The 70,696-nt window shown below is 47.7% G+C and overlaps 2 protein-coding genes across 13 annotated transcripts; one reads left to right on the top strand and one right to left on the bottom strand.

The window, feature by feature from the left end:
• Nucleotides 1–12,309: 12,309 nt before the first annotated feature.
• On the bottom strand, nt 12,310–16,692 carry LOC137444625 (zinc finger protein ZIC 1). The gene is made up of 3 exons (XM_068145578.1): nt 14,982–16,692; nt 13,607–13,770; nt 12,310–13,118 (listed from the first exon to the last, which is right to left on the bottom strand). The coding sequence occupies exons 1-3, from the start codon at nt 15,955–15,957 to the stop codon at nt 12,921–12,923; spliced, it is 1,338 nt and encodes a 445-aa protein (XP_068001679.1). The 5' UTR covers nt 15,958–16,692; the 3' UTR covers nt 12,310–12,920.
• Nucleotides 16,693–19,183: 2,491 nt separating this feature from the next.
• On the top strand, nt 19,184–38,432 carry ZIC4 (Zic family member 4). Of its 12 annotated transcripts, none has more exons than XR_010988198.1 (5): nt 27,476–27,974; nt 28,083–28,697; nt 33,203–33,527; nt 35,874–35,996; nt 36,849–38,432. XR_010988198.1 is itself a non-coding variant. In XM_068145573.1 (4 exons), the coding sequence occupies exons 1-4, from the start codon at nt 19,189–19,191 to the stop codon at nt 33,622–33,624; spliced, it is 1,344 nt and encodes a 447-aa protein (XP_068001674.1). In that variant the 5' UTR covers nt 19,184–19,188. The 12 variants fall into 12 exon arrangements, 9 of the variants coding, with proteins under 9 accessions (XP_068001674.1, XP_068001672.1, XP_068001677.1 ...); XR_010988197.1 differs by having other exon boundaries at nt 36,713–38,432; XR_010988196.1 differs by having other exon boundaries at nt 36,200–38,432.
• Nucleotides 38,433–70,696: the final 32,264 nt, after the last annotated feature.

The raw sequence follows: 70,696 nt of genomic DNA, 5'->3' as shown, positions 1-70,696 counted from the left end.
GGGAGGGGAAGGTGGGAACGCTGGAGAAGGAGGGAGTAAGAAAGATGGAGTGTAGTCCCTCGTTCCCCTTACTGCTTGGGAAAGGTGAATATAGATTTGATAATCTGGTCAATTTTCAACTTTTAGTCATGTGGCTGAAAAGTAGGCTTCATTGGAAAGGACGTGACCAAATCCTTTACATATATGTCTCCTTCATACAAAAATGTGTCTTTATCTAAAAAGAACAATGGTTTGAGCAATAAGCTAAAAGCAATCACCGGTTGGATAAGGTGAACCTTGCATATTATTTCCATCAGCTTTGCAATACAAGCCCAACCTTTCTATTGGCGCTCACATCTAAACCTAGGTCTGTTTATGCCAGACATGAGTCAATAAATTTTAATCTAGCTCAAAAACGTTACCTGTAAACAATGGGCTGTAAACCAAAGCAAAACTGTAAAGAGATGAAACATGCTGTACCTGCACAGTCACTTACACTGTGCCTGAAGTCTGTTCCAACTCAACAGGAGTCTCCCATTGATTTCAACGTGCTTAGGTTCAGTCCCTTATTTCAGCCCTAATGTTTACTGTAGCTATGCTTCCTGGCACCCTTTGTCCATCGCTCCTTGTAGGAAAAATTCAACTATTTGCTATATGATTAAAAATGTTTGTGGAAGCGTGTACCAGATCAAACACACAGACTAAACAACTGTTAACAAAGATCACATCAGAAAAGTAAGTCAGCATTAAAAAAAGAAAAGAGAAAAACAGTTCAAATTAAAAAAAAAACCCATATCCCAAGTATTTTAAACAAACTATCCAGACAATTCTGAGGGATATTCACCTCAGTGCAAGTCCTGCTGCAATCAGTAATGGTAAACAACTAAATCTAAATGGACTTCAAAAAAATATGAGTGACGTTAAAATTGCCATAAGTAAATAACCTGCTTCACTCACCTGTGTTAAAGATAATGATTTTGGTTTAAACACAGACACTGGGATTAGGTATGTAACTCCCTGTATTATTACCCTACTTCCTAACCCAAACATGCCAGTAATCAAAAGTCTAAGGGGTCAACAGCTTCCAATAAAGCATGAAAGGTAAGACAAGAAAAGCACAAACTTGACTAACTAGGTATCTATTGTTAGAAACAGCAAATATAATCTTGAGTGCTGTGATGCTGGTATTACATTTAGAAATGTTTGATTTATCAGTCGTACGGTGTTTATACTTCCTAATTTCTATTGCAGAGCTGGTGGAAATACTTTCTTATTCAGCACTTGTGTTATCTACCAAATGACTGTATGGGGGCATTGCCTAGATTAGACTTTTTTTCAGACGTCAGGTAGAAACTATGCTTCCTCTGTTTTGTTATTTTATTGTATTAATGTACAATAACTTTGTAGCTAAAATTCCGTGTAAATGTTCGCCATTCAAAGAAAGTTAAATAAAGATGAAAGTTTAAGTGCAAAATCATACGTATTTGGTGGGGGTGGGGGCAAGAAAAGCTTTTCTTTCAGAAATATTACAGCTAGTCCAAGTTTATTGCTAACACATGAGCTGCTTGAGCTTGTTTGGCCTGCAACCTGCAAGGGTATCCTGTCAAAGTGGCTGGACTTTTTTTTGCTCTGAATTGTCAGTAAAATCTACTCAAAATAAAATGGAGGAAGAGATATACAATAACATCTGCACAGGTTGGGTGGTTTTTTTCAACTTCTGAGGTGACCGATTTACCTTCTAAAACATGCACAGAAAATGGTCCAGAAAAAAGAATTCTGAACCCTACAGCACTTAAGTTTGTAATTCTTTACTGCAAGTGAAGTGTCTGGCACATCATTCATTTCCTTCTGGAAGGTGCAGATTTGAAGACATGTTCAACCCTGCTCTAAGTTTAGACAGTTTCAGAATAAAGTGGAACTATTCCCAAAGTCCCTGACCTCTAGGTCTGCCTTTGAGATAATGAAGTTTCTGAAGGCATTGCTCAACACACACTGACTAAGAAGGGAAGGAAACAAAAAAAAAGAAGTAAAGGGAGGGGGAATGGGGGGGTAGCAGGAATTAGAAAAAAAAAAGGCATATGTTTGTGCATTTCTGCTGAGTTTGTTCAGAATTATATCCATCTGGGTGAAACAGCTAGATCTCCAGCAAATTAATGGTCTGGTGATTCAGGGAAACATAGAGCCAGGTTCTTAGCTGTAATATACATCTAAATGAAGAAAAGAGTGAGTGGAGGTGAATCTAGTTTGGTAGGATAGGCATTTGTCATAGATTAAGCATTAATTTGGAAACAATAGCCTCGTAATAAAATGTCAACGTCACAGCAGTTTTATTAAAACACATCTTCAAATAAAGTATCAAATTCTCTCGGACTCAGCTGCAGACTGTTGAGGAACCTGAGCAGAGGCATCATTTATTAGCAGAGGCGGCTCATTAGAGAGGGGAAAATTGCTATCGGCTGGGAACGCGGGCCTGTTTCAGCTGGAAGTTTTGCCTAAGGAGCTCAGAATCGGCCCTTTGCCGTGCCCCTTCCCCCTTCCGCCCCGCTGCGGGGAGGGAATGGCTCTCACCTCCTCCCGTGGGGAAAAAAAGGACCTTAGCCTGCGCCTGGAAAATGCTCCGTTGCCTCTAAAATAGCAATCCCCTGGCAAGCCTGCCTGAGCAGATCAGCAGTGACTGCAGATGCTCAACAAATGATCGCTTCAAATACGAAACGGGGTTTCCTTCTCTCTCTCTTTTTTTTTTTTCCTCTTTTTTTGGGTTTAGGATTTTTTTTTCTCTGACAACAGCTTCCGATTAAGCCCTCTCTAGAGTTTACCCTTGCCTTGCCATGTGAGTAACGTCCTGCACAACTTAACGAGATAAACTCTGACAAGCTAATAAGGCATGGTGGGGGCTGTGCTTGCCGGCACCCTGGCATCGCGGCTGCCGCCCGGTTCCACACCCTCGCTGACGCCCGCAGAGCTGGCCCCGTCGCACAACGATAACCGAGCCGCCGGGGAGGCCTCGGGGAGCCCCTAGCTCCGTCTCTTCGCAGCCGGGCCGGCCCCTCGAGCACAGAGAGACGCGGCGGTAACACAGAGCCGGAGCCGCCGGGCCCGGCACCGCATCTCGTGATCCCTCGCAGCTTCTGCGCGGCTGCGGAGCGGAGAGCTGCGGGAGGGCGATCATTAGCATGCGGCTGTCGGGCTCGGCGTTCAGCGGCGCGCGGGGGCGGATTTCGGCAAAGGGGACGTGCTCTGAACTTGGCAGTGCCCGGCGGCTTTCCGCGCCCCTCCGCCAGGACCGTCTCCTACCGCTGTCCTGGGGACTCCCGGGCAGCGAGGTAGCCCCTGCCCCGACTACTGTCGGTGGGAGCCGGGCGTCCAGTATGGCATTACCCGGAGAACTAGAGAGTCTAATTTATCCCGTCTTCATTTGCGAACTGTCTCCTTCTAAATTGTCGGCCAAAGGTCAGCTGGACTCAGAGGTTCTCTTCATTTTCTTTTTTTTTTTAAAAACAAAACTAAAAAAATAAAAAAAGGGGGAGGGTGATGGAGGAGGGCGGGGGAGAGAAACCAGCAAGTTATTCAAATTCAACCTCATCTGAATAATCGTGAATTTGATCCAGTCAGAGCTGCAGACTGTACATTAAAAATAAATGTCCAGGAGGCATTTACTGTAGTTGATTTAAAAAAAAGAGAGAGAGAGAGAGAAAGGTTCTAAAAATGCAACGTTTCTCCAACCCCTCCCCCCGCTCCCAAATCTGGAGTGAGTTTCCAGGTATTGCACGAACCTTGCAGATTGGTATCAGTGTGTCTGCAAGACTTAGGTTGAATGCAAGAACACCCCCAATCATAATTGTATGTTCACAAAGCACATATGGCAGCTGCATTCTTTGTGTAGTTTGTTATGGTCTGGTGTGTAATGTAAATATAAAGATCAGACCCAAAACACCGACTCGCTATCCACTTCATAACAAACAAAACAAAACAGAAAACTTGCTTTGCAAACTTAAAAAGAATTACATTGGTGCCATGCTACTGTCTGAGCCAGCAATGATTATTTGGTCTGTTTGCTCCTATTCAGAGCTAATACACGACAATAGTTTTACTCTGTGCTGCTTGACGTTAAACCACTGGGGTTGGGCAATTATGTTCCAAACAAATACAACTTCTACACCCATCCCTGGGACAGCGAACAGTGAGCAGAGCGAGTTTTGCAATGGAGAAAAGCATCACTTACCACGGCGGGGATCTAGTTCTCGGCAAATGCTGCCAGTAGGTCTGAGAAAGAAGTGGGGGGGGAGGAAGGGGGGGGGGTAAAGGGAGGGAGGTGGAAATGGAAGGAAAGCGCAAAAGGCAGAAAGTTGGAAAGGGGGATTTGTGTGTGCGTGTGTGTGTGTGTAAAAGCCAGAGGGAAATGTGAGCACAGCGCTCCCTGCTCTCCCTGGTCGCCACCAAAACAAAGATCCAGGAGTTAAGGGAGCAAAGCTGTGCCAGATCTATACACACAACTCCTCAGGGCCAAACCTCAGCTTTTCCCTCGCTCCAGCTAGCGACAAGGGTTAATTCTCCGGAGGTACAGGCTAGCCGGCCCCTCACACCATTGGCTAGGAAAGAAATCAGGTTTAAGACAAATTCACAGGCGCTTTGCAAGTTACAAAGGGATAATTTTTAATTGAATATAATAATAACAACCACAATAATAATTGGAATAATAATAGAGCTCATCCTGGTTCAGTTGGCTAAAAAGTGAGGGCACGTACCCCTGCCCCCGCAGCAAATGCCCCGTCGTGCCGTCCCGGCACAGGACCTCACGTCCCGTGCCTGCCCCAGTCCTGCCGGGGGGGGCCGCTGGGATTCTCTAGAAATACAACACAGGGACGAACCCGGGGAACAAAATAAAGGGCTAGGGGGGAGGGGGAAAGCAACGCAGCCTGAGTATTAAATGCAAAGGTTCAGCCTCACACTTGGGGGAGATCAACAGTTTTCTTGGGAGTTAAATGATGTGAGCGGGTTCCCATGCTCAGGCGGGGGCATGTGGCTCAGGTGTGTGCCCAGGTGACACTGTCCCCCTGAACGCCCTCCAAGTACCGCGCAAACACCGGGAAGGTTCCCCCTTCGGCTAAAGGGGAAATGGAATAAAGAAAAAAAATGCTTGGAAGGATTTTTTTTTTAAATGTTCATTCATACACATCTACATAAAGGTTGGTGTAAGTGGTGCCCACAATGCGTGGCCAAAGCAAGCTTCCACTTGAGAAATTGAGGTCAGAATCTGCCCTTCCTGAAATGAACAGGCGGCATGATGGACATCGTCTTTATTGTCGCCTCTTGTAGCTGACTGGGGTGCGCGGGGAGCCTCAGCCGTTCGGGGAGAGGGGCACAGACACTCAAGGTGTTGTTCGGAGGGGCTTGCACTACCCAGCCCTTGCACGCACGCACCCATGGGCGCGCGTTTATCGGTGGCACCGGGCAAGGGGGAGAGAGAAGGTGATGGAGAGGTGTGGACTGTGGCGGAGGGGAAGGAGAGAGAGAGTGCAGAAAGGGAATTTTCGCTAGGTGACTTCCATCCAGTTTCGCTCCGCCCGGAAGGGCCTTTCTGAGAACTTCGGAGGTACCGGGCCAGCTTGCGCGGCCGTGGCTGCGCCCGCGCCGAAGCAAAGCGCCCAAGTGCGCCCAGCAGCCAGGGGCGAGATCCGAAGGCTCCTGCCTCTGCCCTGCCTACTCCCTCCCGGGCTCTGGAGGGAAAGAAAAACACACCTCATTAGCAAGATAGAGAAGCACTTTCTGATAACATGGGATGTAATTTTGCCACCGTACAAAAGGCTTTAAAATCACTTTGTGACGCTGAACAATGAGTGCTGGGAATTACTACTATTTGTTTTTTGGTTTGGTTTGTTGTTTGTTTTTTTTTTAATCAACCCTGCAGCCTGCAAACGGAATAAATGCCAAGACCCTGCGTTTGTTCCGCCGATCCATCATACGATGTCGATATAGCAGCGATAAAGTATGATGGGCCATAGAGTATAATGAGATTTTACTAAAAGGAGCGAGGCAGAAAGGAATCCATTACAAGAACCTTTCTCCCTTCCCCTGAGACTGTACTTTTCTGTCGACTGCGCCCTTCACGTTTTGCCACATAAGCCCCAGGAAGAGCAACTCGGCTGGCGGACACTGGGGCCGAGAATTGTTGCGTGGAGGGAACCAGTAATTTACTAAAGCACCCGCTAAATTAAGGAGGTCGCGTATGCCCAACATGCCGGGAAGGGAGGGAAGAGGGAAAGTGCTTTCCCGGGTGCACCGACGCACACAGAGGGATGGCACGGCGGGAGCAGTCCCAGACGGGTCGGGCCCGGCTGGGATGGAGGAGCGGCGGGCGCGGAGGCGGGCTGGCAGCGGAACTCCCCTGCGCGGGCGCGGAAGCGGACGCGGTTACCTTCCGCGGTTGCGGGCAGGCTGTGAGAGTCATCAATATTCAACAGCACGTGGAGCCGGGCCGCGGGCGCGCATGCGCCGCCGGGGCCGCCGCTGGGGTGCACACACCGCCCCCGCGCACCGCCGCGACATCTAGGAACGGGCCCCAGCCCGGCAGCCCAGTGCCTTCCCGCTGCCCCCGGCCTTCCGCCGAAAGAGGCGATAGCAAACGCCAAATACATGGGCCCAGCGGGTGGAGGGCCCTTGCTGGAGGGAGTGGGGGGTGTCCTTTCATTATTTTTCCTTTGGCCGACTTCTTCAAGGGGGTTTCGGAAGTGAGAAGGATGTGAAGGTATCCTAAATTCCTGACTCGTGCCATTACACAACTTTCAGATTTTGGCTAAGCAAAGGGTTGCCCACATCCCGCGAAGTGGTATTTGTGGACGCGGGGGAGAGTGCGCACCGCTGATCATGTGCCTTGCCTCATTCCAGCCCCCCCCCCCACCCCCGACAGCTAATTCCCTGTTCGCGTCCCGAGATGTAAACACATGCACTAGCACAGATGCACACACCGAGCAATTTTTTTAATAGCACTTTCATAGAGAGGTAGTATGATCCTATATATCGAAAAGGTAATTAATTTGATTTATTATACTTGAAAAATCCTGTCTACAGTACGGGCGTCATCTGGAAACTTCATGCTATTTTATACTATCGTTCTAAAGCCGAAATAAATGTTATGAATTGATGACAGCTTCCAGCTGCATGATAAAAATAGCCCCTTCACTTCGCAAGATCGTGTTTCTTGTTATCGAAGATGAACCAAATCTGACCCAGACTTTATCAACGAAGAAAATACATTTTTTAATACGAAATAAAAACCTTGGACGTTTTTAATATAAATGCACCCTAAAATGCAGCCTCTCTGTGGTGAAACGGAACCCATTTTTGTACGTGAGTTAAAGCAAGTTAAAGAAAACTGTTCTGCTGCTGGTTCAAAACAGGAATCTCAGCTATTTGCGTCTCTGGGTGAATCTGGAAAATAAAGTCATTAGTTACAAACGCGATCCATCGTACATAGACATTTGCATTTAATAATACAGGTTACATGAGCCTCCAAAAATATACCTCCGTGTAAACACGTGAGTGTGGGTCTTTCTAGAAACACAGCTCTGTCTTTACGTGCAAATATAGAGAGGGAGTTGTAGATAGATAGATAGATAGATAGATAGATAGATAGATAGATAGATAGATAGATAGATAGATAGATAGATAGATAGATAGATACGTATGTAATCTGTAATAAAACCTTTAACACGAACTCTGACTCCGTTGAGCGTGAGCGCATCTGCAGCAACGACCGTGTGCCCTGTGAATTAAACCCATAAAACAGGCAGTGCCCATCCCCGCAACGGGATCCCCGCGGCCAGGCGCGGAGTTCCGGGGCGGCGGAGCCGCTCCGCAAGCCAGGATGCACGGCAGCGCCGGGTCCAGGCTGGGCCTCCCACAGGTCCTCACCCTTTCCCCGCTACCAAACCCCTGCTCAGGACAGAATCGCCACATTCAGTGGCAAACGTGCTGCTTTCCCGAGGAGATGCGGCGTTGCGCGGCGGGGATCGGTCTCTTATTTCGAGGTGCAGGGTGTGCACGTGTGTGAGGGGCGGAGGGAGCTTCCCACCCGTGAGCACGAGCCAGGACACCCGTGTGCGGGCACACAGACGTGGTGCGAGTGCGGGGGGGGGTGCGTATGTGTGGATATATCCATGCACATTTAATAAGGGTGGTACAAAACGTGTCCAGTAAACGGCACATCCTTCTCATGCGAACATCGCTTACAAATTCTTCCCCCTCTGAGCTCTAGCGGTAAAATCCACACCGAGTCATTCAGCACCAGGTCGCTCGGAATACCCTGCGTATCTGTGTCAGCAGCCTTTTCCAGAGGGGATCTTCTTCTGTTGGAAGTGGGCTTTAAAGAGGAGCTCCAGCTCCGCGCCGGTCGCACCGGGGATCCTGCTGACCTGGGCGCTCTTGGGGGCTCTCTGCTAACCCACCGCACGGCCCGCGCCCGGGTTCGCTACCTCCTCCGCTTAAAAGTTGCCCCGAAAGGAACAAGCGCTCTCGACGGTGGAAAACTTACAACATTTTCTGGCCACGTTTATCAGCGTGGTCAGAAAAGCAGTAAATAGACGTCCCGATGCATCAGTCCAGGCACTGCTACTTCTTCACGACTAAAACAAGGGCGATAAGCACTCGAGGCTAGCGCTTAGGGTATGTTCCCATCCCAAACACTGTCCTCTGTAAAGAAGAGAACTTTGTCTCGTGAACGCCGGACTCGCCTTTTAAAAAACTCGGGCGATCATTCACAAGCCATTAAAGCGACCCGAAAGGCGAGTCTTTCGAGGGGGAAGTGGAAGAGCCCGAGTATTGCTTTGCATTTAACTTTCTGCTGCAAACAGCCAAAGCGCGGCCAGGGGCTGCTGTGTGCGCCCCGCCGGCACACCACCCGAGACGGGACGGTGCACACAGCTCCCGCATACACACCCCAGACAATCCCCCTCGATCTCTGCCGTGCTGCTGAGGGTCTCTCCAAAGCCGCCCCCTCGGCGGCGGGAGCCTGAGGACAGCGGACGTCGGGCCCTAGCTCTTTGGTTGCCATGAAGCAAGCAGCACGGAGTGGCGCGGAACTGCAGGCACGGCCTGCCGCGGGCTCGGCGCGATCCCTCGCAGGCAACTCCCGCCTACTTCGAAACCTAATAACCCACGCAGGAAAAATACCCTGGCAGCATCTCAAGAGCCAGACATAAGGAAGAAAACCATGGCCCCCGTCAGGCTGGAGAATCGGAGTTCCTGTTTCGCCCCACAAGCCGTTGTAAGTAAACCCGCACAGAGCGCTTTGCTGGAGGAAAGTTTGCTTTAGGAGCTGAAATAGCGCAGAAACAGCCGAGGGATGCCTCGCAACCTCTCTGCCTGCAAATCACCTCTATTTCTGCCGAGGATTTCAAAGCACTACTCCCCTCTCCAGAGCCAAGCGAACAGCACAACCACGACATGGACTTAAACCAGCATCAGCAACTGCAGCCTCAGCGATCGTCTCAAATTCAGAACATTACAGGGAATGGCGATCAACCAGTATTGTACCGTTCCCCACCACCATCCCAGATTATGAGAAGGGGAACACCAAAAAAACAAAACTAACAACACTACGAAAATATTTCTTTCTGCTGTAGGACGCTCAAAAAAAACCAAACCCTCAGACCAAAAGTTTAAAAGAGTGCTCATTAACCAAGTGCTCCAATCCACACAAGTAACAGCTCTGTGTTAAGCGACCACTAGGGACTTTACACAAGTTCAAAGAAACTTGCAATACGCATCTTTAAAATATCTTAACCCCCGCACGTTTCTCTGGGTTTATTTTACAGTAGGATGGCTCAGGCTGTGTCTACTATAGTTCCATTTTATATTATTTTTTTTTTAGCTGCGCTCAGGTTTGTTTGGGTTTTTTTTTAACCGCTGCCTTGTCATGTCGGCGGAACAGTTAAGCTGAAAGCCTCGCAGAGAGTAACATTTTCGGAGCATAAAACACTTTTTTTTTTTTTTCCCCCTGTCGCTTTTGACCAGTGGATTACATTTCCTCAAGTACCAACACTTTCTGCCTAGGTCCCAGAGGGCTCCAACTTTCTCTGTCTCCACGGTCCCTGCAAGGTGGCGCTCTTCTCCCTGGAACTGGCATTATTCTTGGAATAACCGCAGTTTGGGGAAAGTAAAGTTAACGCGAAGCCTTCCCACGGGTGTTGCAGGGAGCAACCGGCTATGCCGAGATGGAGGAGTGGGGCTTCATCTTAGCAGAGCAAACTTTTTCCTTGTTTGGGGTTTTTTGTTTGTTTGGGCTGGTTTTGTTGGTGGTGGTTTTGTTTTGTTTTGTTTTTTTTAAGGGGGGAGACCCCCAAATGTAACGGACAAAGGAAAGCTCTTGCGGGGTTTTGCTGTGAGGTAGGCGGGCTGTGCTGTGGGTGGGTTACAGCCAGGGCTGCGGAGCGCCCGCATGGATCTGAGCAGAGACCGGCTTCCACGGCACCCCCTCCCCCACGAACGATTAATATGGCTATTGACTCGCTGTACACATAATATTTCTTTAAAGAAGCTGTTAAAGTGTCATCTTAGTCTACTGGAAGGTCAGTTTATGCAATTCACTCTATGACATATCACAGGCCCTCTCAGCTTTAGCCAACCTCATGATTTGTGTTGTCTGTTGATATGTTGTCTGCTTAATGGGGCGATCATGCAAGCTACAACCAGGAACAAAGCCCAACAGTTCCAACAACCGTAGCTAAGTTAGTGGAAGCAGTACAGCTTGCAAATCTATCAAACTAAACTGCAAGGAAGACAATCTGATTTAGAGAAAAGGCGTTCTGCTACAGTCATTAAGCACAAGTAATTTAGATTTTTTATATTGTCTTCTCATTTACAAATTTACTGTATCAACGCCAGCCAATGGAACGAATTTCTTAAGTAAATGAGAAATAAATAAAAGAGATAGAAAGATAATCAAATTACATAAAATAATTCTTATCCCTAGATTATTTTTTTTAAAGAAAGCTATTAACACTGGCAAAATTATAGTAATAATAATAACATAACATAAGAAGTAATTGATTTAAATTAACAACACGTTTTAAGGAATATCATGATGAGTTAAAAAGAAAAAAAAAAAGAAAGAAAGAAAAAAATGAGAAAAAATAAAGGAAAGAAGAAGGGGGGGAGGACAAGGGGGGAAAAAAAACACAAACAAACAAACAAAAAACCCACCCAGCAACAACAACCACAACGGCTTTCATGAAACAGTGCTGTACTTCCTGGAGTAAAAGGCCCATGGAAGTCATGAATCCACTGCCTGAGAATTAGTTATGGTCATAAATGCCTTAAATTAAAATAGCTACCGAAATCTCCTCTGTTTTAAATCTCCTAATATATGTTAGCCGAATTAATTTAGAGACCCAGTCTGTGCAGATACATGGGCAGTAGTGGAGTGCAGCACTTCTCATGTAATAACTCCCCACATTAATATTTATGTAGCATATGCAATCTATTTCTGTTATTTTTATGGTTGTTATTCTATGTCTGCAAAGGTCATTTAAATTATACTGCGGCCGAAAATTTGTTTCATAAATTTTGATATAAATACTAATTACACACTATAGTAATGCCAGCAGGGATCCTTTCATTTATCACATTTATATCACCTTCGCTGCTTTAGTGATGACATAATGGAAAGCAGTGAAAAACTGGGACAGTTTTATTCTAATATCCTAAAGCTAGTTGGAGTTGCAGCAGGTTGACTTAGCGAATAATAATTCCTACCACAATTCATGGGATTTAAGAATCTTTAATAAGGTACGAAATGTTACCAAACAGTTCTGTAAACTAAATTTTACATACCAATTCTTCTAGCCATAAATATTGAATATCTTGTAACATGTATAACCGGACCTTTACATGCGGATAAATATGGAAATTAGGATTTATATACATTATGTTCTTGTATTTGCCAAAAGCAATGGACAGATATAGTTTATATTTTTTTTTTCTTTTTTTTTCCTTTTTTTTTTTAATATCACTTTACATAAACAAATGTAACAGTTTGACACGCAGATCCAGGCTTTCACTATACGAATTTCTTGACAGGACGTGTAACAACATTTTACTGCACTACTTAGACTGGACTTTGGGACAAAATGTTGCACTTTATACAAAAAAGCACATTAATACCAATAATATTCTGTTAGATCGACGTTTAGACTGTAATAATACAAAGTAATTCACATTTTGGTACACATTTACTAGAACATTCTTGCCATTCAGTACAAATAGTTGAATTTCTACCTCTTCCCTCTGCCCCCCCACCACCTCTGCCCCCCCGCCGCCGCTCCCGCCCCCCACCCCTCCCCCCACATATATGCAAAGACCACAAATCCACATATCCCCTTATTCAACTTGCGATATAACTATTTACAAAATCAAACAGTACAATTTTTTTTTTGTTGTTTTGTTTTCGAAGCTATTAATTCTGTATTTACAAGAGGGGATGTGGGGGAAGGCCGCTGCCCGAGCAGACATGCAGTTGGAGATCTCTAATCAGTGGTTTCCAGTAAAGCCCTACACAGTTGGCATTTGCCCTGGTAACCTTGTCTTCTTATGCATTCTACTAAACCCTTCACCTACCAAGCCTTGGAACAGAGCAGTACAGTCCAAAAAGGAGGGGGGGGGAGGGGGTAAAAAAAAGAGAGAGAGAGAAAAAAAAAAAGGAAGGGTGGAAAGAGAAATAAAAACAGAGGTAAAAAAAGGAAGAAAACCTTTTTAAAAAAAATGAAGTCTTCATATTACTCAGTCCTGGGTCTACTGGCAGCATTTTATTTTTGTTTGCTCATTTAAATTCTTATTTCAAAGTGTTCATTATTTTTGGAGTCTTTAAATAGGGTATTTGTTTGCTCGCTTGGGGCTTTTTTTTGTTTTGTTTCGGTTTGTGTTTTTTGTTGTTTTGTTTTAGCGGTTTAGACGTACCATTCGTTAAAATTTGATGTAAGCGTGCTGTGGCTGGACGTGTGGTGGACTGCGGAGGAGGAAGGGGATAAGGAGCTGGCAGTCTGGTTTTCTGTGGATGGAGACACGATGGTTGGAGGGGTGGAGGACTCGTAGCCTGAGCTGGCGGCTGGCGAAGGCTGGGACCCCTGCGAGGATGATTCATGGACCTGTAAGAGAAAACCCGGGCAGAAATAGAGAGCGGCGGAGTACAGAGGCCTTGGCGGCGGCTGCCTTCGGCTGAGGGTGCTCCAAACAACGGAACCCAGCACTCCAGCATTCCCGCGGGGCACCCCCCAGGCCCCTGCCCCTGCCAGGCCAAGAAGGCCCGGGCAGCACCCGCCGGCTGCCTCCTAGCACTGCCCCCTCTCCCCTCCCCGGACAAAACGCACCGATAGAAGGCCCTACCCAAGGGGCCAGGGCTGATCGCGGCCGGGCAGGGGCGGCGCACCCCGGTGGACCCTGGGCGGGCGCTTGGGCCGGGCCACAGCAGCGCCTAGCCCCACAACCAGCCCGGCAGCCGGCCGCGGGCCGCGTTCCGCCCGCAGGAACCGCCGCCCCATGGCCAGAGCGCTCCTGCCCGCCGTCCCCGCAGCCCTTTACCCGGCCAGACCCGCGGCGGTTTTCGAGCCCCGCACATCAGGCAGCCTCCAATTACCTTCATGTGCTTTCTGAGGGAGCTGGGGTGCGTGTAGGACTTGTCACACATTTTGCAGAGATAGGGCTTGTCGGAAGTGTGCACATGCATGTGCTTTTTGCGGTCACTGCTGTTCGCAAAGCGCCTGTCACAGCCCTCGAACTCACACTTAAATGGTTTTTCACCTATTGCAGAGGGAAAGGGAGGGTGGGGGGAAAATGAATCTGATTAAGCAGGGTCAGCAGGATCGCTCATTGTCCCCATTGCACCGTCGGACTGGAGGTCCAGCTCTCGATTTCGAACACTTGCAACTTTCTAACTTCGGCGATATTCAAATCACAACCCACTGCTTCTCTTCTCTGTCCTCCGTTACTCTCACCCCTGCTCAGTGCCCGTTTCGGAGGAGTGTGAGCGGGGAGCTAAATAACTTCTTTCTTTCATCCTTTTTTTCTCTTTTTTTTTTCCCCCATTGGGAAGGGCGAGTTCATTTGCAGCCCCATCCCTGGGCACCTCTCCTCGCAATGCTCCGAGAGAGAGAGCAAGAGTGGTGCTATTTACACGCGATCCTCAGTGTCTAGTTTCCATTTTTATAGCTTATTCCCGTTATATTTCACACTCCCACAAACCCCAACCCTCTTCTCTGTATTTTCCTGCATTTTTGAAAATTATCCCGGCAGGGAATAAAACGCAGCCCCACCACTCCTCTGCAAAAGCGCTGGGGAAAGCGGCGCTGGCTTTCGGCGCTTGGGGGTGGGAGCGGGTGGGAGAGAGCTCTCCCAGCCAGAGGCTGCTGCATTTCCACATCCCGCGATGGGGAAAAGTTCTTAGGGATCTCGGAGCCTTCCACACAACAATAACACACTAACGCGCCCGTCTCGGTTTATTTAAAATCACTCTTCGGAATTAAATATTTACCAAGCCCTGAACTGCTGAAGGGAGACGGATGAGCTGCCTGCGATATTTAGCACAATTCTCATCATGCCACAGTCAAAACTGCCGAATAACAATTAATTAAAACCTATAAATTTAAACAGGACAGGTTGCTGCTGTTATCCACACACATGCACCCCACCCCCCCCCCCCCCGCTCTAACAATCCTAACAGCAAACCCTGCCTTTCTTCCATTCTGTCTCGGCAAAGGTAATTTTCTTTTTTTGTTGTTGTTGCCGCTGCTGCTGGCGTGGCTGTGATCGAGCCCATTTTGCAGCAGAGTCCCGATCCTGCCTCGACTGGAAAAATCGGTGTCTCTGGACCATACTCCCGTTCCAGCCCGGCCTTCAGTCAAGGAGCGGCCGGGCTTCCCAACCCCCCCACACCCCGACACCCCCCCACCATCGGCCCCGGCGCTCGGCGCTTCCACTTACAGAAAGAAAAGCTACAGAGAAGGTTACTGTACCTGTATGAGTTCTTTTGTGTATTTTGAGATTCTCTGATCTGGCAAAGACTTTGCCACAGCCTGGGAAAGGGCAAGGGAAAGGTTTTTCACCTGTGTGGACTCTGATGTGATTTACAAGTTTATATTTGGCCTTGAAAGGTTTCCCTTCTCTTGGACATTCTTCCCAGAAACATATGTGATTGGACTGCTCGGGTCCTCCAACGTGCTCCACTGTGACATGAGTCACCAGCTCGTGCATCGTGCTGAAAGTTTTGTTGCAGGACTTTTTGGGATTTGACAATTGCTCAGGCTCAATCCACTTACAGATGAGTTCCTGTTTGATGGGCTGCCTCATGTAACGAAAGAAGGCCCCTGCCCCGTGGTGAGCTGCCATGTTCATGTTCATGTGGCCGTAGCCGTGCAGCTGGGTCGAGGCGTAGTGCTCGGAGCGGGGGCTGGTGACCTGGCCGTACTGGTCAGGTCTGCCGTACATGTCTCCCGAAAAGCCCAGGCGCATCTGCCCGTTCACCACGTTAGGCGAAGCGTGGCTGGTGGCTTGCTCGTGCAGCCCTGGGAAAAGTATATGTCCGGCGGCATCCGTGTGTCCGTGGGGTCCGGCGAAGCTGCCGGCGGCGGAGGCGAAGAGGCTGTGCTGGGCGCTGGCGGCCGCCGCCTCCCCGAAGCCGCGGTTGCGGAATAGAAAGTCCCGGGTGGAGTTGAAGGCGGCGCTGGAGTAGGAGCTGACATGGGTCGGGTGGTGGTGGTGCCCCAGGGCCGCCGCCGCGTAGCCGGGAGCCTGCGAGGTGAAGGCGGTCTGGCCGGCCGAGGCCAGTTCGTGGGTGCTGGGGTTGATTTTGAAAGCGCCCATGCCGTCGGCGAAGGGGTTGATCCCCAGCCCCACTTCTCTGTCCGTGACATCGGCCGTGGAGTGGTGGCGAGAGGATCCGAAGGTAGTGACTCCTATGGCGGGATACTGCGGTCCAGCATCCAGAAGCATCTTCCCAGCGTCGATGCAGCAACCAAAAAAAAAGCACGCGCGCACACACACAACGCGGAGAGAAGCAGCAGCAGCAGCGGCGAAAACACCCTCTTTGGAAAGTCAGCGACGATCACCACCAAAGCAACCACATCAAAAACACCCCATTCAGCATCAGCGCAGGGGGAAGAAGAAAAAAAAAGGGGGGGAGAGAAAGGAGGAAAAAAAAAAAAAAAAAAAAAGAGGCTGGTACGGAAAAGGGGAAGAGATCTTCTCAGTTGCAAATAATAATAATAAAAATGTGCCAAAAAATATTCACTGTCTCTCTGCTTTGACTTTTCAGGGAGGTTCAAGTGGGGAGGGGGGGGTTGGGTGGGCTCAAAAATAAACTGGCTGCAAATAACAATAACGCAGAGAGATCAACACGAGCAGAAGAAAAAAAAAAAACACCAAAACAAAAAAAAAAAAAAAAAGAAACTTCCTTCAGTGATTATTTTGGCTATAGGAATGTTGCAAAGTGGCCGAGAGGTTGTTTCTCTCTCCTCTTCGAGCTTCCCCACACTCTCCCCGATTTTTTTGGGGGGGCCTTTTTTTTTTTTTTTTTTTTTTTTCCCCGCTTTGCAAAAAAAAGGCGCAAATCATGCACAATATTGTCTTTTGCGGTTTATCTTCCTGGGGAGAAACTTTCACCTCCTCAGCCGGGCGGTGAACGCGAGACTGATAGCGGCAATCATTCCTGCAGATAAATGAATTGAAAAGACGACACCGTCCCCCCCCTTGATGAATGGGAGCCGGGGGCGGAGCGACGTGCAGGCGGACGTGGGCGCTCATTGGTCGGCGGCGGCTCCCCCTTCCCCGCGTAACTCCCCCCAGCCCCGCCAACGAGGGGCGCGCACTGCCGCCTCCCGCCGCTGATTGGCTCCTCCGCCTCATCAATCGCAGGTATTGTGCGCGCCCTGACATCCAGGCTGACAAACAGGGCTGCAGGAGTACCAACTTTTTTTTTTTTTTTAATATATATAAAGCTTTTTTTTTTTTTTTTTTTTCTTTCCTTGGTTGTTTGGTGTGGGGTTTTTGGTTTTGTTTTTTTTTTTCCTCTCTTCACGAAAATATTTCCAGCGCATCTTTTTGTGTGTATGTGTGCTAAGGGGAAAGGGGAAAAAAAAAAAAAAGAAAAATCTTTGATTATTATTATTAAGGTTCTTTTCTCCCACTTTCTCCCTCTCTGTCCCTTTTTCTCCAGCACTCTGGTAATGATGCTAATGATGATTTCTTGGTGATCCAGAATTTTTAAGATCACTGAGCAACTTTTTAGGCTTTGAAAAGAGAAACCCCGTAGAGACTCGCTTCTTTTGAAGTTGTTTTCCGCTTGTTTAAAACTGAAGCTCTGCGAGAGTAGATGCTGGGTGCATTTGATTTTATTTTTAAGCACTAGGCGTGATTTCTCTGGGTAGCTGACTTTATCCCTCCATCAGATTTCTGAAATAAATCTTGTTTTCTGCACCCATCAAAACGCAGGTGGGTGAGAACTTTGTACTTTTGTTGTTGTTTCGCCTCTTTTTTTTGTTATTTTCTTTCTCCTTTCCCTGTCCCTTTCTCTTTATCTCGCTCTCTCTTTTTACGGAGTCTCTTTCATTCAGGTAGAACTGTAAATTTCCCAAACATACATTGTTTCTCCTTCTTCTGCATGAAACTCCCGGGTTATTTTTTTTATTTATTTATTTATTTATTTATTTATTTATTTATTTATTTAAAATCCTCGATGGGAGCAATGTAAATTTTCTGACATTCAAACCTTTTCTAGTTCACAAATCAGTCACCCTTGTCGCAGTTATTGAAATTCCTCAACTTGCCACACCAGGACGGTGGAAAAAGCAGGCGGTGTCTTTGTTGCTGACCAGGCTTTTGATCGCCAGAGAAAATTTACTTACCTTCAGATGAGTGAGCAGAAAAAGAAATAACACTCCCTTTGATTTAGTTAGAAAAATGCAGACACTTGGATTCAGTGCAAACATACAACACTTGGTTGTTTTCTAGATGCAACCCTCGATTAACCTGTCTTTCCCCAGCTCAAAGTCTATTGAAAAACTGCGGATAGTTCTTTTTTGTTCTCACTACAAAGAGCCATTGACTATATATTAAAATGATTGTTGAAAGGTATAAGTATGGTATTTAAAAGCAGAAAACCTTTGTGGCTTAATCGATTAAGCTAAGCAACATTTGCACAATATTTAAAACGATGCTTCGGCACTAAGGAGAAAAAAAAAGATCTTGTGAAACTTTAAAATGTAGACGACTCTGTGTGCCTGTGTATATCTACACTTACGAATGTGACCATGGGTACGTGTATATGTATTAAACTGGCAAATTATTTATTTGCTCAGTCGCCTGCATATTCATTAGCTCTAATTATTTTCTAGTAACGAAAACACCAAAAGATCTCTAAGAGTCGGGCTCTTTCCATTTCGCCTTTGTTCAGCCCTTCACTTGCCTCCTTCACAGCTCAATCCGAGCCCCTCCAATTCCTAATGGCAAACAAAGAAACTTTAAACTCATCCTCTCTAATTAAAGGCGCTGGTAAAGCAATATGCTGCGCAGGTACTGGGGAATCAGAGCAGCAGTGCTGCTGCGCAAACCCCTCTCGGCTGAGAGCTGTCTCATTGCGATAGGTATAAAAATGTCCATTGCGCCCAGAAAACAAGCAAACAAACAACAACAAAAAAAAAACTTTGATACGCCTTGAAAGAATGTTCCAGGGCACTTTATCTGCAGATGCAGTTTGCCTGTGCTTCATGAGTGATCGCTTTCAAAGCAGATGTATTATGTACTTTCCCTTGGATCTGGGGAGGCTTTCAAATTTTTTTCAGAATAGCGCTGGGCTGAATCTACACGTCTGCATTTATTCTGCCAAATCAATTCGCAGGAATTGCCATAGCTTATAGCAACAGGTTTGTCTGCTCTAGGAGCCCTCCTGTATGCAGAGGTGGTCTTTTTTTTTTGTGGATGTTACGTTACTTTCTGGATCTGGCTCTAAAAGTAAGCAAAGGACAGAGCTGTCAGCGTTATTGTGAAGTCTTCGCGGCGATGGCATTAGAAGTTAGGTAGTCCAGTGCTAGCCTACTCACAGTGAGGGGGGAACACAGTGATCATTCTAGTTCGGTGCAAAATACACGAGAAGACAGGCGAGAGGGTATTTTTAGGAAGGGTATCTAAATATACAGCGTAAGAGTGAATGCAAAAAAAAAAAAAAAAATGTTGTGGGTTGTAGAAGTTATCAAGTGGGATTTGCGGCGCGCTCTCTGCAGGAAACGAAAGCTGCTCCAGTTCAAAGCCACATGCACCAACGTGACATATAAGCCATTAAAATATCATCCTGACGGCTCATTTCTGCTTCATCATACATTCCCTAACTGCTTCCAGAAAGCAAGAAAAGAAGAAATGAAGGATGACCGCCTCGATGGAAGCGCCAAAGAGGTGGTGGGTTTGGGGGGCGGGGGGGGGGGAGGGGGAAATTACTGTTTTCTTTTTTTTATTCTTTATTTTTTTTTCCTCCCCCCCCTCCCCCCGTCTTTTTTTTTTTTTTTTTTTTTTTTTTTTTTAATTTTATTTCTGACCGTTTAGAAATGAGGGGAAAGCTTCAACAGGTTGCAGGGGTAAGTGCCTGGGAGCAGAGAGCTGGTTAGCCCCCACTGCCTGCCCCAAGGGCTGCACCAGAGCTCCCTGTCCTAAGGGAGGCCCCGGCGAGAGGAGGCTTGGCCACCTCCAGGAAGAAGGGATGGACACCCGCTATGCGCGGGGGCAATGCCTCAGCTGCCCCTCACCCACACGGGGCCAGCCCCAGCGGCATACCTCGGCGGGCAGGGGCTGGCGGAGGGAGAAGCGCCCGGCGTCTTCGAGGGGGGGCTCTGGCACCCTCCACTGGACGCCGTGACGCCCCCCTGAGTCTGGGGTGGGGCTGATCTCACACTACAGGCAAGGCGAGGTGGTGGGGGTCCACGGAGCCGGGCGGAGGCTCTTCCAGCCTCGATAGCGGCCAGGCTGGGAGGCGGCGGGTCCGGCTGGGTCCCGCGGCCGAAGGCAGAGTGAGAAATCCTGACAATGGGGAGCGCTTGGGGAGGCGTCCCGGGGGACGCGCTCCCCGCCCAGCGCCTCGCCCACCACCGCGCCCGGTGCCACGGGGGCGCGCCGGGGGAGACGGCGCTTCGGCGTCGCACGCCCTTCTTTATAGGCGGGTGCAGGAGGGACGGATCCCGGGAGCCCGGCCGGCCCCCTTCACCCCCCCTCAACCCTCCCGCAGGCAGAGCCAGGGGAACTGCCAAAGGAGCGGGTGGCCGTTCCAATTTGACTCCGCGGAGGGGATACGAATTCGGTCCCGTCCCTGAGGGGCCACCACGCGCCCGGAGCCGCCTGGGCAAAGGAGGATGCTCCCAAATGCTCGCTGAGGGTGATGGCCTCGAGGGTGACCTCCGACCTGAGCCCAGCTCCATGTGGCAGCCCCAGGCGCCGGCACCCCTGGGACCCCCGCCCCGCTGCGCCTTTGTCATTCCGTCCTTCAGGTCCGGACAGCCCGGCAGTGCCCAGACTCCGTTCTACGAGCTGGGCTAAGGGCTCCCTCCATCCGGTGCCAAGGAACTTGATTTCCTCACCGAGACTTCCTCGGCGAGCTCTCCCTTCACCCTAAGCGGCCACGTTAAGCATATGTTGCGTGACAAGCAGATGGCGGCGGGGCACATGCCGTCCACGCTGCCGCATACCCGGGCAAGCCCACGCATCCTGGGGCAACGCCGTCAAACCAGCTCAGGGCGGCCGGGCTCCGGCGGGGACGACTGCTGCCCCCGGCCCCGCTCTGCCGCTGCACCTTTGGCTGGGTGTGGGGTGAACATCTGGGGAAGGGAGGCAGGTCCCGCCAGCGCGGGCTGCGGCTTCTCGCGCCCCTGGTCCCAGGGTAGGACCCTGGTAAGGTCTTATACCGCTCACTACAGCCCCGAGGCTCGACCCAGCTGTGATCCGAGCAGCTCGGGGAGATGAGTTATCCTCATCCTCCCGCTTCCCCAGTGACACTGCCTAAATGACCGAGGCGTGCGAGGTCCAGCCAGAGTTTTAGTCAATATTTACTCTGAAACACACAACTGTTGTACCTTCGTTTTTTGTCATCTGGCAAATACTTTAAATATTAAATGCAGAGGGTTTGGGGTTGTTTTGTTGGTGTTGGGGGTTTTTTTGTTTGTTTTTTGGGGTTGGTTTTTTTTTTGGCGGGGGTGTTGATATTGGGGGTTTTTTGGTGTTTGTTTTTTTTTTTTCTTGTCCAGTTTCAACAAGTTTTGGCAAATGTTTGGGAAGTGAGCACTCCTCCAGCCTCCCATCCTAACCAATAAAACACAGCTCCTCCAAACCTCTCGCTAGTGGGGCAGTGTTTGCTGCTCTAATTTCATAAACTTGTGAGGATGAATGTAAGTTGACTAGAAAATATAATTCCTAAGGGGTTCCTCTAGTTCTTTTTTCTTTTTTTTTTTCCCCAGCAGTAATTTTCATCGCAGCAGTGAAAACCCTGAAAACATCAAATTATTTGTGATAGAGTATGACTGTGATATGCTGATGAAGTTTCATAATTAACATCATCAATTATTTGTATTACTATAGATTTTTATTTACCAGCCCTGGAGTCTCCATAATAATAGTAACAACAACAATGATAATAATCTCCTTTGAACTAACTGATTATGGATTACAGTGTGCTTTTCTGGAATAATTAAAAAAAAAATAGGCAAAAAGCAGCATGAAACAAAACAAACAAAACCCTCTGAACATTTCAAAGATACCTGCAAAACTTCAGACTCAGCCACTGCATCAAACCCCAGCTCTACTCTCAGAGTTACTGCTGCCGCTCAGAGAAAGCTGTGCAAAGTTCTGCCTGCAGCAGAGGCAGCGTTCTGCCTTGCAGAGTGCAAAGAGCAAGCTGAAAATTATAGGCAGGGAGAAGTGCCAGGGTGGTACTATACTAATCCTTGCTGAGACAACAACTTGCCCTGGAAACTCTGAGACAGTCCAAAATTAAATTTCGGGAGGGAAAGATCTGTAAACAATATAGTCGAGTTGGTAAAAACCTGCCTTACAATAGCCTGCCAGAAGGTGAATGTCAGATCAAAGGAGAACTGAAAAGATGTCCTTCCATTATTTTTTTTTTTTTTTCCCTAAATCAGCCATGGAAACTTCATGACTCTATAAAACATGTGCTGCTTTACCAGGGAGACAGTCTCCAGTTTCCCCTCGGAGAAAGCCTCTCTTCCCTCCACCTTCACTGCTTAACTCTTGTGTTTTGGTTTGTTTGTTTGTTTGTTTCCTTTTCTTTTTGAATCTGTCATGGTCGAGTCATATATATGTGTGTGTGTGCTTTATTCATTTCATATCACACATTTCATATCTCCACTTCTTTCTCCAAACAGGAACGAACTCAGGAAATGAGGCACAAGACTCCCCTTCTAATAAGGAAAAGAAAAAGACTTCACAGAAACATCCTGGAAAAGACAAGTAAGTTAAAATATAGTGGCTTTGTTGGTTGGTTGTTTTTTTTTCCAGTTCAGGGAAAACAGTATTTTTTTTTTCATCTTAGTGTTTAATGTTCTTGCATAAACACAAATCAGCAACACAACTCCCCATCAGCAGCTGTCTAATCCTGCCCAATGCCTATTAATTTGGAGGTTCTAGAATTAATATTTGACGACTCTCTCATTGAAACAACAACCCCTGACCCCATGTGATTGCACTGTCACATTATTCTATGACATATTCATCTTGAATTCATTTACGGACGATTTGATTGGAATGAGGTTTGACATGTATTGGATCCTATTAAAGAAGAAGACTTTGATCTTGTTGATGGGGTTTACACGATATGTATCATCTTTACCAGGGATACCAGGCTTCCACAATGTGGTGTCTAAGTAGTTAGCGACTGACAGCTTATCTGACAGGAATACCTTAATCTTGAGGTACTGAATGAAATATTCTATTTCAAATAAGCATATGATTTACTTGTCTTAGGGTAGCTCTAGGTCACAAAAAGTGAGAGGCAAACCTAGGCACAGCCCTCTGCTCGCCTTCTATCTGAGTTCCCATTATCCGGGAACTCTGAAAAAAAGAAATCGCCTTCAGTGGGAATGGGACAAGGGACTAGAAACAAAGGTAGTGTGCTCCCGAGCTATCTGGTATCCTCTCCTCTTCTCTCGGAGAAGACGCTGGAATTATTGAAAGCTTTCTTAAACCAATCCTTCCTAAACAGAGGTGCCTTCTGTCGGGCAGCCAGAGACTCAGGCTCAGGTCCTGCGCCTGTCCCTGTGTCACTCGCTGACTCCCTCATCCTTTCCTGCGTGGTGGGAGTCTGGGGATAAGGAATTGCACATGGTGACTTCTCGATCCCTTCTGTTTCTATTATTTTAATTTTTCCATTTCTCAAGTACATATTAGATTTTCAGATTAATCTGCTCCCCTCCTCTAGTCCGGGAGTTGAAGTCTGAGCTTAACCCCTAGAACCTGCTGTCTGGAGAGTTCGTCCTGCCCCATCCACCCCTCGAGCACTGGCTAGAAAGTTTTTAGCTGGCTCATTGGGAAGAGAAGTTTCAGCATTCAGGAGTGGAGGATAACAAGAAAAGGTGAAGGGCAGATTTTAATCTTCCCGATGTTTCCTAAGGCAGGAACTGTTCCTTGCGCTGAGCATAACTCTAAGGGTGAACGGGATTTGGCGCCGAGGCAAAGAGCACAGACATTTGGCTTTCTGAAACTTTGCACCTCACCTTCACAGTAAGCTCTTTCTCCGGCAAAACCAGAAATACAGATAAACGCCTTGCTGTGTAGGTAGATTCCTAACAAAAATCAAGGCAAAGTGTGTTGGGTCTGTATAGCCGTCCAGCAGCTGGAGCTGTCCCCATTCCCGGTGTCTACCACAAAGGCATGTGCAGCTTAGTTTCCATACCGCAGGCCCTGGCAGCCGTCCTGCACGGAGCGGGGCTTCACTCAAGGGCCGGAGGGTTGGGGCTGCCCGTCTCGGTCCCGCATCCCCGAGGTGTGGGCAAGTAAAGCGCCGGGTCGGGCACGGAAAGGCAGGAAGCAGGGGGACAACTTTGCTCCCCTCTCAGGGCAAAGCCCGGATGTGTGGGGCCAGCTCGCGTCCCCCCCGAGAGAGCTGGGCCAGCTGCAGGGTCGGACGAGGGCAGCTAAGGGGAGAAGTGCTTACGGCTAGCCCATACAACATGTCACCTTTCTAAAGCACTCCTCCAGCGCGGGCAGGCTTTGGGGCCGAGGGCTGGTAGCTGAAACACAGCAGCTTCGAGAAAATTTGTACTCGTGAACAAGCTGCTCACTCAAGAGAGCATTGTGGTTCCTCTAAACTTCACTTGCCTCTACATAAGATCTACACTATAAAACCTATCCTGTAGATGTGATATATATGCATTGCGCTGTCGAATTGCTCTGACGTCTGAGTTGCAGCTTCAGCTCAGGATGTTTCTGTTCTGCTGCTTGAGTAATCTTGTTTTTCTCTCTGGAAAGGCTCCGGGTTTATCCAGATCATGCATCCTGAGGGCACTCTAGAACGGGATGCCCTTACTGTAGCCAGATGGGTTGGAAAGCAAATAATAATAATTAAATAAATAATAATGTTTAAAATTCCCTGCATAAGCTGATGTCGACACATTTGAGAGTTTGCCGAGAGCCTGGCTTATCTGGTCCAATAAGTCTCAGGCTGCTACCAAGAAACATGAGATCTCGGTCATCCCTTAAGTGGCACCCGTATGAGCTCAAGCTGCCAAAGGGCTGCACAGACAGACATTGAAGTTTTCAAAACGTCCTGGGAGATGCACGGGGCTCGGCTGGATCTGGTCCGGATCCCCACCTCTTCCCCGTTTCTCCGCCTCCCCCCTGTCATGTGGCGGCCTCCGCCCGCCCCCGGCCCCGCTCCAACCCTCACACCCCCCCACCCCCCCCGTGAAACCGGGGCTCACACCAACTTCACCTAACAGTGAGAGACACCGAAGGCCCGGTTCTCCTGAACTGCCTGGAAAAGGGAGTGAGAAAGAGCCCTGGGTGAGGGGCGAGATGAGAGCCTTGAGTACCTGATGAGAAACTCTCAAATATTTTAAATGAGCTTAGGACAAACCAGTTATGACATTTTTAAAAATTGATAAACCGTTCCAGATGTTTCCTCCCTTGACTGAAAAGTGGCAGAATTGATGGATAACAAGTGTGTAGAGTTGCAGTGTTTTAAGGAGGTATGAGGAAAGCTGCTTTATTTGGAATTCACACTCTCAGTATGTTTGTAAGTAACAGATTCATACTTCCTAACGTTTGTATCTTCGGTGCACTCCTATTGAGATGGTCATTAATAGGACTGTCAAATCCATTTTGTAGAGCAACTAGACTTGAAAGTTGAGATATTGTGAGGGTGGTGTGTGATTTAAAGTGCCTGCGTAAACATGTTATGTAAGGATGGAGAGGTAATTGCATCATTTGTCACTTTTCATCATCTCCACTCAGAAAGATGTACATGAAAACGTATCTATAGCTAGTTACCTGAATATCAGCCTTGTGTTACAGGGGAAATATGGTGAAAGCCAAGAAAAGCCAAAATATGTAACTGCAGCTATTCCAAAGTATGGAAAGCTATGATAAAATTGTCCCATATGTTGTTCCATGTGTTCTACAGTTTAATCTTGTGAGTTTTGACCATTGGCTGGTAGATTCTGTTATGAGAGCAGCTGAGCTGACGTTGCCAAACAGTTTCTTGCTTTACTGCTTAGCATAAACCCTATTGATTGCTAATACTGTTGAATTTTTAAGGAGATGCAAAATTCCACTCTGGGAGCTCTACCTGGTGTGCACGCAGTACAGTATCCAATGGCAAGTTAACGTCAAGTCAATGTATTAAGATGCTGAGAGTTTGATAGAATGGGTAGAGAATTAATTGTTGCTTTATTTTGTAAGACTGATGGAGTAACTTTAAGTCAGGATCCGAGTTCTGTAATAATACAGTGGGCAGATATTTACATCTGTGTTTTTCTTTCTTGAAGCCAAAGAATCTTTTGCCATGTTTAATTTACTTCTTTTACGTTTCCAATCCCCCTCTTAGAAAATCTAAGTAGATGTTTCCTTCTGTTCCAAAGCCCTAAGCTTTTCTAAAACTATAAGGCCTCAGATGAACCCCTAACCTATACTTTCATCATTAGCCATATATACCCTGCAGGGTTGTTTTTTCCTTCAGACGAGAAGTATCAGAAATGAGTCCATTTGCAATGCTTTTCCATCAAGCCAAAGATGGAGATTTTTACATGGAACTACCCTGTAAGTGTGCATGAAAGGGAAAGGGAAAGAGACTCCCTCTTCTGGGTTAAACACTCAGATACATTCTGAGCATCATGACTCCTCGCGTTGATCCAGCAGCCAGCAACCAAATAATTGCTAGAACTTGCCAACAGAGAAGGGGACGGGGAGTTTTCCAGGAATCCTTTGTCAGGGCTCGGTCAGCAGTTCAGCTGCTCTAGCAGCAGCCAGACGCGCACGCCCAGCCCGCCAGTTGACGGTAGGGCTCCGGCCACCGGCTCTGCCGGAGAAGGGCCCGCTCCCCGAGCTGTCAACAAGTGGAGGGGAGCCGCAGGTTGGCCTGGGGCCCGCATCCGCGGTAGGCGTGAGGCCACCTCGCATCCCGTGAATCAGGATGGGTGGCAAGGACTGGGGGGGCTGCCGGGGCTCTCCCGGGGGGGTAACACTGCGGGCTGCCTCCCGCCTCGGGGCAGGGCAGCGGGAACGGACAAAAGCCGGGACGTGCGGCCGCGGTACTCTTGCATATGTTTCCCCCACCCGCCTCGGCTTTGTTCCCCCATGGCCGCAGCCCGTTGGCGGAAGGTCGGCAGCGTTCCAATGGCGGGGCCAGAGCGGCCCAGGGGTAAGACCCTGGGGAGGGCTTCCTGCCACCGGACCGTGATGGGGCCGCGGGCTCGGCCGTGCCCCGGGGCCGGGCTGAGTGGCCTCGTGGGGCGGGAACCGCGAGAAGGGGGCCGCCGGGCGGCGGCGCATGCGTAGCCGGCTCGCACACCCCGCACACACCCCCCACGGCACGGCGAGAACCTTTCAGTCAGCGGCAGGACCTGTCACCGGTGACGCCACCGCAGCGACAGCCAATAGGGAGGCACAGTGATTGTTTGGCCGGCGGGGCCGGCGCGGCGGTCCGGAGGCGGTATGGGGCCACCCGCGCCCCGTCCCGCCCCATCCCATTCCGTCCCGCGGCCACCCCGCGCCGCGTGGGGCTCCCTGCTGGCCCCGCGGGGGGACGGGCCGCACGAGGGGACCTCCCCGGCCCGCCGCCGCCAAAAGAGAGCCCCCGCCGGCCCCGCAGAGCCCACCCGCTGGCAGTTTCGCCCTTGAGCCCCGCCGCAGGGGCAGCGGAACCGGGAAACTTTTTTGGGGGAAGAAATTAACAAAAAAAAAAAAAAAAAAAAAAAAAAAAAAAAAAATATATACATAGTTTCCCCCCTACTCTGTGTCTCTCTTCTCCCGCCGTCAGGTGACTTTTTAGCCTTAGAAGCTAATGAGCTTGGATGCTCTGGGGATCCCAATGACGGACCCTGCTGCTCTCTCCAGGCGGAACACGGCGCTGAGATTAGTAGACTTGGCGGGGGCTCCTCGCCACCACCACCCCCCTCAAAGCATGACAAGCTTCCCGGGCTTTGCCGGGCACCCCCACGCCATGGCGCCCACGCAGCCGGGGGAGCACGTCGCCGAGTCCCGCCTCGGGCCGCTCCATCCAGAATACATGGGGCACCGCCACCATCCTCCTTCTCAGCATCACCCAGCGGCCCTTAAGCTCAGCCCTGCCCCTCATCCCCATCACCAGCTCCACCACCACCACCACCACCATCATCATCATCATCATCATCATCATATGGCAGGCCAAGTCGAGGTGGTCTCTAGTCAAAGGGGAGCGTTTGGCCCGGCGCAGTCAGCAGCAACCCCTTACCCCGTCTCTCACCCAGCCCAGGCTCTGGCAGCAGGTAGGGACTTCTTCATACGCAGAGACCTGCCGGCCTCACTCATGCCAGGGCTGACTGAGCAGCATCCCGCTGCAAGTTCTCACCACGGACTGTTTGTCTCAACAACAGGTAGCTACCCAGGACACCATGGTCACCACCACCACTCAGAAGCTGGGAATCCCTCTCTGTTCACTGGACTCCATGAGCAGCCTCCCCATGCAGCTCCAGGTGGCCATCTAAACGGACAGATAAGACTGGGGTTACCTGGAGATATGTACGCCAGGTCTGAACATTTCACTCAAGTACCAGCCTCCAGGACAGATCCTTTTCCTGCTTCTTCTCTTCATAGCTACAGTGGCATGAATCTGAACGTGAATCTGGCTCCACACCACGGCCCGGGTGCCTTCTTTCGTTACATGAGGCAGCCCATCAAACAGGAACTCATCTGTAAGTGGATTGAGTTGGACCAGTCTCCCAAAAAATTATGCTCGAAAACTTTCAGCACGATGCACGAGCTGGTGACTCATGTCACAGTGGAGCACGTTGGAGGACCCGAGCAGTCCAATCACATATGTTTCTGGGAAGAATGTCCAAGAGAAGGGAAACCTTTCAAGGCCAAATATAAACTTGTAAATCACATCAGAGTCCACACAGGTGAAAAACCTTTCCCTTGCCCTTTCCCAGGCTGTGGCAAAGTCTTTGCCAGATCAGAGAATCTCAAAATACACAAAAGAACTCATACAGGTCAGTATGTACAGCTCTCTTTACTCTCTCTCTCTGTTATTCATCATACTGTTTTGCTTTATTTTGTTTTCAATGTATCCTTTGCGTTGTTATTGAATGCACGCCAAGTACTTCTGGAAAAATAAATTCTCAGATTTGTTTGCTTCTTTACCGTTTGGAGGAGGGGGGAGAAATGGGGAAGGGGTGGGGTGGGGGAAAGGGAGAGATAGTACAAATCTCAGAATTCTCATCCATATTTTTTCCTAGTTTTGCCGAGACGTTTCTGTAATGTTTGTGCAGGTAGATCTGTGTAAACGTAGGGTGATATAACTACTATTCGACTATTTCTGCTTATTCACACAGGCGAGGATTTTTTGGGGCTTTTTTTTTTTTGGGGGGGGGGGTTGGTTTTTGTTTTGGGGTTGGTTTTTTTTTTTTTGGCAATTTAAAGTGGTTGGGGAAAAAAAATGAAATCATTGTGCAAGCTCACAAATTAAAAGTGAACAATAGAAGTTACAACTTGTCTAGTCAGTTTTGACTGATGTCGCTGAGATGATGCTGCTCGAACGTTGTGAGAATAACACAGCTGCGACCTTTTCGTTCAACAGTTTTGTTTTGGGCAGAGGGAGTTTCAAATGTTTGATCTGAATAACACTGACATTTTTAATGAGCATTGCCTTCCAAAGACTCTCTGCATTCGCAAATATGGGGAGCTGCTGCAAGTTCTTATTCTCGGGAGGGTAAAAAAAAAAAGGAAAAGAAAACCCGGTATTGTTTCAGCCTTTACGTTTTGAAATGTCATTTGCAGTTCTGCTAAGCGAAATTGGGACATGTGTCAGAAACATCTGTTAGTTCAGAAAATAAAGTAACTCCAATGGACGATCTTGCAAAACTACGTTTGAATTCTTCCGGCCAGGAAAGCATTTATAATTAATGAAATTGCACGTAGAAAGTTTTCACACTTTCAGAACCAGCTTGTGAAGTTGTATTAATTAGTTTAGCAGCCGGTGTTTTTAGTCTGTAGCTCAGGCTCTTTTTTTCCCCCCTTTTCTTTTCTTTTTTTTTTCCCCCTCCCCTCTTCCTTCTAATTTTTTCCCCTCTGTAGAAGAAGATAAGAAATAAGCCTTTTTAGAAAATTTAATCTGTTCCAGTGTAGGGTTTTCCACCTCCAACACCCTTCTCTACAGCCTTATGCACTGCAAGGGAAACTACATAATCCTATTGTAAGATCTGCTAGCAGCCAAATGATTTTTTTTTCACCTTGCAGTTCATAAAACTCCCCTTCCCCCATGCTCGGTGCAGGGCTTGACCTTTCAGGAGTTGCATTTTATGATTTAACTCGACGTGATATAATATGCAGAATGTCTACTAATTTAATATCCCTATCATCTATACATAGCACAGAGATTTTACAGCGACCGTCACTCGTCACCTAATTATTTTTCTATCGCTCTTTGAATAGCTCGTCTGTGTGTAGGGGAGGGGAGCGGGGGGCGAGCAATAGCAAAGTTGTGTTCCTCTGCTTCTTTTCCGAAGAGAAAGGAGTATTCCCCGGGTCACATAACTTGTATCGGAGCCAGCTCCTTGTCGGATCAGCACAGGTACGGCCATTAACCGGGAGAGCTCATCTCTTAATGACAGTGTTTTTCTTAAGTAAACAAACTTTTACTGCTCTTTAACGGCCTCACTGTTTGAAATCTCTGAAGCAGAAAATGGTTAAATTCTTGGGAAAACTGACCTACATCGGAGAGGCAGGTTCAGGGCAAACCCGAGATCGGAGGTTTGCGTTTATTAAACATCATTCCGTTCGTCTGTACTTTTCGCTTTAACTTTCCCGGTGATTAATTGCTGTATTGTGAAAACTCCTGCAGGGCCTTTATGGTTCCACCGTTTCTATTAAACACCCAGAAGTTGTCAAAAACGCAATGTTTCTCAAACCCTAATAGAACTCGCTACGAATTATTCATGAAGACAGTTCCAGATTCAACAGGAAAATTATTGCCTCCTCAAATATTAATGACTTCTGATTTCTCCGAGGCTGGGGAGCAGGCAGAGGGATTTCTGGCGACGTGCGAATTTTCCAGGCTGGAGGATAAGGCCGTTAAGGCGGCGGCAGCAGGACGAGCAGGACGGGAAGGGATCACTTCGCCGCCTTCCCAGCAGGCCAGGAACAATAGTGCGAGGCGTGGGACGGAGCCCCGCTCCCTCACAGGCGGCCCCCGCCACCCCCGCGCCCCGCTCGCAGCTCGGGGGCCGCCACCTCCGGTTCCCCCCCCCCCCCCCCCATCACCCCCCCGGAGAAGTTGGTAAATACCTTAATCCACTCCCGGAGAAGGGGGATTATGCCACAATTTCCAAGCTGAATTTCACTGAACACTTTTGCCCAACTACAAGTATGGGGGCAAAATGGCGGTTGAGATCCTGCGCTTCTCCATCGCCCGCGGTGCTTTCTGCGTGGCTGCACCTCCGTACCCGGGCTGCGGCAGCCAGGACCTCTAAAATGTCCTTTCCCTGCCGGGTAGGGATTTCCACGTAAGAAAACCTGCTCGCGAAAGGAATACTTGCAAATGGTTCGGATGGTTCCTCTTTATGGAGGCGTTCAAAGAATGCAAGCCAGGCAGCTGAGAAAATGCTGCCCTCTTCCCACTTGAAACCTGACTGTACGGAGGGACTTTTCAGTGACTCTTTCAGGGAGTTAAGCGAAGTTGGACATTTTTCAACTCTCGGGAAAGCGGAAAGCGCCGCAGCCTGCTTTTACTTGAATGTAACTCACTATGCACAAGCAGAGTGCTTATGAGGATGGCTTTCCCTGGGGTCTCCTAACTTACTGCTTGCTTGTACTGCGCTAATATCCTTGATTTGTTGTCTCAACTTAGATGCTGAAGGTCCGTAGGTGAAAGTGTAATTAGATTGTATGAGTACGTGGTATTATACGCATATCTACCGCTGTTATGTCGACAGTATTTTGTTATAGGTGTCGCATCTTTTTCTAAGAGACCTTATTTTTAACCTCTTCCCCCTTTCCCTGTCATGCCAGGTATTTACCTATCTCTCTGCTAATGTTACTCTGTGCAAATGTTAGCGGTGCAGGATGTGAGAGCTCCACATTGATTATTACAGTTCATAAGGGACATACTTCAGACGCGGAGCCGTGAGCTTTTTCCCACCCACCTTGCATAAAGTTCATTCATGTGAAATATTTGGAATGCCTTCCTTTATGTGCCTCTGTTCACAGCCGAGCACGAGGTGGGCTACATCCCTCCGAAACTTAATCGTGGCAAACTGAGGAAGGGGGGGGGGGAAACAAAACTAACGGATTCGAAAATAACATGGCCTGGAAGGTTTTACAAATATCGGAAGTCTTTTCGACCACATACGCCATGATGGTGCACACACTGGCTTTGTTTGCACTTCACATTTAAGGCTCGGCAGCATATTTTTGTGGTGCCCTCTGCGCTTTGGCACTTTTCGGTTTATGGGCGAATAAGGAGGTTATTTTCATTCTTGATGGGTTCAAGACCCGAGTACTTCTTGGCGAGTAGGATTTTGCAGTTTGTTTATTATCAGTGACAATAATGTAGTCATCATTTCACCTCAAAGCTGTCTGTGGCGTGTTTCCTTGAAAGCTTCCTATATATCATGTACCATGCCCTGTCCATACGATCCGAGGTTAAACTTTCACAGGACTTCAACAACACGATTATATTTCTATTAAGATTAACGTCACTTATCATATTACCAGACAGATTAATCCTGATCGCAATTCCTTCCATGACTGAGTAGGTTCAAATGAAAAGGGAATCAATTCTACCCTCACGACAGTGTTGTGCACAGGCCTAGTCATCTTCCTGCTGAATCTCTATCGTTTTGTCCCCACAAATCAATGTTCTTTTGAAAGATTTTTGTGCCTTAACAGACAGTATCAGCAAACTGGGGAGAGGGGAAAGGAGGGGGAATGCGAACCTTTCACGGGATTCTAATCAGTGCAAATATGGAGTCGATGGGATGTGATCTAGCCAGGTTGCGAAGATGCACCTGAGAGATTGTGGGAAACGCATTTAAAGTAAAAAACCTTTCCTGGGATAAATCACTGACCACACTTTCTGCAGGACGAAGTCTGCGGGGGCAACACACGATGCTTGCTTAGAACAAGCACTTGGCCTCTAAGTTTTCCTTATCATTGAGCTCTGTCTTTTGCACAAAACCCCACGGTGGCACACTAGGCAGGGGAAAGGGGAGGAGAAGCTGCCCGGACAGGGCACTCATGGTGTGGAGCCGACTGTGCACCCGAGGGGGCACGAAGCAGCGGCGGCGCGGGAACTCGGCGGGGCGGGCGGGGAAGGGCAGGGCCGGTGACGCGGGGGCAGGCGGAGGCCAGAGGCGAGCAGCCCCAGGGAAAGGAGCCTTGCCAAGGCAGAGGAGAGGGGCCCAGGGAGGATGCAGGTTTGGGGAGGGTTCCGGGCAGCGCCACTCCCTGCCCCGCGGCCGCCGCCTTAATGACTGTCCTCGCCCATTGCCTCCTGCAGGGGAAAAGCCTTTCAAATGTGAATTCGAGGGCTGTGACAGACGCTTCGCCAACAGCAGCGACAGGAAGAAACACTCGCACGTCCACACCAGCGACAAACCCTACAACTGCAAAGTGAGAGGCTGCGACAAGTCCTACACCCACCCCAGCTCCCTGAGAAAACACATGAAAGTGCACTGCAAATCCCCTCCTCCCAGCTCCGGCTACGAGTCCTCCACGCCCTCACTGGTGTCCCCTTCCTCGGACTCCGGCCGGGAGCCCCCCGCCTCCTGTTCCCACGCAGAGCTCTCCGCGCCCGCGCAGCCCGCCGCCAACCTGAGTGAATGGTACGTGTGTCAGGGAGCGGGGCCCCGCGGGCTCCTGCCGACCCCCGCCACCCCTCCCCCGCCGCGCCCCCGCGGCGAGCCCCGGCCCCGCTGCTAGCCAGGGAGCAGCGACGGACGGCCCTCGCCTGGCCGGGGCCGGAGAGCGCTGCTCCAGGGCACAGGGAGGCCGAGCGGGAGAGGAGAGAGGCGCTTGGCAGAGCGAGAGACGACGCGCTGCCGAGTACGCGGGTGGCCTGGCGGCGGGGCCCAGCTCCCGACACCTCGCACTCGGAAGGGCTGCTCTCGCCTCGGCCGGGGAGCTGCCACCTCCTCCCCCCGTGCCACACACCCCTCTCCTCCGACTGTCTTGCTCCAATCTGTTTACAAGCCCACTAATTTGCCCCTTTCCTTTCCTTTGCCTTTCCTTGACGGTCCTTTCCTTTCCTTTCCTTTCCTTTCCTTTCCTTTCCTTTCCTCTTTCCTTTCCTTTCCTTTCCTTTCCTTTCCTTTCCTTTCCTTTTCCTTTCCTTTCCTTTCCCCTTTCCTTTCCTTTCCTTTCCTTTCCTCTTTCCTTTCCTTTCCTTTCCTTTCCTTTCCTTTCCTTTCCTTTCCTTTCCTTTCCTTTCCTTTCCTTTCCCCTTTCCTCCCCTTCCCTTTCCCCTTCCCCTTCCCCTTCCCCTTCCCCTTCCCCTTCCCCTTCCCCTTCCCCTTCCCCTTCCCCTTCCCCTTTCCCTTTCCCTTCCTCTTCCCCTTCCCTTTCCCCTTCCCCTTCCCCTTCCCTTCCCCCTTTCACCCTTCCTTTTTGCTTTCCTATTTCCTTTCCTTCCCTTTTCCCTTTCCATTAATTTTTCCTTTCCTCTCCTTCCTTTTTCCTTCCCAGCAGGTTCAAAGTGGTTTCATACAGATTTTGGCTGTACAGGTTTTCTCTTGTCACCAGTGCCATGAGCTGCAGTGTTCTGTTCATACACAATTTTGAGTGTTGTTTTTAAAGAAAAAAAAAAAATACACGATTTGTTACTGGATTGTACCAAATGGATCCATTAAATTCTTTGATTAATTAACCCGTTCAATGGACGTTTCTGGAAAGAATCTCTACTTTCCCCTCTTGCTGTATGTAAATACATATAGACATATCCTATCCCCTCCCCCCCACCAATACTCGTTAATAAGGAAAAGCCCAGGGGGGGTGCGATGATTGACTGTCCATTTTAGCTCCCACTGGTAATGACTTATAATACCCAAACATGCCGGTCCCCACCCCGAGTGTGGCTCCCGTTGAACCGTGGACGCTGGGGCTCCTGGCGGGTGGGGGGACGGGGAGTGGAGGAGGGGAAAAGGGTGGGGGAGGGGGGCAACAGAGGAGGGACAGACCCCACTCCGTGACGTCATAGCAAAGGCCGAGGCCGGGCAGCCCCCTGGCAGCCTGGGTACCCAGGACCTCTGCTCCACGGCGGGTGCTCTGCGAACAGCTCTGGTGATAGACGCTGGTGCCGGACCAGCAACGCAGCTTTTGTACCTTTATCCTCCCCTAGAGCTTCAAACTAGTCCTACGAGGTTCACTATCCTGATTCAGAGAAATAAGCAAGAGGGGGGAACCCCAAAATAAATAAACAAACCTCTTCACTGGGGCAGCTTGAAACTGCCGGATGGTTCCATTTAAATTGCTTTAATGATGTTTAAGAATACCAGATAGTATAGGCAAATAAATAGCATGGGCTGTTTTAAGAGGTTTCGGTGGCTTGCTGAGTGCAGACAGAAGGCTGCTGTAACTGCATCTTCTCGTGTTTGATGCATCACCTCTGAGCCCAGGTGGCTGGAGTTGATGTGTTACAACTGTACACACACGCACACACACAAGTATGTGTATGTATATGTGTATGTGTGTGTCTATATGCACACACACAAGTATGTGCGTGTGTGTGTGCATACACACACACACACACATACACATATAATCTACAGGAAAATAATAAACTGGACAGTGGCTAAAAACATGCTTGCGCCCAGCACCCTCCTTGATGATGCAGCTTAGTTTTCCTCCCTGGGTCAGGGATCTCTTACTCACTGCCCGGATTCGATAACTTTCTTATTTAAACGCCTCGAATATGGACAAAAGCGTGTCCCTGCCGTTAATACACGTAGAGAATTACCTAGATGGGACAATCAAGCCTAAACGAGGGGAGAATTGTGACCCTCTGCAGCTTCTGAAACTTGTGTCACGAAAATCAAGAGATACAGAAGCCATCTGCGGGCGAGGAGGATGTTTCCATCGTGTCCTGAGATCTGTTTATTTACTTATTTCTCTATTTACAGAAGTATTTGGATGTGCAGGCTAATCACCTTTAATTTTTCATTTGCTTGTTACAGATGCCTACCCCGTTGCTCTCAAGGTAATCTAGACAGACGCAGCTGAAAGCCTGAATCTTATGCCTTAGACATCAAAGCAAGCTCGTACAAAGAAGTATTTCTTCACAACGGTGAATCTTCATGGTAAGTTAGGATTTCTATGGCAATAGGCAAGTCATACTTAAATAGTGAAAGGCGAAGTCTGGAGCACGTCCAGGCTTTTCATTAAGGACATAATATTTACATCTAACAGGCCCTTTTTCTTGTGTATACAAGTATATATTTTTGTTTGACGCGAACTAAATCATTTTCATTTAATTTCCGGTAAACAAAACCCACGCGAACAGGGCACTTGTTCCAGACCATAATAAAAATGGATAAGACTGTCAGGAAGAAAAGGCCTGCTTGAACTGTCGCCTCAGCTCACTTTTGTTTCTGCTTTCTGCCGGGATCAGAGAATGCGTTTGGGATTTGAGGGCGAGTTTCTAAAGGCAAGGAAATGGTTTTTAAGGGGGAAAAGAAAAGGAGAAAGGTCTAATCAAGCTCGGGTTGTTCAAAGGGCCTGATTTTGGGGTTGAAAGTGTGAGTTTTATGGTGCATCAGCATGCCACGTTAGGATCGCTATGGTAATGAGGAGAGCAATAGCAAGCGGCCTTCAAAGGAGGCACACTCCATTTGAGACAGTCTATTAAGATACATTTGCACTGACCTTTGGTTTCATGCTAGCTTAATACACTCAATCTGCTCCCCGCTAGAGACAGACTTCCTCCACCGAATGCACTTTGGCGGAGTTGGGCTTTACTGGGCTTCTCCCTGCCCCCAAGACAGGCATTGTAGCCCTGCTCTCCTTCTCCCCAAAGTAAAGGGCTGCCAGCGAGGCTCGGTGAAAGCTTCCGTCCCCTCTGACCAGCACTTCTGACCAGCTTCTCACAGCAAAACCCAGCCACAAAGCTTGAGAAGTGTTTCCCTCTCTCCACCCACCTCCAACCCTCGCAGGGGAACCGAAAGACCCCGCCTTGGTCTGCCTCGGCCCCAAGGAGTAAGTGTGCTGATGGAAGTTCCCCCAGAACCCGGGAAAGAGGGCCGAGGGCCGAGGGGAGCCGCCCGTGCCCTCCTTCCCGTCCTGCCCTGCCTGGCCGGCACTGCGCGGCAGCAAGCGGAGGATCCGCGGTGAGGGAGGAACTTGACACCCGCACGGCCGGGGCCATGGGCACTGGGCCGTGGGCCCGGGAAAGTTAGAAGTCCATGTTTCAGTAATTGTCTTGTTGTTTATTTTATCCAAGTACCCTAGTGAATAGGGGAAAAATAAACACGATGAAAAAAATTTCAAACAGTTGAGTCGTCTTTAGTGCCAGCCCTTGTGGTTGAATAAAAAGGATGGGCCAATTTCTATTGAGCTGAGAAATCTTTGAAGTGGGAGTTATTATCTGAGAAATTCCTACTCGTCGTCCTAACAACGCTGATGAAACGTAAAAGGTTCTTTGTCAGCGATTTGTTCTCCTCTCTGTCAAACTCTCTCTGCCCGTTAGCTTTAAACCGTTTCTAAAGAGATAAAATCAAACTTTTAAAGATAACTTTAGGGGCCCAGAGGGTGCAGAAAACACCAAACTATCGAATCTGTATAGACATACATCTGGATATATGTGGCTGTGGCTGTGTGAAACTCTATGTGTAGATCTCCATAGACGTGTGACCTTACTGTTCGAAAGTTGAAGTGATGTCCAATTTTTTGCATTTTATCCTCTGAACTTTTCCGTCTAATAGATTATACCTACACATATGCTGCACAGAATGCGAATCTTGAGAGAAGGCAGAAATGTTGGGTTTCATTAACACCAGTATGTGACCAAAACCCGTTTTCTTTCCATTAGAGCGAAAGCAAAAGTGTAGACGTAAGAGTAAAGACTTTGATCACTTTAGCAGTCCGAATAGCTATTAAGCATGTATATAGTGCAACGTATCGAAGTTGTTGATGCATTCAAAGAGATGGCTTCCATATGCTCTCATGTTTTATTGTCTGTAAGTGTAAAGATAGTCAAACTGCATCCCTTTTGTATCTTCATTTATAAACATCATGGTGAATACTGAATTGATTTCCCTATCAAGGTTTATTTAGTAGTTTCTTACTGGAGATCACACAATGCTCTGTTCGTAACAAGAATTCCTTGAAATTGTAACTCTTCCGTGTACTTCTGTTCTAGTTGTTACAGAACGATCTGAGCCCAATACTGCCATTCTAAGAAATCCCATTAATTAAATGGGGCTTTTCCTGAGTAAAGACAGAGTCAAACTGCAGTGGAGTGGATATTTTATTATTATTACTGTTATTGTTGTTGTTATTATTATTATTAATTCTGGATCTTGTCATTTTATGGGAAAATCTACCAAATTCTTTGTGAACTGTACAAAGAAGAAGCCTCTGAAAACGTAGCTCACAAACAAACAAAAATACAAAAGCATTTGCAATGTTAATATGTTGTATCTCTTTCTAGACTTCTATATTCCATTTTTTCCTTCATGACATGTTTGGTAATGAAGGACTGTTTTATTGTGTGTCTGAACATACTATTTATTTTTTAATATTTGGATTTTTTTACAATAAATATTTATAAATGTTTCAATTCTATGGCTATCTTTACGAATGTGCACTTTTAAACTCTGTGTTTGTCCCGATGATACTGAGTCATTCCTAAAAGAGTGTAATCAGTCCTTGGATTTCTGTTGGTTTTCTCTAGTAGTTGAAAAAAATTTCCCCAGACTGGTGTACTATTAATGTGGCATACAATCAGGTACTAATGCGTGTGGTTTTGTTGGTCTTTAACCTCTTTTAATGTTAATCGTTTTAGGTTGGCATTTGCATTCAAAGAACAACACAAACCACTTCTTTGGTTACATTTCTGAGATAACATTTTTCAGACAGGAGACTTCTAACGGGCTGTACTGTGAAAACTGCAGTGCCCAGTGTCACCCAAGTGTAGTCCTGTCTCTTTGTTGTGCTGGTTACCTCTTCAGTGGCACCCCGAGTCATGCACACGCAGTTTGGTTCTGGGATCACTCATGCTTTGAATATTGTCGAGGGTTTCCACCTGGAGCCTCTCCCGAAAGGCTGCTGCACCCCTCCGCCCCCGAGGGGTTATTTTTTTGGCAGGGCGGGTGAGGGATGAAACTGCTCGCTTGAAGAAATTTTTTCCCCTAAAATTAGTAGCTGCCACAATGACACTTTTTTATAAGATTCCCTGGAGTATTGAGAAAGGTTTTTGTTGCAGGGGTGGCGGAGCGGGTGTTTGGGTTTTGTTTGGTTTTGTCTTGTGCTGGTTTTCCGTTTAAGAGAGGTAATTCGTTCATCAGCCAAGATAATTTGAAGGTGAGCTTTCTTCGCCTTACATACTCTAATAACCGATTTTAACATGTTCCTGGGTTTTGCAGCTCCTGAACATACTCTGAGCTTTCTTTGCATGACTTTTTAAGCCGCATCTTTGCAGTTTAGAGGGATGCAGCAGCCTTGGGCACATAGCAGCCCAGCTCCCCGGCGGGCGCCATGCGCATGCGTGTTGCCTTCACTCCTTTTAAGCAAGGAAAACTTGAAAGAAGTTTCTTGACACAAAAAGTTGGCTTTGGCTGGCAGGAATATTGTCAATTAAAAAACACATTTGAGTACAGAAAGAGAGGAAGAGGAATAAGGAAAATAATTAAAGAATTAAAATAATTCAAGAAAAAGAAGGAAAATATTTTTCCTTCTCTATAAAAGACAACAACAACAAAAAGGTCTATAAAGAAAAGGAGGGCTAACAGTACATGCTAATTAAAGAATACAATTCTATGGTCTATAATGATTGAGCGAAGACATGTACTTATTACACTTGACTGTCAACAAGGGAAGGAATGTCCCCTCAGACAACATGGTGAGAGACGTGTGGGCATTATTAGTGGTCCTTTTATAGACATTGCCTTTTCTTTCTCAATGCTGACAAACCATTTTGGAGGGAACCATCCCCTGTTGCTTCCTATCATCGATCCCCATGCAAGCCCCTGCATTGTTCAAGTGCATTAATTAAAGACCATTCATTTCACAAAAGAACATTGTATGCTCAGGAAAGGAAGATTAGAAATATGAATCAGTAACCCAGACCCGTTTTCACTGCCTTATGGAGAGAAGCAGAGGGGAAGGGGGTGCAGCGTGTTACTGAACACACTGCACCTTCCCAGCCTGAAAGGGGGCTCAGCCATCATTTAGATTCTCTGGGACAGAAATCCCAACGGATTGCAAATAATGATTTAAAAAAAGGAAAAAAAAAAAAAGGGGGGGGGGGGGGGGGGCTGTCGTCAAATGTCCATTTGTGTCGGGTCCCTCGAGCCTTTCCTTGCGCCCCAAGTGCCCAGCCCTCACTTCTCTGCACCTACGTCTCTGGGGGTCTGACCCCACTACCTGGGAGTGACTGCGGGCAGGGCTGCTGGTGTGTGTGTGTATACGCATGCCCATACACATTTGGTATGTCAACGGGATTCTCCCAGCTGCACGTAGAGGCAGAGATGCAGAGGAGAGTGCTCATTCCTCCCCATCACTTCACTGCCTAGATTCTTCCATTCCGAAAGAAAAAAACAGCTGGTCCCAAAGTCTGTCGCGACACGAATGTGACCTATCGTGAGAAGGTATAAGGAGAACGCAGGGCGGCGGAGGTTATGCGGGAGTGGGGGAAGGAGCGAAGTCGGATTCCCAGTATCACCCACATGACTTGCTAAGCGGCTCCAGCTTCTCTAAAACCTCTGGGCCATATGTTAGTTTATTTACACCCTTTGTCTTTTCGTATGTCGCCTGGTGAAAGAATATTCCTGGGATATAAATGAAAGTGAGCTAGAGTAAACAAACAAGGGGAGCCCCTGATTAAGGAATATGTAACATTTCTGAGATCCCGACAGAGCGCGTCGTTCCCATGGTTATAATGGGGCCAGAGTAGCAATTAAAGCTTTTAGTTAAAACCTCCAGATTTTTAATGCTGAATGACACATTGACTCCATTTTCTTGTAGATGATTTAGAGTTTTAGCAGGATTACAGTAAGGGAGGAGAAGGAGGGAGGATGACAAAAGTCACCGCAAAACCAACTCTTTAGCAATAAGCCCCAAAATAGTTAAAAATATGGTACAACAGATTAAGGTGTTCCTAGTGATGACAATAGCTCAGAGAAACCTCTGCAGCTTTCCCGGGAGCCTGAATTTATTCTCAGGTTCTTCGTTTGGAGCTGCCCTGCTCCGAGGCGAGGACAACGCAACCGCGCCTGGATTAGACGACGAGACCCCGCGGCTGTGGGCACCAGCTTGGAGATCCACACATCTGCTTCGTTGTCCATGGGAGTCAATCCTTTATCTTAAAATAAACATCATGCCCTAACGAGTCGGATGGGTTTATTTTTCTCTTTTCACCCAAGTCGGTGTTACGCAGACTATCGTCTGCTTGCTGCTGCAAAACTCGTTTCCGGGTCATTGTGCTGGGGTATGTAGTCCAGGGGAGCCCCTCGAGAGGCCAGGCTGAGCACCCGGGGAACAGGAGTCAGGATGAGCCCTGCCAGGCTCTACCACCCGCCTTGCCTAGCAGACCTCCCCGAGACTGTGGTGCCTGCTGTCAGCTGCTCCTTTTTGCCCTCACCCTTCCTTGCTGCTGTCCCTGAGGATACATACCTGCCTCAGTTCTCTCTGAAAGCCAGACAAAAGCGCGGATTCTCCCACTTCCTTCCCCCCTCCCCTCCCCCTCCAGCTGTTTTGGAAAGACACACACAGAGAATTATTCTCCAACTTTTGGCTAATCACGGCTGCTTTAAATTATCCTCTGTCCTCGGAGTGAGATGTGGGGCAATAGAGAAGCAGTGGGATCTCCTTGCTCTACCGTCTGGTCCTGTAAGCGGCTGGAAAACAGGGTGCATCTGAATTTGGGCAAAATGGGGCTGCTCTCATGCTGCCCGCTTTCCTTGTTCCTCCGGGGCCAAGGGTGGCCAGGCTGGGAGACCCGGAGTGGGGAGTCAAAAGGGGGTTTCAGGGAGGGTGGTTTTGTTCTCACTACCTGAGGACAGATTAATCCTCGCATATACTTGATAAAGATGAAGATCTTGCTGGGAGGAAGGGGGAGGAAAAAATGGGTAAGAAAAGAAAGAAGGAGTCACAGGATTGTTATTGTCTAGAGAACAGGCCACCTTTAAAAACCTGTTGTAGAATACAGAGACTCCTTTAAGTGTGAAATATCATTTCATTGTAAATAGTAAAAAAAGAATCGGTAATCCAACTTCCGGAAACTGTTCTGAATTATTTCAGAAGACTCTTTTAAAAGGGGATTAGTAGGGCTTTAGGGGCAAAATCCTTCTGTTTTATTCAATCTCTGATTTTATGTTATAATTACTAGATGTAAAGACTCGCGAATTAGTATGCAGGCGTCGTCCAGACATTATGCAGGTGCTATTCTAATCATTCAGCTTTTTAATTAAGGAACGAGGTAAGAAAACAGAATCATAAAAACACTTTTGTGAGAGCTGAGAAAATCGTGAGCGACTGCATGAATAAAGCCTTTATACCTTATCCTGACAGGTCAGACACCAATTGCCTGACTTACGACCTTTTCTTGCTGAAACAATGGTTAACAGCTTTCTCACCTTGTTCCCATTATAGCCTTTATTCTCTCTGAATTTATGGAAATGGCCTTAAAATGCTTACACTAAAGAGGGATGCAGAAAGATATTACAATTTTAATTGGTCCGTGTCCATAACAAAAAAAAAAACCAACAAAAAACAACCCACAACCCAAACCACCAACCCACCACCCACCCCATCCCCCCCCCCCCCCCAAAAAAAAAAAAAAACAACCCACAAAAAAAAAACCCAAAACTTTCATTTAGGTCGTTAGGGAATAGAATGGGTCGCAGCCCGGCACGCGGATTGGGATACATCGACACAATCTGAAGCACAAAATTCCCATTCAGGAGAGGAGAGGACACAAGTAAACAAAAAAAGCCACCCAAAAGTTGCCGAAATGGCCGGGTAACCGCCGCGGCTGGGACTGCGCCGCTTCCCCCCTTTGTTCAGTGCGTCAGGCGGCATCGTGCTTCTTGATCCCGCGACGCGAACTTAAAGCCTTTGTGGGGCTTTTGTTATTATTATTTAATTTCTTCCCCTTGCCTTCCTCCTCTTCCCTCCTCTCCCCCCTCCCCATGCCTGGCACTACTGCATCACGTGTATTAACATATGAATGAAACAACCAGAGCCAATGCACTTAAGGTAATACCTATGCTCCGTTCTCGCCTGATTATCTTTTTATAGAAAGTTACATTAACTAATGACATTTACATAAATATGAATAATTAGTAAGGTAAGTGATTCTGCTCCGAAGGGGGAAGGCGGAGTAGAGAAGTGCCTGAGTCCCGAGCCCAATTTTCGGCTCTGCAGACCTGGGCGCTGCTTCGCCCTGGCACCGGGCAGAAGGCGCTGAGTCGCCTGCGAGGAGAGGAACCGTCACATTTATATTGTTTTCTCTCTCTCTCTCTCTCTTTTTTTTTCCCTAATGTGAAACTTTTCTGTTGTGCCCCTCTTTTATCTCCCCTCCAGACCTCCAGTTCTGAGCAGAGTTCAGTGGCTGTAAATGATAGGTTCCCAAAAGCATCAATCCGCGCTCCTCTAGTACTTGGCCGAGAACAATGCAAGTATTAGGATATCAGCAGCACTCGAAATGATCACGCGTTAAATTATTTTGCTTTCACGGATGAGGGGGCTTTTTTCCAATGTAAATCAAGCGCTTTAGTTATTAAGTCTGAACACTAATCTCCAACAACCTTTACATAATGTGGCAGAATGTGCCACACCACTTCGCACCTGCACTCTGAATAGAGCCGCCTTTTCAATGTAAGACACGCTTGTTGCCCCTGGGCTCCAAAGGAGTTGTGTGAATAAGTCAAGCTTTTTGAATACCCCTACTCGCTTTCTCTTCCTCCTTTGATCACAGAAAATGTCTTCTAATTTGTCCTTTTTCATTGTAACAACGTTTTCAAGTCTCTTTTTATTTTCCAAACCACATATTTATAAAAAGAACATAAATCGCCTCAGAAAACAAAAGTTCGCTCTTCGCCAACTGGCCGAGTAGCCTATGATCACTTTGTTATTCACAAGGAGAAGGAGAAAACAAGGTTCTCGCAAAGACTGTTGCCTCTCGAGTTTGTCCTAAACAAACGTTTAACTTTGGGACTGGACGCGGGGGGAGAAACATGTTTGTTCCCTTCAAAAGTAAGGGCAGATCCATTTGACTTGGGGATCCGCTCCCTGTCCTCTCCGAGCTGGTGACCATCTGCGCTTCAACCTTTTGGGTACTGACGATAAAGGCGTGGAGGAGATCAGGAGGGACCAGTATCTCTCCTTGCCCATTGGAGTGACTATAGCTTTCGCCTGTTTTCTGTGACCATCAGACAGCTCAGGGCGAGGCCAGCTGTAGCGAGGGAGTTTGCAACGCATTAATTCTTAGCTGAGCTGCCTGCTTTAACGACCTTCGACGATAATGAACTCAAATTTACAAATTCACGGAAGATGTCAAAGGTAAGAGGGAGAAGAACCGCTGGAAAAAATAAATAATAATTTTTAAAAGACCAAAACATCACCACCCCCCCCCAAAAAACATCAAAACCAACCAAACAAACTCCAGACAAACCCAAACAAAAAGACCACTAACACAACAAAAAACCCACCCAAAACAAAACACCGACCCCGTCGGACCCCTGTCCACTCTACTCCCGCCCCAGCCCCTGGATCCTATTTTTCCGCCGAGGAGTCGGACGGCGGTTGCCCCGCTGCCGAGAGCATGGTACCCGGCCCGGCTGCTCATCAGCCCCGTATCGCTGCAGAGGCCGAGGCTAAAGCCCAGCAGGGGTTCCACCTCCTGCCTCCGCCCCGGCTCCGTCTCAAGCATTTCCGAGGTGTTTTATCCCAGTGTCTGATAAGGAGCAGTAGGTTAATGGCATTTTAGTTAAGTTGGTCTCTCTGCAGGCTAAGCCCAACCTAGGAGTTTCTCACTCCTCCTTCTCACAGACGAGTTTCCGGACGACTCTTTAACATGCCTATTCATTAGCACGTTAATCAAAGCTGTAATCCCAGCGAAGAGGTGCCAGTGCTTTCCTACTGCAGCTACAGCCGCCTCCCGAGCCTGCACCTATGCGCAGCGCTGCGCAACGCCCGCTCCCCCCGCTACCGGGCTGCTCCTCCGAGAGCCTGTTTTCTTACATTACCGTAGGCTCCGGGTAAGAAAACTAACAAATCCTTCTAATAGAGTTTAAAACACTTTGATGTCTTGCCAAGAAACACACTTCCTTCAAGAGACAAGTCAACATTTGTTTTTCACATTAAATGGCGTTTAGTTGCCACTGAAAAAAAATAATGCTGAAGGACCACTTTTTAATTCAATGTATAACAACCGCGGGGGTCTAAGAGAAAATAACGGCGAAAGCTATAGACACAAATAACTAAATTACCAAAACGTTAGTATATCTCCTAGGTTCATTAATATGTAACAGACTCCCCAGTTAATCTCCAAAAGCCAGTGTTCCCCCTCTAAAATAGCACTTTGGGACGAATTGTACAGGAGATCAATCACTGCTAATGCAGTAAGGTTTACTGCAAGGAGGGGGGAAAGCTATTTACACCTTCAAATAGAAGCTTTTGAGATTTAAGAGTAAGGGTCATACATCACCAAGAATAAATGATTATGAATTGGTAAACGCGCCCTCCAGCCATTAGCTATGCGACGCGATTTATCATTTCTGGATGTTTTTCTTTTTAAAATCATCTGGCTGTTTGAAAAGAAAAGCATGACGGAGAAAAAAAACACCGCGGGAAAGTTTGTTTTTGCATATACTCTAAGTCATCAAAACATGGCTATTCAGAAATAAACAGGGTCACTTATGAACTGCTTAACGAGAGACAATAAAGCCCTTCCATTGTACACTTTTATGACTAAGGGGTCGGTGGATTTCTCCCAGCGCAGCCTCTGGCCACTTCTGCTTTTTTTTGCCTCCCTTAATTGCAAGTTACGAACCTGCGACTGTTTTAAGAATTCATTTACGTCCTAAAAATGAATCGCTAAGTGTCTTTCCATCTCCTGAGGTATATCGAACTTAAATTACGTTTTGCCGGTTTTCAGCAATTGTTGGGCAGTTGTTTGCCAGGATGATCACAAGCAGTCGTGTTAAGGAGTGGACGGGGAAGATCTGCCCTGGCAGTAGGTGTGGAATGGTAGGACAGGACACCTCCTGGTCCTTGTCTCCATCAGGGGGAAGAAAAAACTTGCAACCCAAGTCAGTGGAGCCGGGCTCAGCCGTTCTGGCGATGCTTGAGGAGAGCTTTTTTTTTTTTCCCCCTTGCATGAGCTTGTATATTTTAATTATTATTACTGAAATTGCTTTGCAATGCCAAGTAAACCTTTTTCCACTTAGATTGTGCTTAAGGCAGTAGGAATGTTGCTCATCAAATTAAATAATCTATAATAAAACACATACTTCAGAGCTGGGAAAGAATGACAGCGAGGGGAAGACAGCTGGTGGCATCCGTCCACGGCTGCTGCTGGGGGGAGGGGGGGGTCCGGGGTGGCTATTCCCAGTAGCGGGCAGCGCTGCTGCCCAAGTCGCTGCCGGCCCGGGGTTGGGGTTGGCACCTGGACCTGCCGTCGGGGGAGACAGCCCGGACCGCCGGCGGTGGAGGAGGGAACATAAAAGTCCAATTCTAGCGGGGAATCACCTGCCACGTCGTTGAAATCTCTTTTGCCCCATGAACAACCGAGCGCCAGGCCAGACTTAAGGTGAGGGGCACCACTCTAAAGCCCTTCTTTGGACGTGGCCCTCCAAGACTTTGAAAGCAGGCCAGACCCTCCAGGATTCTCAGGGCAGGCGTGTTAGGGACCTCTGCTCGGATGGGTGTCCAGGGAAAAAACCCCAAAGTTCCCTAAAGTGGTACATCTCGCTGTCCCGATATGTCGGGTTTTAATTGTGACAAGTGCCTGTGTTTTTTTATGGTAAGAGATGTCATACGTCTGATGGAAGGGTCTATGGCAGCGAGGCTCACAGCAGGTAACCAGCTCTGCTAGGGCACTTTTTAGTCCCACTTCTAACACTTCTAACATATTTGCAAGATTTGGGAATAAAGTAACTTGCTTGGCGACGGGAGGAAGAGCAGAGATTTCTGGTTTGTTTTACAACCCCTTTACAGGCACATTTGGCCAAAGGGCACAGTTTTCTGTAAAGACAAAGGCACAGAGCCTGTTCTGGGGAATGCAGGGCTTTGACAAAACTTCACTCTGTGGCTTTTTGTCTACTGGGTGGCTTTGGGGAAGAAAAACGAAACAAAATACTCCCCCTCACCCCAAGCAATTGCATGTGATAGGTTTGCTGACCTATGTGTACAAATGCCTTCTTGGAGGCACCCCAAGACAAATACCAGGTAATGTGGGGGAGGGAGGAGGAGGTGGGCAGAGGGGGCACAGGACCCCATGCTGGGGAGCCTCACCGTGGCCTTCGCTCGCCAAAACAGCGTCGACCTCGCCGTGGACTTCACCAGGGCATGAGCAAGTATGTGCTGTGCTAAGAAGAGGGGATACTTCAGTGGGTCCTGCTGGGAGGGGTGCAGAGAGGCCTGGGGTGCAGGCAGGCAGCTGCCCGGCCCTGTCTATACCCTCAGCTACTCGCAGCGACTTCCGTAGACGTAGGGGCAAAGCGAAGTCTCCTTCTCCTCTGCTCCTCGGGATAAAGAGTGGTAATAAACTCGTAATTCCCCTTTGTCATAGAAGAGCAAAGGGAGCCTGACGCTGCTCTTTGCCTTCCCGGAGTCCTCGCTGGAAGGTCCATTTCTTAGTCCACCAGAGAACACTGGGGTGCGAGACGATTTTTCTCAGAAATCCCCTTTTCTTAAGAAAGTCCACTTTACAATACGGAGGAAGAAAAAACAAATTAACATTCTGAGATGATCTAGTTCTTTGGATAAATGAGATTGTTTCCTTGAATATCTAATGTTGCAATTCCAGTTCGAAGTATACCCATTTCCTCTTTATTACATCATTCTGCATTTTATTTCTATGATTTTATGTTTTACTGCTGCTCCTACGAAAGTCTATATTTCCAGCGTTATAGAAAGTCTCTGAAGATCCATAAGATTATTATTTATCTGACTTTCCGTGTCTCCGAGTGCTGTATACATTATATAATTGCTTTAAAATGTTTTCATAAATTACATTCAGAAATGTGTCATAGTAAATTACCTTTGTAATAAAATGTAAAAAATGCAAATGGCTGTTGTCTTTATTACGTTTTAAACCATTGGTTTATCTGCACTATTTCACTTGTCAGTTGCACAATATGTTGTATAAAGGGAAAGCACAGTTTGATAACAGATAGATGGAACCTCGTGTGTAATCTAGCAGGCACGTACAGTTTGGGTCATTTCCTTATCTCCCGCAGAAAAGACATTATCCCCCCTCATATTTACATACTTTTCAATATTTGTCAAACAATCATAAATTATAAATTAATGAAATGTTCGACAGTCTTCAGAGATCAGACTAATGAAGACATTTACCTTTTTGGTGATTTGGAGTCTCATCTTTGTAAGTTTAATGACATTTAGACTCTCACGGTTTATTAGGCTTTATTAGATTTGTCCTTCACTCCTGCTGTCATTCAGATGTCTCTGCATAAACATCACCTGCTTCAGGTACAAGAACAAATCGCCTTCTTCCAGGAATACTTCGCAGCAGCAGCGCCACCATGCCTGGGTGAGGAGAGGGGCCACACTGGCAGCGTGGACCTGGCCTGGCATCGCCCACAGACTGGTCTCCCACTGGGCAGGGGCTGGCAGTGGGCTCCCAGCAATGGGATTTAGAAAATGCTCTCCCTGTCCAGGGCAACCCTTTCGATGGTGCTGCCCTAGGCAGGCAGACGCACCTCCCCGGAGGCCCCCGGGCAGACAAGGCCCTCCTGGCCGGACTCATGAGCTAGCCTGAGTGTGCCAGGGACAAGCAGCAGCTTTTATTGCATTGTGGGTTTGCTTGTTTGGTTTTGTGACCGAGATCCTTGGGTGCTGCGAAACGCTGGGCCGGGAGCGGTGGTGTCCGGACCTGCGTACAACCTGTCCCCGCTCCACACCGTGCAGAACACCTCCTCTGATGGATGGTACCTGCCTCCCCCAAATATGATTATGCTGCAGAAATTAAGTTGCCTCCGGAAAGGTCGGCACTCGTACCCTTCCACCTTTGCCTGGAGAGGCGCACGCTAAATCACGTTGGCCAGACCCTGGCGCCATCTTCCTCGGAACAAAGACCCGGGGCTCCCCCAGCCTCGCCGCCGCCCTCTAATCGAGTTTCCTAATTGCATTACTCCGCTTGCAAATGTCAGAAACATGTGTTGGGGCACGGTGTCCAGTCCCCCCACCCCCGCCTCTTCGCACTCCTCCCTCTCCAGGGACTGCCGGCAGGCCCGCCGGCGTGCCTCGACGCCCGGCTCCTCGGACCCGCCCGGGTCCGCTCCCCAAGACGGATCCGAGAGAGGGCAGTGGGCAGGCGGGAATGGGCGCTGACTTCCTCACAGGCTTTTCGCTTCATCAAATATAGAACAGGTCTAAACCTCGCGCTACGAACTTCGAATATTGTTCGCAGAGGCTTCCAAATATTTCCAAACAATGTGTTTTATTCTTTTTTCAAACACAATGGAGAGTTATTAAAGCGCTTGTTGGTAGAGTGAGCATGTGTTCTGCAATCATCAAAAATTGATATGTACCGCCAGTAAAGTAATTATGCACCATCCTGAGGATACGAGAACAGTACATTGTTAATCCACTTGCACACCCGTTGACTTGCTGCATCAGGCTGCAAATAGCTTAATTAAGTCATACACGTGGAATATAACCATATTGTTACATTGCATTATGCACACTATATCTCAATTTATTGGGACAATTAATGCTAGTGATAGACCTCGGGCAAAAAATATTAACCACAAAGCACTAAAGTTGCATTCTGGTGACATTTGCAGTATGGGGAGTAAACACTGAAACTGAGAACTGCGAGGACTTCCGAGCATGCCTCCTGCCCCCAAGCCCGTCCTTAACAGGCACTTTGACTCGGCGGAGGGAAAGATCTCATTTCTCTGTTCCTTATCTGTGTCTTGCATGATTTGTGGAAACATTCAGAAAGCTAAACTCTCTCACTCTTCTTTACTTCAGGGAAGTTTGGGCTAGATGGGAGCTCTGGGATCTGTCCTCAGAAGGTGTGAAGTCCAGAGCGAGTAGGCTAAGAGCCAGAGCGGGTTTCCCCGCAGAACTGTAGAAGAGTTGGCATAGTGGGGGTGGGCAGCATGGAGCTGTGAGGACGCACTAGTCCATCTAATATCTTGCACACTCGTGAAGGTGGCCACATGCCAGTATTTCGCACCGAGGAGCGGCGAAGTGGGGTGTGACCCCAGCGCGGCTTCTGGGCCCTCCGTGCCTCGATCGGGGCAGAGTTGTCCCGGTGCGCCCAGTTGCCGGCGGAGTCGGGACACACCGAATGAAATATCGGCAGGTCGCAGCCGGTGACCAGGGTGGGGACACCCAAACCGGCCAGCAGCGCTCAGCCCCTTACCTGGGGTCACCCTGCCCCCTCGCCGCCTCAGACTGCTGTGTCCTCCCTGGCATCATCTCTCCGCAGGGAACCTCGACGTAGCGCTCGCAGCATCCTGGCTCTCCGGGACATCTTCAAGCACTCTGAACAGGAAACCGAGTAGGAGAGGCGGTGGGACCTGTGCCACGCAGAGGGCAGCCCCGGGGTATGGGGGCTCTGCCCTGTCAGACTATTGTCCAAGTCATTTGCGTAAGCAGCCGCAGGCACACTGATGGAAGCAGGCGGCTGGGATGTACTTCTTTAGTGCCTGATTTACACCCTTCTCCTCAAAATTGCTCACAATCGATATTATTTTCTAGGAAAGAAAATATCCCCAAACTAACCCAAAAATCTCTTTGTCTGACCGATTTAGCTGCCTCCTCCAAATTTCCTAAATGCCCCTCGATGGTACACTACTATTCCCCATCAGGATGAAGTCTTTTAAAGTTTCCTCAGCCCGTGCTCTTCGAGGACGCAAAGAGCGATTCCAGCCTCCGGAGGTTTTTGGTATAACGGATTTCTCAAGTCTTTTGGGAAAAAGGACTCCAGAATGTACCCGGGATTTTTTCCAGACGTCTCTCCTGGCCACGTCGAGGTGACCTGCTAAGGGCAGCCCCGAGCTCAGGCAGGATCACGAGGCAGACCAGTGCACTAAACACCAGCAAAGCAGGGCAGGGGGTGTCAAATGGAACACCTATGTCAGCTCCCATCCTGGTGGCAGGCACTGCTGAGTCCCATAAACACACGAGTTGGGGGTGTTTCGAAGTTTGTTTTGTCTTTTTTTTTTTTTTTTTTTTTTTTTTTCTTTTATTTCTTCCTTAGTTTTCCCTATCAACTCCTTTTTACTCTTATTTCAGCACTTCCTGTAAGTTGCTATACCAGTGAGGAAAAAGACTACAGACTGGTTTCTGCTCCTGACTGGAGTGACTGGTGCGGTGGTCATCCCCGCAGCGCCTGTCGGGCACGGAGGTCATTAGCCATCAGGAAATCTAGAAGTAAATTTACTCTTGGAAAGGTGACTGTGCCCAGGGCGTGACTCGCACCCTCGTACAGGCGCGCAAATACACTGTCCCTCGTCTGCTGTGTGCCTTGTTTTCAGCAGGGCTGCGCCTTGTTCTCCTTCCATTTCTTTCAATCGTTTACAAATGACAACCAATATTAGATTTTAAACCCCTGCGACCTTTGGGAAACAGCCATCTCACGGGGACTCCCTTCTCTCTTCGGATCCCAGTCGCTGGCCGAAGCATCCCCCGCCCGCAGAGCGGACTTCGGGCAGGACCTTCCACCCGCTTAGAGCGCAGGCAGCACTTGCCACCCCACCGGTGAGCACGGCGGTTCCCTTCGCGCAGAGGGACCGTCATGCTTCCCACGGGGACCTGCCTGAGGCGGAGGCGCGCAGGTCGCGCTGTTCGCGGAGCTGCTCTGCCTGCCGGGGCACAGGTAGCTTCGGGCATCGGGGTAACTCTCTCGTGCCGTGCTGCGCGGGTGGAGGTTCGATCACTTCAGCCCCTCCATACGAGACCTAAGCGGCCCGGCCCTGCCCGGTAGCAGGAGGGGCTGCGTCCGGCCCGCGGGGTCCCGGTCTCGCGGCACGGGGGCCAGAGGTGAAAGCGAGGAGATTTATCTCGGCGTTAGACACTTGCGGACTGGCTACAGTCCCCTCCCCCCTCCCCCCTATCCCGTCCCCCGCAGACACTTGCTTTGCAGGATGAGAATAACTAAGAAATAAGGGGCAAGAGGCTAGGGGACTCCAGGCAGGGCGGGCAAGGCACTTTTAGCCCCTACTTCTGCAAATTACTCTCTCGTCTGCACAGCCAGCACTGACATTTCCCCCGGACCAGAGGCATCAAAAGCTCCGTCCTGTTATCAAAGCAGGTGGACACAGCCTTAGATCCAGGTTAAGGCGACAGGTATCTGCCCTCACTTACAGCCAAGATAACTTTCTGAAAGTCAGTAGCAGCCTCCGAGTGCAACTAAAATAATCACAATTGCAAAGGTTTTTGTGACCAGAATAGAACAGTTTACTGGTGGTGTTTATGGATGTTTCCCAACAAGCCACCAAACCTGCACCTAGTTTAACACCTTGTCCCACGGAGTCCATAGTCTGGGGTATTTATCATTGTTATTTTTAGCCTATGTTATTATTTATATCTATTTATTTCTCAGGAGAAGGATGGGGACTGATTCACAATACAGCCTGCAGTTGCAGCCCGTGCAAGTCCTTTCGACTTGTCCTTCCTGGTTATGGCAGGGAAGCCATCCCTGGGAACTAGAGATGAGGTGCTGGCAAATTAAAAAGTAGCACCTTGCCCAGGGACTTGGGGATGCCGTTTCTTTCTGAAAATCAGACCCCAAAAATTTCCTACCTAGTCGATATTCCAAAAGCAGAAAGTAAACCGATTCGTGACACATGAATTGTAAAAGTTCACTTCACCTCCCTCCCCCCCGCCCCCTTTTCTTTTTCTTTCTTTTTTTGTTATTTTTAGATGCTTTTTGGGGGAGGCAGGAGAAACAAAACACGGTAAACATGAAAAAAGGCTGTAAGTCTGGAGGACTGTAACTTCAGAGGATGGGGTTTGAAGCAGGCAAACTCTGGCTACCTTTGGCCATCTGGCTGGTTTAAGCTTTTGCCCCCATGCTGTATGATTTTAGCTTAAAATCTCTTCCGTTGCAGTGCCGCTTTTATTGAATTCATCAAAAGCAAACTTTCCCCGAGTTTTTTTTTTTTTTTTTAAGGAGGGCTAAAATAATAAGTCGACCACTGTGACATTCTCTGGGCTTAGGCCATTTTTCATAACGCAGCTGATACGCTTTTGTGCAGCTAAGGCGACCAAACAGATGAATAACGAGAAAAGTCTCTCGAAAACTAAAGCTTCCAGTTTTTCCCATCTTTAAAAAGTTAAGTAAAATGAGAGGTGAATGTGAAAAAAGCACCAACCTTCCCAAATCCGAACCCCAAACCCCACCACGCCAAAGATCAGGGCAATACTTTTATACCTCTGAATGGTAACGATGCCTTTTAAACAACTTACACACACACACACACACACACGCATCCGCGCGCACACACACACACACACACACACACACTCACACAAAACTTTAAAGCTTGTGAAACTGCCCAGGTGGTGTTTATAGGACTGTAGCCAGTGAGTTGTAAAGAAATCCGAGACATTTGAAGGAGATTAGACTATTTAGAAATAAATTATAAAACTTTTGTTTTGTTTTGTTTTGTTTTAAATATATTTATTACTGTTTCACTGTATCCACCGTATTTAATGCAGGGTTTGAAGGACCAAATTGTCTGCAGCACTAAAGAAGAGTCCCACAAATTGTGATGGTTTGGCAGGCCGGGGTAAGTTTATTTTTTTAAAAAACCCCACCCCCCCCCCCAAAAAAAAACCCCCAAATTCTCCCCCCCCCCCCTCCTCCCCCCGCCCCATTAATGCTTGTATGTTTGTGTCGAAAATCCGTGCGGCAAGGAAAAGATGCTTTTGTGATTTTAATGTCATTTTAGCCATAAAACTGTTTGGTGCTTAGAATCACGTATCTGACGTGGTTGATGTTCTTCCTGGAATTTTGTAAAGAAAAAAAAACAAACCAAAAACCAAAGTCATCCCGCTTCTCCCAGAAGCAGTGGCAGGCAGCAGCCAGACCCCACGGTGCGGGACTGAGAGGCGACTGCCTCTATATAGCACAAGGCAACAAGTAAGAATTTCACAAGCTTTTGCCCGGGTTCAAAAGAATCAGTTTTATTTGGAGGTTTGCTGGCTTTTGGTTTGTGGGTGGTTTTTGTTTGTTTGTTTGTTTGTTTGTTTGTTTATTTGTTTGCCTGGCTTTTATTTATTTATTTATTTATTTGAATTCTACTGCCATGTATGTCCGTATTTATTTATTTGGCACGTGCAACTCCCAAACCTCAGTGCTTTAAGACCACAACAGTGAATCCCAGGTTTATTATGAAAACTACTGTACATACACCCGGGATGGAAGCACAGCTATTGGTTCAGACAAAATGACTATTGATTCAAAGTGCGAGCCCTCTAGGCTGAACCCAGAAGGAAGGAATAGGTCGCCGAGTTGTTGTTGGTTGTTGGTTTGGTTTTTTTAACCCTCTTCTATCTTCTTTTTTTTTTTTCGTTCCTTTATTTTTTTTTCTTTCTTTTTTCCCCCCATCCTTTCTTTCTTTCTTTCTTTCTTTTTTTTTTTTTTTTCCCCCCTTCCCGTTCTTCCCTTCAAAGAGAAAGAGACTTCTAAGCTGCAAATGTGACAGCCACCACCCAGTCCTTTCATTCTTTGGATTTTTATTTTTTTGGATGGTAGGAAGTATTTCCCTAAGAGACATAATAAGGCTTGCTTGGAATATTCTGCAAGCAGATCACCCTCAGAGATAAATTCTAGCCTTTCCTATTCAAAACATGAATTTAGTTTATTGCGACGACGTGGGGAAGAATGAGGATAATAAAGTAACTCGAGTCCTCCTCCCCCCCTCCTCCCCAAGCACTTTCCAATGAGGACTCAAACTACACTTTCCTGCCACTGGTCTCTTTTCTCATCCAATTTCTCCGGAGGTGCTCAGCGCACTGAGCCGACCGGCGATGGGCAGCGCAGCTTCATTTGTTCAGGGAATGGGGAGGGAGAGGAGGAATATGCATGGAAATAAATAAATAAATGAATAAATAAATAAATAAATAAATGTATGTAAAGGAAAAGTTTAAAAAAAAAAAAAAAAGAGGTGGGGGTGAAGCGGAGGAGGGGGGAACAGAACAGTACGAAAAAAGCACCGGGTTATTGGCAGGCTCTTGTTAGCAAAGAGAGGTGATGGTGCAGGAGCTGCACCCCCGGGCACCCTCGGAGCCTCCAGCCTTTCCACCCGGGAGCTGTCTGGAAGCGATCACAGACGGCTCACAGCTAATAATGCCCTTCGCAGAGGTTTGGTCTGCGGTGCTAGCAGAAAATGCAACTTTTGCCCCATTGGTTAGCTAGGTGAATTAGCACACACTGCAACTGAACAGTACTTGACCTTTGCCTTTATGTTTGCTCAAATGTTTGCCTAAAACACAATCACCCTTGACAAGAGAGCATGCTACCGTGTGACACTGCCTATTCAATAGATAGATGTTCCCTGCCACACACAACCCAGTTCAGCATTTTAAATAGCTTAGGTATTTGTAAAAGCCGTATAAATTAATGTCTGATGATTGCTAGTTGCTGGTTAAAGAGCCGACCGTTTAACATGTGGAGTAAGAGTCAGCTTAAAATAGCCCAAACCAGACCAAACCAAACAACTGGACAAACTAGGACATAAGGTCAGAAAAGCGATCTTGTGGCCATAGCAATCAACAGATTCTTATTGCGCCCCGTTCACAGTGTGGCTTGTCAAGCTGCACTAGCAGATTAAGTTTGGGACAGGCTGTAGAAGAGGTTAAACTCGGGCACTGTCCAGCGACTGCTGTAGGCAGAGAATGTGTGGGGTGAGATGTGCACCTGAGAAATTCGTAGGTAACACAGGCGAAAGGATAGAGGCCAGCAGGTTACCCTGACATTAATTTGTCATATCCTTCGTCACACGAACCTCTTTTGCAGAAAGTGGGAAAACGTCGTGAAAGTGTAGGAAAAAAAAAAAAAAAAGAAAGGAAAGAAAGAAAGAAAAGAAAGAAAAAAAGAGAAAAAAGTTGCCATTTGGCGGGCGCGTTTTGTACGATAATTCGATCACTGAAGTCTGGAGTCCTAAGTATTCCCTCAAAGCCTGCAAGAAGCAGAGCCGTAGAAGGGCTGGAGCCAGCCTCAGGCTGGGCGGCACTCGTTGGGGCGACTGGGCGGGCACGGCGGCGGCCGGGGCTCCGCGCTCCTCGGCGGAGGTGGCGGCGGGACGGGACGGGCAGCGGCGGGAGAGAAACGAAGCAGAAAACAGTCACCCTTCACATTTATCAGACAGGGCATCATTCATTAATAAAATGACACCTGGCATGTGGCTTTTGTTTGAAAGGCTACTTTATTATTTGGAAGCTTGTGATAAAGCTGTTCTCTGGAACAGAATATTTATACCAACTGATGTTTATAATGTAAGCGGATATCTGCACATCTTGCCAGTACTTCCAGTCGGTAAAATACTTCGCAGCCTAACAGGAAAAGTGCAAGTGATATTGCAAACGATGGCTCTGCTTTGATTTACCTTTACTGTCTTCATCTGGAGATTATTTTTTTTTTTTTGATGACCAATATTTTACTGCCTTTCAATTCTGAGAAACACAACTTCCCCTCCATCTCTCCCTCTCTGTTTTATTTTCCAGGCATGATTTAATCAGGAGCATTTTGAAAAAGTTAATTCATATTTATACGAACATCCTGCTTTAGATCTGACTTTAACTTGGCATTAAAACCAAACAGGCAGAAGCCAGAAATGTAGCTTAGACAAAACGGTTGTACAAGAGTGGGACTGCAACGCATTCAGTGAAATATTCAGCTGTTACTCGTTGGATTATGGAGAATTCATTTCTATAAAACACTTAGCATTTTTTAGCCAACAATTATATTATCTCGTTTACAACGGTCTAGTAAATGATGTTTAGAAAAATAGCAATTGGACTTCACAAATAAGATATTTGCAAATGAGAGGAATCTAAATCTAATTTATTTAGAGCCTGGCTGTCCCCCGATGAGTTTATTTTGGATCACACAGACCTGTGTAAGATACGTGCCCAGCTCTGCCCACCCACGCTCCTGTCAGGAGCTGCCACGGCTCCGCGCCCACCCGGGGCTGATGCTCAAGTCAAATTCACTGCAAAGGTCAGAGCCCCGAGGAACGCCTGTCCCCTGGCACCACACCGCCTGTCTGTCTAGGGCGAGCAGCCCTAGCTTTGGCACTTCTCGGCTCTGCTTTGCTCTGCTTTTTGTCAGAGTCAAACTTGACCTGGTGAAAACAACCTTCCCTATAGGCTGAAATGATATCTTGGATTATTTGCTTCTGTGTGGCTGGGTTTTGATGTGGACACATGTTCACTTAGGCTTATAGGTCACTAGTGACCTAGAATAACATAGCACGTACCCCTAGAGGCAAAACAACTGAAGTGAACTTTAAGGCCAGATGATATTCGAAGAGAAGTTGTGTGGAAACCGCCGGAGCTCGTTTCATCCAGAGAGAGCAGGGATGAGACCCGCGGGGACGGGTGGTGCGGGGCTTCACGCACGCACAGCTGCACATGCCAGGCACCGCCTCGGCTTGTTGTGAAGGAACTCGTTGGAAAACTTCACCTGGAAGAAACGGGAATTGAGGAATCCCTCGAGTTAAATGGGCTTCGACACGAGGAGAGATTTTAGGAGTGTTCTCCCTAATTTTGCTGGGGGTTAGAGTCTGTTGGAAGGAGGAATCATCGATTATAGGAAAAACATGATTCTGTATATGGAGTGTCAATAAGGATTTCAACCCATATCTATCGGCTAAAACCAGAACAATCTTTATATCAGAAATGTATATTTTTATTCCTTTAGGTATAGAAAAGCAATCTTACCTTTCCCCCTCCAACCCCAAAATCAAGAAAAAAATGTAAACATTACAAAAGTCGTTATGAAATAATATCTTGATGTGTTCCCGAAATGATTGTTGTTTTCTGTTAATTTTGGCTGGGAACGCTCTTTGAGGTTTATTAGATATCATTATTTCCTGTGAAAAAAAATAATTCTCTGGGTATCTCGAGAAGTTCTTTTTCTGTCAGTCCCATTCTGGTCAGAATGCCCAGTAAAGCGCTCTTCCAGAGGCAGAGGGCACAGCTCAGCATCATCAGGAATACCCACATGGCTTGCTTCACCTTTATATCTTTAATTTTAAAATAATGAGTTTTACTGGCAGGAAGATCAAGGATGCGTCTCTCTCCTGTATTTGCTATTCTGTGCAGGTATCTCTAATTAGAATAGGACACCCAGCACAATAAGCAACTATTGTATGAGGGTTTGAAGCACAACTGTTCCTCTTTGGTTCAGAATCGCTGCCTACAGTTATTCTCCGATTTCCGATGCTTGTTATGTATACAATCGAGCCTATAATTACCTGCTGATTTCTTTGTAGTAGTTAAAGGGAGTTTGTACTGTTTGGGCAATATTGTCCAGTCGTTATGTCTCCAGAAGCTGTCATGAAAGCTTGAATATGCATTGTACAATCTGCAAGTAATCAATGAAATTTACGATCTCGACCCCCTCTTTACACACATTTCCTGTCCACAGAAGAAAAACTGAGTTGTGAAGGTGTCTAGGTCGCCTTCACAGCACCTCTTACACAGCAGCTTTGGAAGGAAAATGAATGCCTAGCTCTGTGGCTGCCTAAGGGAAGGAGAGCCGGGTGTCAGTTTCGCGCAGGGCAGAACCCCGCGAGCGGCGTGGCTGGTGATAGCCTGGGGGAGCCTCCGATCCCAGGGCGCACCGAGGGGCTGCCCCCTCCCCGGCAGCGGAGGGACCTTCCTGCGGATGCTACTCTGCCTGGGGCCAAGCGCTGCCCCCGTCGCCTCCGTTCTCCGCGCGTTTGCTAATAGCGGAGGGAAAGGGCCAGGCGCTGAGCAGCAGTGGCGCGGGGCTGGATGAACTGCACGGCATCCCCGTGTCCACTTCTCACCCGGGCTGCGCCGCTAAGAGACAGGCATCTGGGCGATGTCTCCAGCCAGGCTATGCTCGAGGCTGCTGCTGGCTCTGCGTGCCAGTTCCTGCTCACCAGCTAGGGCTGTAGCCATGTCCCTGCCCCCACCCGCTCGCCTTGCGCCCTCCTTCCGCCTGCGCTTTCCAGGGGCATCCAGGGCTAGCTGGGCACATGAGGGTCACCTGGAGGAGGGCAGACACAGCTAGGTGTGTTTTCACCGTACCGCCCCTGAAGCTGCCCAGAGTTGTATCTGTGTGTCAGGGAGAGAGCAGGCTGCTTCCAGGCATCTCACTGCTCTTCTGAACACCAACCCGCTGCGGCTTTCTTCAGTCGCTGTTATTAAAACAACATTTAGAGAGTGTGCATAATTGTACAGTTAAAAAGCACGGCTGATGCTTCTCAGCCCAGAAGGTTGGATCAGAGCAGCAGCTCTCCATCTTAAAAGATGGGAGAGGAGGGGAGAGAGAAGGGCCTGAAGTTTGACTAAGTCTCTCTTAGAAAAAAAAGGGAAAAAAAAAAAAGAGAGAGAGAGAGAAGTGGACTTGCAGGCTAACACAATGGTGAATACGCCTTGACTGAACAATTAATCTTGTGAAGAGAATGTGACCAGATAGGGTGGGAAGCTAGTTCCCCGGGGAAATTGGGGTAGGGAGTGGTGGAACAGGAGGAGGAGGAGGGAAGAGGGATTGATCTTGGGCCCCAGGGTCACTACATCTTCTCTCAGTGGTTATCATTCAGACAGGTAAAATACGGCCCTCCCTCTGTCACTTCCCCTTCTCTCCAAGACTTCAGATACTGCCTGCAAGTGAATGCTGTGGTCCCCAAGTTTTCCCAGTGCCATGCAAACCCCCTGCCTCAGTAATGGTTTTTATCTATAGTCCCTAGGCACAGACCTTGAGGAATGGGGATATCTCAGGCGATGAAGGGTCAGCTCCTGTGCATGGAACCAAGGCTGTCTGTGAGTCTGGCATAAACCCGGGGTCCAGACATACTATGCAGGTCACAGGCAATTGCTAGGATACACTTGTAAGAGTGAGGTGCTGTCAGACAGATGCAGCAAGTACTGGATGGGGCACCCAGAGCATCCCAATTGTGATCTGTGGCCAGGCCCAAAACTACCACAGCACACCATTGTTAAAATAACATTTAGAGAGTTCCCTAACACTCTCTTGTGCTCACCCAGATGTGTCTTGTTCTGGAAAATGGCTATTGCTCCTGTTTCATGTACGTCTGACATAAACACAGGAGCAAGTGCCTTGAGATCCATGAACTGGTCTCACTTCAATGTTTGCCCACCACCCTTCAGCGACGACCACCTCTGCCTCCATTTGCAGCCCATGGCAAGTGTCCCCCAACAGAGCAAACTGAGACAGGAGGTCAGATGCACTTGTCTAAATTAATTGACTTCAACTAGGGATTCTTAAACTAGTGATTTTCTTTAAAAAAATAAGAAAAGGCAGCCAGAGACAGAACAAGCTCTCACCAAGGACATCTGAGTTTCTTTAATAAACCTTTCTCTAGTTTCCACTCTGTCCCAAACCTACTGTATTGTCTTGCACACAAATGGACTCCTTCAAAGTAGGAAACCAATCTGTGATGGAGTTAATCACCAAATCGTGTGGGAACATGCTTTATCCAGGGCACCAAAGCCAGCGTAACCGATACAGCACAGACCAGTCATTTCTCTTGTTTCTTTTGCTGGCATTTTAATGAAAAGGAAGTAACTGTAATGCAATCCTTTTGGAGAAATCAACAGTTCTCACTGTTCGGAGCAAGGCAAGGAACCGAGCTGAGCTCGAGTGATTAGAGGTAATTCCAGGAGGGTTATGTGTGTAGTGTCACATGTGAACCCAACCTGCCACTTGTCCTCATGGAAAGAACCAGAACTAGACCCAGTTTTCTATCAAGGATCATTTATAGACTGTCCTACACATGCATGTCCGTAGACACTTGCAAACAAAGAAGTCAAACACACACTTGTATATTTTCACGGACAGTGCAGTTTCTTTGCTGGCACATAAAGCAAAATTTTGAGCACCTTGGGGGCTCATGCTATCCAGATTGATCTGATTTATACAAAAAAGGTGTTAGTCTTGCATTCATTCCTCTGATGTTTACTCAAAATCATGACTAGGAAACCAGCACCATTTTGCATCATGCAGTAAAATATACTGTGATGGGCATGCTGTTATTTGCAGTCATATTTGTTATTAGCATCAACATTAATTAGTATGATCCTATCTCAGCCTTGGACAAGGGTCAGTGCTGCTACAGTGGTGGCCTGGGCCCAGCAGGTGGCAAGGCCCCAGCCTCCAGAAGAGCTCTCAAGGCCAAGGCTGGGGAAAACCTGGGCTGGGCAGCACCTGTCCTTATTCCTGGCAATTTTTGGGAGGAGGAGGGGAAAGGAAGGGGGGGCCGTTGGCACACGCCATGCCTGGGGTCACCAAGACTGGAGATAGCCCAACAGACGAATGAACTACCCTACTTCCCTGCCCCTGCAATCCTCAGGCACAAAAGTAGAACCAAATTATAAAAGCCTGTTCTGTGAATCAACAACAACAAAAAAAAGCCCCCTATTCTCCCCTGACTTTGTTCTTTTGATTTTTTATAGATCAAAGGCAGGATAGAGAAAAAAAAATTGGCAGGCGAAGATAGACATTGTTCTAGTGACAAGACGAGGGTCCCGAAAGCAGAATGCTTGCTCCATCGGAAGTGGCTGCATGGCAAAGGGAGAAACCTCACTTTTCAAGCCCCTTTGCGAGGCATTGTCTTTGGGGCTGGCGCTGCTGCCATACAGTAGGGTCCCCATGGCAACGCAACCTGCTGCTGCTGCTGCTGCCCCTCTTCCAGAGTTGAAGGCACTGAAAGGCAGCTGAAGTGACTGGGCTTAAAGAGCAACAGAATAAACAATATTTTGATTCATTGGGAGAAGAGAGAGAGGCTCCCGCCCCCCCACCTCCGCCCCCCGACCCATGAATGCTGGCATTGTCCATGCTTTTCTGAATCTGATTTACCATATCATAACCCCTAGGAAGAAGAAAACATCAATATCCCGAAGGAATGGAGATGTTTCTATGGAAAACCTAGGAATTTTAGTCCATAACAGATCTGGTGTAAAAATCAAAGAGATCAAAGGAGGCGCTCCCAGGAGTATAGATGCGTTTCTGAATTAAAGATGGACGATGCAGACTACAAAGTACTTTTTTTCCACCCTTCTTTATTCAGGCCTCTGTTTCCATTTCAAGGGAGGCGCTGTCCCAACATCATATCTGAGCCCAGACAGTCATTGTGAACAATGCTTGCAAAGCGGGAGAAACGCCAAAGAAAGCAAATCATAACAACCATCGGGCCTCGCAGGATTGTTTCCATTACAAACCTGAGTGAGACAATTAATTATGAAATCGGTAAAAAAAAAAGAAAAAAAAAAAAAAGACGTGGAGAGGGAGAAAATCAAGCGAAGCGATTAATACAGACGGTAAAAGCTGCGGGGAGTGGTGCTCGGGGCTCGGTGATCTGGGGAGACAGGTTGGCTGATCACTGCTATCCCCTGAATCCCAACCCGGCGGAAATCCCGCCGGGTTCTCAGCACCTCCCTACCGGCCCCGCCAGTGCGGGGGTCGTCCTGGAAGTAGGGTTTCGGTGCGGGGTGGAGGAGGAGCGGATTAGTCCCGAACCCTGCGGCTCTACCTGCTGCGAGCAGGGAGACTGCTCGCGCAGGCGGCGAGGCCGAGGCGGATCAGTGGGCCATGAGCACCCGCTCAGCCCGGCGCTTCCGGGCACGATTTTGCGCTCCTGATCCATGGTCAGTGCCGAGAATAGTGTCGGGTCTTCCTGGGCTGGCTTCAGTCCACCGAGTGTCATTTAAAACACGATGGGAATGGTCAGCTCGCCTGCCTGCCAGCAGCCGCTCCATCACGCGTGGCCCAGATCCTCTGAGCCAGCCGGAGCGAGCCTGGCCACACGGCTCTCGCCTCGGGGTGCAGGCTACCCCTGCGTCCTCATGTTCCTTCAGAGCCATCCCCTCGAGAAGGTGAAGCCTTCCCTATGCAGACTTCGCTGGGCGTTTTCCCCAGAGACTGGGAATCGTGGGGATAGAAACCCGTTGTTTAGAGCCCAAGAAGATGAATATTACAGGAGTCAATTAAGTTGTTTGCAAACACATGTAGGGGAAAAAAAAAAACCAAAAAAGGCACTGGGACTAATGTTATGAAGAAAGCCAATTAAAATGGTTTGATAAGCATATGTATTAGCAACAAGTGTAGCACAGAGGTCAGAAACAGCACTAAGTAAACAGAGTTGACAGAAGAGTGAATCTTTTGTGGCGGGTGCGCAGCTGTCCGGCCTCCCTTTGTCCGGGCTGAGGCTGGGTGCACGCTCCCTGCTGCCCTCTCCCCAACTCAATGCACAAAAACAGATTGGGATGTTCTGCATGCATAGACAACATTGCAACTCCAGTCCTCCCTTTTCTGTTCCTTCTTTAGCAGACAGGGCTCTCCAGACATTTTTTCCTGACAGTAACAAAGCGGGGCTGTAAAACAGTTCAGAATAGGAGAGGAGAAAGAAGAGAAAGGAGTCCCCGAGGGGGAAAAAACCGCCATGACATGGGACAAAAGAATAGGAAGTTGAAAATAGAAATAAAACTGAAAGCACGAATTATCTTGTTAAACAGAGGTGCTTTTTGTCCAGAGTAGTCTTTGTGAGTTTTTAAAGTATCACGACGTGGAACAAGTATGTAAGTCCCCACACATACTTCAGTCAAAGATTCATGAGCTTCCGAAAGCCTTGATGGCTTATTTATATATCAGCAAATTCGGCAGCTTAACTACGTTTTAAAAACAGACCTAGGGTTAGTCAGAGTCACACGGACATGGCTTAAAGCGTTCAGGGTGGGCAGGGAGATTCCTCTTAGGCCAGAGAAAGGAAATGAAAAGTCCAAGAAGCAACGAGCCGGTTTCTTTTCATTTGAAGTCTGGAGAATAAACACGGGCCGGGCTGTTTTCTGCCGGCTCGGCCCTCTCTGCACACACTGGCACTGGGTATGAGTGCTTCGGGATGGGGCCAGGAACAGAGAAAAACTTCCTGGGAGGTGACGTGAGGTGTCAGGCGAGCTAGGGCCTCGGGGCTGTCACACAGGTACTTCCCTCCCTTGGAGAAATCAGGTACTGTCATGTGAAAAGCCACCACTTTGTCACGCCACCTCTTTCCGAGGACAGGGTACAGATTTAGGGAGTGATACGGCACTTCTTTACTCAGGCAAAGCCCTGGCACTGCCACTTTGAAGTCGGCTTTAGTTCTGCACGTGTCTTTCTTCGTTTAATGTCATTGGAGAAAAAAATAGAGATAAAAAGAGGGGAAATCAAAGTCAAGCAGGGAGCAGCAACAAACCCCCAAGTCACATCCTCTGTAATTCAGATCATTCCCTACATCCAATACTGAGCCTTGCTCTCCTTTCCCGGGAAACCTTGGAGCACAACTTTTGTTGAACCGGAGCTGACAGGGAAATCTCGTCAGAGACAATATAACCCGGTTCTCAGGGACAGCACATGTTGCTCAACGTTGCCCGCAATACTCTCAGAGTAACTATGCAAAAAGTGGCTTTTTCAGTCCCCTGAGAAATTGATAGCTCTTGCACGCTTTTGATCCTGGACTCTGGTTTAGTCAAGTTTCAGTTTGGAAAAGACAAATGCTAAAGCCTACATTTTATGGCTTCAGGATTTGAATATGAATCTTCAGTCTGGGCACAAGAACACACCAACCCACTGCAAATCAGAGGGGGAAAATCATTATAGCCTGTCACTGGAGTTGTGGTTCTGTCTTTGAAGCAGGGTCCAAGTGAAAAATTTCCTGATGAATCGAAGTCGTTAAATTTTAGTGAGGATGAGTTATGACTTAGCTTCCAAACCAGTGCAAATGTTTAATAAAAATCATATAATCTGTGGCCTTTTAGAATTGTCTTGTTTCAACAGCGAAAATTAAATCTGGGGCATCTCACCCATTTCGAAATGTCATCTTCCCAGTAAACTCCATTTATTAGCATTATCAATTCTTCTTTTCAAGTCTGTCATTCTCGTGATTTCAGAAGACTCTTTTTATCTTAGAGCAAAGATTTCCCCATCGGAACAAGCTGACTCGAGTTACACTGCTGCGTGATTTCGGAAGCGTGGACGAACGGCTCCGGGAGTACGTGTACCTCGCACCCGAGGTCACGCCGCTGGCCCGGCCCCGCCGGTGCCGTTGCGGGACCTCCGCTCTGCGCCGGTGCGAGCGGCGGACGCGGCTGCTCCCGCGGGTTCTGCCCGGCTGGCGGCGTGTCGGGGGCGTGTCGGGACCGTCTTGGCGTGTGCGCTGGGTCAGCTTCCACCGAGAGCTCGCCTCGCACCGCCAGACGCGGCCGGCCGCCCCGGGGCTCGGCACCTTCCAGGTCTCCTTACCAGCTCTCCGCTTCCCGCCCAGAGAGCGCTGGGGTGGTTTGCACATTCGACATGCAATTCTGTGTCTAAATTAATGCCAGTGTCTAAATTTATATTGGTGTTTTGCAGATTCTATAACCATTAAGGTATCGAACTAATTAAGTTCTGTGGCTTTCTTTAAGTCAAATGCTATCGCTTTATTCCCATAGATAGGAGGCGGGTCAGCTCACTGGGGCACATCCATGAGATACTTTCCAGAAGTTTATCCGTAGATCAGAACACGTTCTGAACTCTGCTTCTTATCCATGAAGTCTGCAAGCTTTGGAGAATACTGTATAAATAGAAAGGACAAGCCCGTAGCTGCAGCAAGCAGGTCCCAGACCTCCTAACCTGATAACCTGGTCATTTGGAGGAGTATTTGGATTCTTTTTTTCCTGAGTGTTTTTTTTTCGAGAAGCACTTTCCTGTTACCTTCGCCTCATCACAGCTAGGTAAAATCAACAGGCAAGGTATAAATGACAAATGTTTTAATCGGAGAAGAATAACTGGGGATCTCTCACTCTCTTGCAAACAAAAATTATAAAGTTTCTAGAGCACAGGAAAGACCTGATGACCTTACGATTCACCCTGTACATTAAAACCGTGGTTGCACGGCTGCCTGCCTGAGACGAAAAAGCAATAGATTAAAGAGGAAATTGAAACAAGGACATTTCTGCTGAGACCGGGGTTGGTCTGGTGCATCTTTTGGATCAGATCAAGACGATTGGGTTTGATTTTGCTTGGCTGAGGAGAGAAAACCACATCACGGTGCGGCTCAGGGCTTCAGAAGTGACCAGCTGATGAGCCCTTCTCTCCACACCTGTGCGGTGCCTTAAGCTAATCAGAAAAGTCAGCTACACCTAAGCCCTACTCCTGGCTTTTGTGCCACACGCCAACAATGGAGAAGGAGGAGGCCTCTGACCGAGACCTCTTTGCTAAAAAAAGTGCACCCACTCTCCCGGCTTCCTGAGGACACGGGTGAATCCGATCTCTCTTCCATCCCCCAGCTTCAAAAGTTGTCTTTCCCCAGGGGTTTCATCCGGTCCTGGCAACTGCCGGCTCGTCCTGCACAGCAATCACGTCTGGCGCAGAGGGTCTCGCCACCAGGTTTGCTCCTCCGAGAGGAGCTGCGAAGGGTCTTTACAAGGGGAGAACAACCCAGCAAAGTCTGGCAGAGCTCTTTGGGGGAGAAGGCAGCACGTTAGAATACAGGCAACAGACAGAGGTACGGTTACTAGAGCTTCTGGGGACCACACGGAGAGGGGTGTCTTTCAGAGAAATCACAGGAGAAGGGAGAAACTTGCTGCGTAGACCCTTCAGTACTGGGTACCTGGGTGCAGCAGCGCCTGAACAGCGGGAATGAGCACGCAGGAACTTGGTCTTTATTTCTCCCGTGCTTAATTCCACCATTATCGTTACCATTGCACGTCGTCCCCGGTGTGTCCTCACTCAATTAATTAGAAAAAAAAAAAAAAGAACTGTACCAGAGGCCTTTGACAAGCTGAGCGCATCTCGATCTTGGCGTTAGGCACAATGCTTCGCCCACGGTACTTGTCCGGGCTGGGGCTGGCGCGGCCCGGCTGCCCCGGCAGAGCCTCCTACCTCCACCCCATTATTTCTACTGCGACACGAGTCAGGCCCCGCAGTACGACACAGTGGCCTGCGGGTCCAAGGCAGGAGGCTGGATAGTGTCCCGGTTCAGGGCGATTCTCCCGACACCTCGGGGAGCGGGAAAGCTTCCTGGCTTCACATGGACAGATCTACGGCCGGGACTCGGCCGAACTTGCCAAGACCCTCTGAGGAATGTAAATATTTCTGTCTTTCCTATGAGAAAACAAAACAAAAACTTGCCCGGGGTAAGTTCCGGTGCGAGAGGTTGAAAATCAAGTCCTGTCGCTCCCAGCAACCATATCCCCTTGATAAGGGACATCGGCGAGCCCTGATGGTAAAAGGAGGGGGGAACTTCATTGCTAAAGGTCACATTTCTAGTAGCAAAGTACTGTTAATATTTTAATTACGTTAAAAAAATAACTCGGTTAAAGGGTACAGTTTGTTAGAATAATGCGAGTGCATTTCAAAGAAATCAAATACCCAGAGTTAATCAATATTCAGGCACTCGAGGCTACAAAGCTAGGTGGAAACAAAGCCTTTTTCACCAGAGAAGCAGTAATGTGCGGCACCTGAAGTAAGTCACTGCTGGGGAGCTCTGTCAGACACTACTAATTAACCTACTTTTCAACTGAGTTGATGTCAACTTTTTATAAGCGAGGAGAGAGACGCGCTTTTCCTCGGATTTCATTCTCGCCCACCACGGTCTTTCCCCGCGCCGATAGCCCGCGGGGCGCTCCCGGCTCCTCCGCCGCGGATCTGCCGCTCAGCGAAGCTCCGGGCAGTCCCGGCGGGGCGGTACTCCCGCCCGCCGGCCCCAGCAATGAGACCTCCGTTCGGCAAGACTTTGTACTTCTAGTAGTTTGGGGAGCGTGCTAGCGCAGCACCAATTGTAGAGACGACTTTCCGCCCCCCCCCCCTTTTTTTTTTCCTCCCTTTCCTTCCCACGAGCGACCCTCTGCCTCCTTAAAGTTACAGAGCAGTGACTGTGCCGGGGGCAGCTCTTCTTCAGCCTTCTGACTTTTAGCAAAGTGGCTGTTCTCCACATGGGAAAGCAGCATTCTAGTGGGATGCAACACTAGTATGAGATGTAGTGTTGTTTGATTTACTTTAAGAAACTTCTCAGAGCAGGAAGACAGGGTGAAACTGTCCTCTATACAACAAAGAACCTTTCAGGGATTTAATTAGAAATAATGAAAATCTCCTAAATATTGCCACCTCCCAAAAAAAGAAAAAAAAAACCCCAACAAACCCAAACAAACCTCTTACATATACAGAAACAACCCAACCCCAACCAACAAACCACCTAGTCTTTCTCTCTACTACATTATTCCTAAAGCAGCAACAAAGAAAACAAAGCTGTACCTCACACCCTCTGAATTTATGTAGCCCTTTAATCAGGTACAGCCTGGTGCCAGTTTATACCACCTATGGGTCTGGCCTATGGCTCTATATATGAGAGCACCACTCTTCTTTTTTGAGTGTCCCTTCTAAGGAAGAGAGAAAGGCTAGGAGGTAACCAACTGGTAATGTAGTTCAGACCTGGGCTATAAATAAAGGAAAATTAGGAAATGGTAAGAAATCTGCAAGTTTGATCATAGTTCTAGGGCATGATTTGTGAGGAAAGATAGCACAAAAAATATGTAGTATAAAGAGAATGAAACTTAGAAGAACTTCTGAGTGTACAAGAAGTTATTGGTAAGGAAAATGATTGAACCTTTCATTTCTCTACAGTGGACAGCTGAAGAGAAATGGCAGTAAAAGGTTTGGGGCAAAGATTGATCAAGGTTGCCAGCTACAAGCGGAGCTGAGTACTGGAACTGACCTAGGGAGCTTTTGGAGTGTCTATCCATGGTGGAGATGCCAGAAGCCTTTAACAGGTATGATGTCAGAATGGGGATCTTGCCTTGAGGGAGAAGATTCATTTTTCAGCCTCTCTAGCTATATCCCATGTATTTTAAGTAAGAGAAGTCTCATGTTGGGCACTAAATAAAAAATAAACTCACAGAACTCAATCTTGTAGCATCAGTATACACAAAGATAAGAAGTTCAGACTGTGCTCTCAGTTACTCTGATATTGCTCCCAGCAATTGAGACTGGTTTGGAGGATAATAAAGGCAGACTTTAAGAGCAGCAGGAGTATTTTACATATTTAGTTACTTAAGGACAAGCCAAGTGAAGGGATAAACTTGGCCAAGGGGGAAGACTGTGTACTACAATTCCAACTCCTAGTTGGAATTGTGAGGTCTCCAATTTACGTGTGTGCCACTGAGATTGTTTTGGACTGTGCCCTGAGTTTCAGGGACATTCCTAACTGAAGAACCCCTTTTCACTGTGGATGTGACCACTTTCCCAGAACAAGTAAGGACCTAACTTTTGGAATCGGCATGAATGTTGATAGCAGCTCTGAATGTTGCTGTGAGCGTTTCAGTTTGAAATGTCCAAACCTCTTCTACTGACCAGACCGCACGTACAAATGCCGAAAATTTAACTGATTTTACACATGCATGTCTCTGAAATCAAACAAATAGCATTTGCTTAACTGAGAGCTCAGGATAGGTTGTTACTTTGGACCTTGGGTTCTCAATGTATTGCATGAAGTGTGCAAGGGGTGGTGAGAAATATGAGAATATTCCTAATGGAAAGCAGAATACAGTTCTGCAGTGCTGTTCCCCAGAATTTAGTTATCATCCAAGTGTTTCCCATGAACAAAAACATTCCATATATATCCACCTGGTAGGACTGGGTACAGCTTTAGAGCATAAAATGATTTTTTTTTTTCCTCATATAAACTTGAAAAAAAGAATCCTTTCTACTGGGAAACAAGCTGTTTGGTGAAGAACTCCTACTCTTTTCCTCTGCTTTGATTTAAGCTGCTTCCCCCCCCCCATTTACTAACTTACTTATGGAAGTGATTTGCGAACATATTGTATCTTTTAAAGTATGAGATATTGTGACATTTGTTCTTATGCAGAATCTTAAGTGAAGTCATTGTGGGGGTTCTGCTTAAACAGTGAAGGATGCTTTGTGTGTGCATTTGACAGGTTGGTGGGTACAGATTTTGCTGCAGCATTTCTCCTCCTACTTGTTGCACAATTGTACATTAACTTTTCACTTTTAGCTTAAAAGAAAGAAAGAGAACTTTGAGTCCAGCAGCCTAAACTCTGAGTGTGAACAACCCCATGTATTTTAACAGATTGCTAATTCAGAAGCAAAAAATATATTTGGAGCAATGATGTATACAATAAGTATCATATACATGACTCATCAGCATGTTGTTTCTTTTCATGTTTAGTTATACCAGGGTTTCAAGGTCTGTAATTCACCAGAAAACACCCCTATTATTTAACAAAATGCAATAGAATGTAGGGATTTCAAGCCCATTTGCTCCATGACAGTATGCAGGACACTAGCTACATGACAGAAAGGATAAACTTTATCTGCAATAATTTCATTTTGAAAAGTTTGCTCTGCATATGTTTAAAGACAAACACAAGCACATGAGCAGCGCAGCAATTACAA

The sequence above is a fragment of the Melanerpes formicivorus genome, unplaced genomic scaffold (assembly GCF_026170545.1).
Source record: "Melanerpes formicivorus ecotype bairdi unplaced genomic scaffold, bMelFor1.0.p_v2 SCAF_12, whole genome shotgun sequence".
Lineage (NCBI taxonomy): Eukaryota > Metazoa > Chordata > Aves > Piciformes > Picidae > Melanerpes > Melanerpes formicivorus.
The sequence above is the reverse complement of the archived record's forward strand: the minus strand, read 5'-3'. Positions and strand labels throughout refer to the sequence as shown.

Coding starts and splice junctions, on each gene's coding strand:
- LOC137444625 (XM_068145578.1), bottom strand. CDS start 15,957: ATGCTTCTGGATGCTGGACCGCAGTATCCCGCCATAGGAGTCACTACC. Junction 13,771..14,981: donor ACACAAAAGAACTCATACAG/GTACAGTAACCT, acceptor CCTCTGCAATAG/GTGAAAAACCATTTAAGTGT. Junction 13,119..13,606: donor CCCTCAGAAAGCACATGAAG/GTAATTGGAGGC, acceptor TTTCTCTTACAG/GTCCATGAATCATCCTCGCA.
- ZIC4 (XM_068145568.1), top strand. CDS start 27,512: ATGAGCTTGGATGCTCTGGGGATCCCAATGACGGACCCTGCTGCTCTC. Junction 28,698..33,202: donor ACACAAAAGAACTCATACAG/GTCAGTATGTAC, acceptor TGCCTCCTGCAG/GGGAAAAGCCTTTCAAATGT.